At 40.9% G+C, this 72089-nt stretch overlaps 2 protein-coding genes and 2 pseudogenes across 4 annotated transcripts; 3 read left to right on the top strand and 1 right to left on the bottom strand.

The window, feature by feature from the left end:
- The first annotated feature begins 15775 nt into the window (after nucleotides 1-15775).
- Nucleotides 15776-17313, top strand: LOC143879524 (putative CCR4-associated factor 1 homolog 7 pseudogene; annotated as a pseudogene). Its single transcript, XR_013251304.1, has 2 exons — nucleotides 15776-16063; nucleotides 16221-17313. The product of XR_013251304.1 is annotated as a putative CCR4-associated factor 1 homolog 7 pseudogene (transcript).
- A 17070-nt stretch (nucleotides 17314-34383) lies between these two features.
- Nucleotides 34384-37366, top strand: NIP6;1 (NOD26-like intrinsic protein 6;1). Its single transcript, XM_077381954.1, has 5 exons — nucleotides 34384-34774; nucleotides 35103-35327; nucleotides 35410-35604; nucleotides 35865-35926; nucleotides 36655-37366. Exons 1-5 carry the CDS (start codon nucleotides 34547-34549, stop codon nucleotides 36851-36853), a joined length of 909 nt encoding a protein of 302 aa, XP_077238069.1. The 5' UTR covers nucleotides 34384-34546; the 3' UTR covers nucleotides 36854-37366.
- Nucleotides 37367-41570: 4204 nt separating this feature from the next.
- On the bottom strand, nucleotides 41571-45010 carry LOC143879523 (uncharacterized). Of its 2 annotated transcripts, none has more exons than XM_077381956.1 (3): nucleotides 44444-45010; nucleotides 41935-42135; nucleotides 41571-41857 (listed from the first exon to the last, which is right to left on the bottom strand). In XM_077381956.1, the coding sequence occupies exon 1, from the start codon at nucleotides 44837-44839 to the stop codon at nucleotides 44495-44497; it is 345 nt and encodes a 114-aa protein (XP_077238071.1). In that variant the 5' UTR covers nucleotides 44840-45010; the 3' UTR covers nucleotides 41571-41857; nucleotides 41935-42135; nucleotides 44444-44494. The 2 variants fall into 2 exon arrangements, with proteins under 2 accessions (XP_077238071.1, XP_077238070.1); XM_077381955.1 differs by having other exon boundaries at nucleotides 44435-45008.
- A 1537-nt stretch (nucleotides 45011-46547) lies between these two features.
- LOC143878166 (cytochrome b561, DM13 and DOMON domain-containing protein At5g54830-like) lies at nucleotides 46548-48837 on the top strand (annotated as a pseudogene).
- Nucleotides 48838-72089: the final 23252 nt, after the last annotated feature.

Here is a 72089-nt window from a genome sequence, read left to right as displayed (position 1 = left end):
GCTCGATACCCTAACTTTTGCCTAAGCTGAATTTTCAGTTGTCAACTTAGCGGGTAAATGACCCTAAATTTTGCCTAGACCGCCCTCCCGGGTTTTCAACCTAGCGGGTCTTCAAACTCCATCATTTTTTCTTCTTGACTTTGAACCTCTGCTTGTTCACCAGAAGGACTTTCTAGGCGGGCTTGGGTTCAAAAGGGTTAGATATCGGAAGTTCAAACGATTTGGATCGAATCTGGTCTTGCCAGACTACCTACGTACCCCAAAAATGGAGGATCAGATCCGCGTAGTTCGCTTTGGGTTTAACAAAGAATGGTTTAGCTTTTTAGCTTCAAAAGTTTGAAAAGGGGATGATTTAGCTTTTATCCCCAAGGATTTGACCGAACCTGAGTTGATCAGGTTGCCTACGTACCCCCGAAGAGTTGGGGATCAGGTCCGCGTAGTTCGGGTCGAAATGCCCCTGGTTTGCGGGTGTTTGAAAAGAATGTTTGATTTTGTTGAGGCTCGAAGGTGTTCGCAAAAGGATTTTTTTAAACTTGGGATTTGTGGCGTTTAAGGCTCTGGCGTCCAAGGATGACCTTCTGATGTTTTGGCATACAAGCTTCTTGAATGGCTAAGGTTCAATGGCTTTGAACTTTTTTTTTTTTTAGGAGTCTGGCGGCATTTCCTGGCAAGACTTCATCTGCACTGTGCAAGCTAGACTGATTGAATTCCCACTTTGTCTTTGAGATCTTGCACTGATATTTGGGATTCTACGACTCTGGGTCTTCTCTGAATGCTGAAGATTTTGAAATTTTCAATCTACTTATCGACTCCGCTTCCTGCGATTCTGATGCTCTTGAGGAGTTGACGCGGGGCATGCTCCCTTCTCCTTTCTTCTCTGGATTCTATCTTATTTTTCTTTGTTCATTCTGATTTTTATTTTTTTGCTTGGATGTGGGGAATGCCCCTACGCCTGGAATGCTTTAACTTGAAATTCCATCGCAATGTATAGCCCAAGTATTCTTTTTGGGGTTCATGCTCTATGCTCATGACTTTGTTGTCCGAAAGTCTTCTCTCAATTTTTCATTCACTGCATTTGATGTTTGGTATTCTTCATTTGAATTTTTTTGCTTTTTTGACCTGTCTGAAGCCGAGGGTGACTCACATTGAACGATGCCAAGGCACGCTTCTGGTTTATCCTCATAGGACCAAGCAACACTTCTTTGAACCCTCTAAATAGGTTTATCGATTCTTTGCGCTCTTCGGGAGATTTTTCCAATCCTTACTTCTCGAGTTTCGGATTTCGATACCACTATCCACGGTATCGATTTCATCTGCAAGTGGCTTTGCTCGACGCTCTTCCTCTCGTTTGATTATCTTTCAAATCACGAGGAGAATTTCATCGGCATCCTCGTCCGAGGAGGGTGTCTTTAGTTATTTTAAACATTAGATCCAAGAGTGAATCATAAAACATTGAAGATATTGAAATCAAACTTTACATTGAAGATATTGAAATCAAACTTTATTGAATTGAAAACTTTCAAGTACATCAATAGTTCTCAACACGCCTCAGTGGGCTCTTCATCAGACTTGACAGAAAATAAAACACCGACTCTAAATGAAAAAGACTGACAAACAGGACACCCCCTTCTTTTTTCTTTTTCTTTTTGACATTGACACTATGACTCACCAACCTTCAACACAAGAGTTGGTATACACTCGATAGAAGTTAAATCTTGAAACATGACATTTGGAACACCTCACTTGAAACACGACACTTGGACGCGGACAAGGACTAGGCACTGAAGTTCAGAAGTACACGTCTTCCTCCATGATGTTGTCGGCTAGTGGTTTCGGTCCTGGTATAGGAATCTCGGAAGAGGCGGTCCCATGCAGTTCTGTCGACCTGGCCCAAACTGCCCTTGAAAACCTGCTGGTGGCATCATGCTCTCTGCCCTGACATTCTTCGGAGGCTCACATTCTGACATTTTTTCTTTCCCTTTCGGTTCATCCCTCTGCTTTGATGCAGCATAAACAGAGGTGGTGGAACCTTTGAAGGGTTGAATAGGTCTAACCGGTGCATAATTCATGAAAGCACAGAGTTCAGGAAGAAGGGAAGAGTCTCCATCTATCTCGTCCTGAATTTTGTGTTTCAATGCCAGGCACTTTTCTGTTGTATGACCAATACCTCTATGGTACTCGCAATACTGATCTCTTCTCCAGTGCTTGGGGAGTGGGTTAGGAATAAGCTTCGGATCTAAAAGTGTCAAACGACCTTCGCTGACCCATTTCTTCATGATAACTTCCTGAGAACATGGTAGCTGAGCGCATTCTCTCCTCAGTCTCTGACCCATCCTCTCTTCCACTTCTATGATTGGCTTCTTAAAAGGTTGACGATAAGGTTCAACATTCTGAACTTCACTGGGAACAAATACAGGCTTCGTCCCACTATGCAAATCAACGTATCTGTCAAGAATTAAACTCTGAACTGATGTTTCTTCTGTCATAGTACCCATATCGGCAAACTGCTTAGGAGCTGAATCACATCCGGTAGACAGATATCGTATCTGAGTTTTCATCTCCCTCACTTCTTCAGTTAACATGGCCATCTGACCAAAGAGTTTAACCATCCAGTTTTCCATTCGGATAAGGGCCGACCTTTCAAAAGATTCCTCCATTAGTCGAAGGCTTGATGGAACAGGTGGCATTTCTGAGATAGGACGAATAAGGGATGCAGGATCCAATAATGGTTCATCTGTAGAGATAGCTCCTACCATCGGTAAAGGGCCAACTGATCTTTGCACTGGTTTTTTGGTAGCCCCGGGTTCTCCAACAACTACCTTACCATCCTTGATAAGTTTTAGGATCTTATGCTTCAAGGCTTGGCAACTGTTGGTTGAATGTCCATGAACTCGATGATACTCACAGAAGTCTTGTTCATAAAAGTTGCTAGGAAGAGGATTTGGAGGAGAAGAAGGTTCAGGAAGTTCAAGTTTACCCACTTCGACCAATCCTCTCAAAGCTTTTTCAAAATTCTTCGGCAATGGAGGAATCTCTTTACCTGGCTTCCGAATAGGCTTGTTTCTTTTCTGAGCCACCTTCTTGAAAGGTTGACGAGAGGTCTCCACATTACTGACTTCTTCAGCTGCCACCATAGTCCTCTTTCCGTCTCTAACATCAGTTGAGGTCCTTGTCTTTAGGCCTTTAGCCAGTGCATCCTCTACTTGGGTTCCCGTCTTGATGAGGTGATTGAAATCGAGAAAGTATTGGATAGCCATATGATGGTAATACGGTGGAGACAGATTTTTCACCACAATTTTAATTTGATCTTCATCGGGCAATCTGTGGGTCATCTGAGCAGCTTTTCTCCTCCATCTTCGGATGAAGGAAGTGAAAGTTTCATTATGCCCCTGTTTCAACATTTTCAGATCCCTTTTGGTTACCTCTATCCCTTCCTCCATGGAAAATTGATCCACAAACTTGTTAGCAATGTCTTCTAAGGTTCGGATCTCTTCAGACTTCAGACTCAAAAACCATTTCTTTGCAGTTCTGACTAGAGATCGAGGGAATACGAGGGCAATCTGCTCTGGAGAAAGTCCATGTTGCTGTAGAAGAGGAATGACAGATTTCAGATGACTGGTGGGGCATCCCGTCCCATCATACTTGTCAAGATCAGGTACTGTGAACTTAGGAGGAAGAACAACTCCCGGGACTATCATGAAGTCGGACATGCTCAACTTCTTAGGGCCTTGGAACTTCATGCTTTCCATTTCTCGGGTTAGCTTATCCAACCTATCTGTTATCGCTCTGCCCTCATTGGCTCTCTCCAGATGAGGGAGACAATTATCTTCTGCATACTGCTCATCCTCGACATCGTCTTCGACATTCAAAACAGCAAGCCTGGCCATTGCAGGATGTGGGGGAGGTATAAGTGGAATTTGCCGGGGTACAGGTTCTTCAGAAGTAGAACCTCTATCACTTTTCAGACGGACTATCTCCTCACTCATATTATTCATCTGTTGGAGCATAGACTTCATCAACTCATTCATCTCGGCCAGAGTATTTCCAGATTCAGCCATAGGTTCTGGTGTGGGTTGAATAGAAATAGGTACTGCAAATGAGTGAGGTCAATAAGGTCAGATTCCCGCCATGGAATGGACAAACACTATAGCTCAATATAGGGTAATCAAATGAAAATCCCATACACAAGCTGAGACAAAAGATGATACGAGTATATCCTCCCATGGATAAAATCCGGCAGCATAACATCTATGCAAGAAATGTGGTAAGATAAGCACATGGTTTGTCAACGAACCAGAAAAGATAATGATTACGCTCAAGGTTTCTAAAAAAAAATCGGCAGCATGACGGCTATACTAGGAGATATGGTACGGTAAGCACATGGTTTGTCAACAAGCCTAAAAAGATAGTGACCACACTCAAGGTATTTAGGAAAAATCCGGCAGCATGACGGCTGTAGTAGGAGAGACTCAGCAACTAAACATGAAGAGTATGCCGTCATGGTCAAGATAAAGCAGGGCTCTCAGCAAGAACACACACTCCGGTAATGATGATGGCAAGATAGACTCATAATCGACATGCGGAGTGATCTGATCAGGATCGATCAAATGATCAGGCTCACGGAAAACAGATCATGACTAAAAGAGCCAAGAATCTTATGATAATCCACAGAATGGATAGATGGGGAAAAATTGATTAGATTAGAAGGAAACCTAACTAAGAAGCAAGCCCTAATCTAATAATAAATATATACATATATATACATCCTAACCAGGGGCACCAACCCTAGTCTAATCTAGCGGAGTCGAGAGAGTCTCGACTCATGACAGACAAGTGAGTGTACTAGGACTGCGTCTGTAGCCACATAAGGTGGGCTACAATAATCTATAGATAGGACATGGCTCCTAAACCTAGGCTCCAACATGTGTAAGCCACACATGTTCGTCCTTATATGAATGCAATATACTTATATAAACACGGGTACTTCCTAGTTGGGTTTCACTAGGTCAGTAAGTATATACATAATATATAAAACAAAGTAGGGCTCCGAACTCAATCTATCGGGTACTATGCGTATGAAACATACTTAATATGTATAACTCAAGTGCACCGAGTGTTATACATAGTATGCTTCATTGCTCATCGGCTGCTGTAAACACAAGTGCACCGAGTGTTTACGGCTGCAGCGCTGGCGCATAGCTTGGAAATAGATTCAACAGCACCATCAGGGTGTAATAACATCCCAGTCGGGCACGCATTGAATCTATCCCGTGGAGCCAATAAAAAAACAATGAAAATCAAGAAATAAAAAATATGACAATGCCTACTGTGCAGTGTGTGAATCCCTTGTTTTAATTACGCACCTACTTGGTGCCCCTGGATTTCTAACGATAAAGTTCCCATTTAGCTTGATTTTAGCTCAAATTTCTCCAAAGTTAATAAAAATGGCATTTTTAAAGAGTTAGGCAATGTTTCAAGAACTCCCCAGCAGAGTCGCCAGCCTGTGGAACCCAGATCCGGGACGGGCGTGAGGGGACGGGCCCCCGCGCGAGTCTCTAGATCATCCACGTGAAGGAGAGCCCCACCAAGGAACCCTCGAAAGAGTGCCCCTCACAGCATGAGCGGCGATGTAAAGTGAGATACCTCTCGATTCGGGAACTAGCCCGGATTCGAGACGCACCTTAAGCAAAGAAAGAGTCGCCATCCAAGGAAGTGGGCCCTGGATCCCATGCTGTGCTCTGTCGCAACAGATAACCAGAGATACAAAGGGTTCGTGCCTGATGACGAATGGGGAAGGGATTAGGCGCCCCCAATTCGCCCAAGTGCTAGCACCTGGTCTCTTATGCCATTTATTATTAATTTTGAAGAGTTTTGGGAGAAAATCATGTGAAATGGGAACGAATATCTCCGAGATAACGTCTAGCTAATCATGCATGTCTCGGAGATGAATAAGAAGCACACACAAAAGAAATGAAAGATATGTCGCCTAAGAATAGTTAGATTATATGTGACATGCCTAATTGGTGTCTAAGTTCTGGTGGACAAGCACATGCATGCTACAGCTAAAGGTATAGGATCTGTACATGAAAATAAGAAAACACAGCAAAATACGCAACACACGACTCAACAAGACAAATCCTAAAATTCTAATGTAGGACTTGACTCGGACCAGGATGGCCATCCATCCTAGCTGCACTACGTATCCCGGCCTCGGGAAGAATCAGAGCCAACGTAGTTCGGTGTCCTATGCTAAACTACAATGCCTAAACCTCTAGGACCGCTATCCTAGACTCGATCAACTAGACTCGACTAGTTTTTAAAGCTTTTTCTGCGATTGCTTAAATTCAAGTGGATTGTGATTTTTAGGACTCTCTATATGTCCTAACTAATGCAGGTTGTTTAGCCTTAAGCTAATGCAGGTGGGCCCTACATCCTATGTGTATCTAGGCTGTGCAACATAAAGAAAACCATGGGCTGACTATATGCTTCCTAGTCTAGCCATCGGTTCGACTAAGTGTCTGACCGATCGACTCGAGGCCTCCTAACTCTAGGGACACTCACACGACAGGACACACCACATCAATACAAATCAAGACCGACTCCTAACTCTAAAACACCCTAAATATCTAGGACAGACTCCTAACTCTAGGGGAAGATCTTTTTGAAAAGGTTTTGAAGTTTTTTGTATTTTTTGGAGGTTTTGAAGTTATGAAAAATGGTGAAAGTTATGAGAAATATTTACAAAAAATGGTGACTGAAAATGGTGAAAGGGTGTAAAAATGGTGTCTAAAAATGGTGACTGAACTCAGGGTGCCAGCAGCACGCCTGAGCTGCCTACGTACCCCTCAGCTAGGGATCAAGCCATCCGTAGTTCGGACCAGAATTCCTAACTACTCTGCACATGACTCAAGATTTTTTTTGAAATTTTGATTTTTAAAATGTTTTTGGATTTTGAATTGTTTTTGAGATGTTTTTGAATTTTCAAGTGTTTTTTGGAATGTTTTTGTTGTTTTCAAGTATTTTTGAAATGTTTTTATTGTTTTTTGACACCAGAGAATAAAATCCTATCATCATACGGGTAGGGAGACTTCTGGAATCCCGCAAAGGTTGGATAGCATCCTATGCTTTGCGGGGGAACGAACAGGAAAATAACTCGGCAAGGGTTGGACAGCATCCTATACCTTGCAGGAGCGGGTAAAGATCACGACTTGATGAGAGGATGGACAGAATCCTAACCCCTATGATGATAGGAAAAACTCCTGGACTGACTGAAGGACTGACTCCTGTGCTGAAGACTGTTATAATTACTATTTATAATTACTATACAAGATTACTATTCAAAAATACTATTCATAATTACTATTTATAGGTACTATTCAAAACTACTATTCATAATTACTATTTATAAGTACTATTCAAACTACTATTCATAATTACTATTTATAAGTACTATTCAAAACTACTATTCATAGTAGGACTCGTTGATGTGGGACCCGCTGTTGTGGGACCCGCTGCGGGACCCGTTGTGGGACCCGTTGTGGGACCCGTTGTGGGACCCGATGTGGGACCCGCGGATGTGGGACCCGCGGATGTGGGACCCTCTGTGGGACCCGCTTTGGGACCCGTTGTGGGACCCGCTGATGTGGGACCCGCTGATGTGGGACCCGCTGTGGGACCCACGGATGTGGGACCCACGGATGTGGGACCCTCTGTGGGACCCGCTGTGGGACCCACGGATGTGGGACCCTCTGTGGGACCCGCTGTGGGACCCGCTGTGGGACCCGTTGATGTGGGACCCGTTGATGTGGGACCCGCTGTTGTGGGACCCGCTGCGGGACCCGCTGTTGTGGGACCCGCTGATGTGGGACCCGCTGATGTGGGACCCACTGTTGTGGGACCCGTTGTGGGACCCGCTGTTGTGGGACCCGCTGGGACCCGCTGTGGGACCTACTGATGTGGGACCCGCTGTAGGACCCGTTGTGGGACCCACTGTGGGACCCATGTAGTGCAAAGAATGAATAATTAAAAAATAAAAAATAAAAAAAAATGAACTTACGCCACAAGAGATCCAGGAAGGTGTTGACAGAGTCGTGCTTGTGTGGGGCCCGCTGATGTGGGACCCGCTGATGTGGGACCCGCTGGAGGTGGGGCCCGCTGGAGGTGGGGTGGAGGAGATGTGGATGCCGGTGGAGCTCCGGTGGTTGGTTGGGAGGATGTCGGAGAAGGTGGTGGTGATCGGTGGATGGCCGGTCGGAAATGGGTTTGGCCTCGCCGGATTCCGGCTGGGTTGCCGGAGGAGAAGACTCTCTCTCTCTCTCTCTCTCTCTACAGATCTCTCCTCTCTCTCTCCCCTCTGCAGATCTCCCTCTCTCTCCCTCTCCCCTCTGGTTTTTTCTTCTTTTTTTTTTTTTTTCTCTTCCCTCTGGTTTTTTTTTCTTTTCCTCCTCTCGTTTTTCTTTTTTTTTGTGTTGTTTTTCTCCTTCGTTCTCCCCTCATGCGAGAGACCAGGGGGAGACACATCATGAGTCCGAGACTCATCATGAGTCTTCATGAGGGGAGAAAAATGAGGGTTTTTTTGTCCCCCTCATGTCCCCCCATTTCCTCCCCATTTTCTCATTTTTTCGTAAAAAAAAATAAAAACAATCATCACAAATGGCATCGGATGCCATAAAAAAAAATAATAAAAAAAAAAAAAAAAAAAAAAAAAAACATACTCATTACCGGCCATTTTAAAAACAAAGGAAATGATGACTGTCCTTATTCTCTCTTTGAATACAAGCGCATCCCACATTAGCGGGTCCCACACAAGCGGGTCCCACACAAGCGGGCCCCACACAAACGGGTCCCACATCAGCGGGCCCCACATCAGCGGGCCCCACACAAGCGGGTCCCACACAAATGGGCCCCACACAAACGGGCCCCACATCAGCGGGTCCCACACAAAAGCGGGTCCCACACAAGCGGGCCCCACATTCCCTTTTGCTCGGATTAATTTCATTCATTTTCCGTCTGACCTCGGGATTTTATTCGAATATGCGGGTTTAGGGCCTTGTCAAAATGGGGTGTCTACAGCTGAGTGCATGCAATTATCAAAAAATCGTAGTGCCAACAGAATTTTAGGGTTGGATTGCAGGTTTTAATTTTCAACAAGAAAAATTTAGCTACTAGAAATTTGTTTCATGTCAGCACTAGACTGAATTGCAGTTAAAGAAATAAGTCATTTGTTGATTTTGTTCTCTTCTCCATTTTCATTTCTCATGCTCATCTGGGGGTTAACATGCTATACAGAATGAACTAATGAACATTATTTTGCGTGTGTGAGCGCCCACTTATGGACTTTTAAAGTTCATTGTGACTACTGAAATAGTTACTTTTTGCACATTGGCTGCCTGTTAATGAAGGTAATCCTGGTGCTCATTTCCTATTTATCATTCCATAATTTATGCAAAAAATTGCTGAAAGATGAGGTCCTGTTGTTATTTATGTTTGTTGTCTCATCCATGCATTTCTGATTTTGTCCATCTGTTTGTTGATCACATGAATAGAATCATAGCATTCATCACAATATTGTCTGTAATGGACGTAGAAGAAAGAAGCTCTGTTTGCTGGTTTGGTTGGGTTCCAAAGAGGGGGCGGGGCGGGGATTTTGTCCCCGAAGGATGCGGGGAGGGGAAGGGGAAGGGGAAGGGGAAGGGGATTAGATATTCCCCGCGGGGAGGGGAGGGGGATTCCCCACCATCCCCGCAGAGGGGAAGGGGAAGGGGAGGGGGGAATTCCCCGCAGAGGGGAAGGGGAAGGGGACCCCAACATCCGGCCCCGACCCGCCCCGTTGCCACCCCTACTCTACCCCCATTATGGATTGCAATGGCCCATAAATCTTTATGACCAATCCTAACCACTGGATCAATTGCTTGCAACTGAAGAGTTAAAACAAATAAGTATTCTTTTTTCCTAACCATTGGATCCATTGAGGTTTTACATGGTACAAGTCCCTACAGTTCAATATTTTGCTAAAAAGAATGCATGGCCTAGACCATAGATAATCAAAGCCGTCCATTTGATGGGCGACAATGTAAATCGGTTGTGCCCCAAAAATCACTTCCATAGGATGATCCCAACCCTCCAATCTATATAGGTTTCCATAATATACAGTTCCTCTATAGATTGGAGGGATCAGATCATCCAATGGAAATGATATCTCGAGAGTGTGCGCGCGCGTGGGGGGTGTTCTTGGTTCTGATTTATTATTATAACAACCATTGTATGCCCTCCTTGTGCAAATTCCTGGCCCCGCCCCTGTTTGGAACCAACATAATTAACTCCTGGATCTTCAACAATAGTTACAACTACTAATTTTTGCTGAAATTATATGTTAATTTTTGCTGAAATTATATGCTAATTTTTGCTGAAAAGAACCACCACAAAAAGCTTCAGCATCGAAACAAAAAAAGATGGAAAAGAGTATAAACCTATAGCAAGAAAAGAGTATAAACCCAAAGTTGTAATGTCAATAACATCAACATAATGTTGAACCAATTTTTTGTGATTCTGGGACCTCGAGGATGACATTAAGTCTACACTTTCATTAATGACAGAAGATGAATACAGAAACTGTTGGAATTGATGAAACAGTCATGATCACAGATTCACAAGCATAAAATAAATTCGGAGTCAATGCACTCAAATTTCAAACATTTATGGAATTTCTTCTACCTGCAATCAAAATATCAATAGGCCCAATGGAGTTTTTCCTACCAATTATCTTTAAACTGTAGCCATGAAAGGATATAAAAGCTCAAAATTTTTCCAAAATTTTCTAGGTGTGATACCCCCATTTCATCTATTGGTCACCCCATTTTCATATGTGGTACCCCAAATTTTATTGTGCTGGTAACCCCTTCCAGGCCCAACAAACATCAACCCAAAAATTTTCAGGTGTGATACCCCCATTTATCTTTTGGTCACCCCATTTTCATATGTGGTACCCCCATTTTTCTTGTGCTGGTAACCCCTTCCAGGCCCAACAAACATCAACCCAAAATTTTTCAGGTGTGATACCCCATTTTCATATGTGATACCCCCATTTTCCTTCTGCTGGTAACCCCTTCCAGGCCTAACAGATATCAACCCAAAATTTTCCAGGTATGATACCCCCATTTCATCTATTGGTCACCCCATTTTCATATGTGGTACCCCCATTTTCATTGTGCTCGTAACCCCTTCCAGGCCAGACAGACATCAACCAAAAATCTTCTAAGTGTGATACCCATATTTCATCTATTAGTCACCCCATTTTCATATGTGGTACCCCCATTTTTCTTGTGCTGGTAACCCCTTACAGGCCCAACAGACATCTACCCAAAATTTTCTAGGTTTTATACCCTCATTTCATCTTTTGGTCACCCCATTTTCATATGTGATACCCCAATTTTCCTTGTGCTAGTAACCCAGGCCCAACAGACATCAACCCAAAAATTTTCAGGTGTGATACCCCCATTTCATCTCTTGGTCACCCCATTTTTCAGTTGTGAAAAAGAAAGCAACACTTTTTTCTCCCTGTTTTTATGGCTTAACGTGTATATTTTGAGGGTGAAGGGTATTTCGGTAAAAATTCTTGTTAGAAAAAATAAAATGGTACCCTTTCACAAGTTTGAAATTGAAGGGGTCTATCTCACTATTTCAGATATTTTGTGGTACCTTTTGACCAAATGTCCTTAAAGAAATGACCTTACTTTCTCTCTCCCCACGGTACACACAATATTTTAATGTTAGTTCAAATTATTAAAATGAAAATTTGGTCAAACGCTACCTCAAAATATCTGAAATAGTGAGATGGAACCCTTTGACAGATGGAACCCTTGAATTTCAAACTTGTCAAAGGGATAAAAAAATATTCCCTTCTTTTTCTACCAACCCTTCTTTTTCCCCAATCCCCATTAACGCCTGGAATAAAAAAAAGGAGAAAAAATGTGAGTTTTATTTTTGTCCTATTAGGGTTTGTGCTTGTAACACATAATATCTCATTTAATGTGTTTGATAACTCTGTCTTTTTATGATGGTGTATAAGGGTGTATTAAGGGTTTATAAGGGCTCATAAGTGTTATTAATGTTTGATGGCCCTACCATTGAGTTGAACCCTTGCTATATATTTCATAACTGTCGTGATTAGGGTTGTCTAAGGGTGTAAAAATGTTATTAATGTTTGATGGCCCTACCATTGAGTTGAACCCTTGTTAGGTATTTCATAACTGCCATGATTAGGGTTGTCTAAGGGATTATCCAAAAAATAATCCCTTATTTCTTGGCTTTGATAATCCCATAGAAAACCCCCATTTAGGTACTGGAAATCACCTTTTAGTCCATGACCCTATTTTATTCCAATATGTCCAATTGAAAACACCCTAGATAAGCTCTATTAAGCCACAACTTTATAGCCCCTTTTAAAGTCTTGAAGTTTATGTTAGAGAGTTTAGAACCCCTATGTAAAATTATAGAAAAATGCCTGAATCAATGGTTTCTCTTCTTTTCCTCTATGATGGACATTTGAAGGATGAGGTTTCTTGGGACTATGTCGGGGGGGAGGAAGACATTGTTATCGGTTTTTCGTCGAATTTCAAAGTGCAATCTAAAGAAGAATTGGTATAACAGAAAGGAATGTTTTACTATCGATCAAATGTCGATACGTTGTTGATCTATAGATAATCACTTTAATCGACGTTGATGATGATGATATCCTTCAAACAATGTTGATGATGTTTGACAGAGACATGTTCAATTCTGTGATGTTATATACATAACGAAAACCATAAGTGAGAACGGTATTAATTCATTGAATTCGTCAATGCTTCCCCCAAACAATGTTTGTATTAGTAGAATCTCTATTAATCCTAACATTCCATATACTTCGATTCCGCTCCAAGAACGTGCACGTGAACGGAAGAATGTTAAACTTCGCCCGCGTTTTGAAGTGGACTTGCAAAAAGACTACGAAAGTGAATTTGTAAGTGAAGAGATCCTTGATACCAGTATAGGAGGTGGTCCAAGAGAACGTAGCATAAGGTATTTTTGTTCTTTGGTAATCTTTCAAGACTTCCATAGTTCAAATTATGAATTAATCATATGGATTGAGGCTGATTATATATTTTTGAACTATACAGGTCTCGATTTGACTTACATGAAACATTGGCAAGTGGTTTGCATGCTGACCATGTTACTGGAGGTATAGATGAGTTACAAAATATTGAAGATCAACGCTGCATAAGGTATTTTCGTTTTTTGGTAATCTTTCAAGACTTCCATAGTTCAAATTATGAATTAATCATATGGATTGAGGCTAATTATATATTTCCGAACTATACAGGTCTTGATTTGACTTAAATGAAGCATTGGTAAGTGGTTTGCATGCTAACTATGTTACCAGAGGTATAAATGAGTTACAAAATGTTGGAGATCATGAAGTGGACGTCAATAATATTTTTGAAAATGATTTATATGTAAGGGGTTTAGATTATGAAGAAGAAAGAAATGATGATGTTGATGATTATGAGGAGGAGGAAGTGGAGGACGATGATGATCATCATGAAAACATCGTTGTTAGTCCAACCACTCAGCCTATCAATGGAGGCTTTCCTATCAGAGGGGGTGCTCCTATCAGAGGTGGTACTCAATCGGTTCTGAGTGACGGTAATGGGCCAATGGAAGTTTATGGCATGTTTGTTGGAGCCCAAGAGATAGATGCTTGATACATTAAAATTTGATCAGTTAACAGTTGGGGTAATGTTTTATGACATGAGACACTTCAAGAAGGTTATTCGAGAATATGCTATTCGACAGAGATTCATCTTTAAGAAGGCAAAATCATCACACAAAAAGTACTCCGTTCGATGCAAGGAAGATGGTTGCAAATGACGTATAACGGGTGTGAATCATATGACTTTTGTGGTAGTGAAGTCGTTTGTTGCGGACCATACTTGTACAGCTAAAATAAGGGGCAATGATCACCCTCTCGTTACAGCAGCTTGGGTAGCTGAGACATGTTTACGTTTATTCGCTTGCTCAGAGGACGTCCGTCCGTAAAGTCCTTTGAAACTACAGATTCTGTCGATTTTATAACTCGAACGTGTAGTTGTCGTGCCTTCCAAACATATGAACCTCCGTGCAGACATGCAATCGCAGCCATTAACATCACAGAATTCGATCCGTACGATTACTGCGACGAATGTTTTGATACAGAGAGGTATCGTGATACATACGCTGAGGTTGTACACACAACACTAGATTTGACACAATGGCATGAAAGTCCCGAATCGTTGATGATAATATTACCACCGCTTACGAAATGACCGCCTGAAAGGCCACGTACGAGAAGAACGGATCGCGAGTTGAAAGGTGGATTTAATTACAAGTGCACCCGATGCCGACAACTTGGTAACAATAGAAGAAGTTACAAATAACCTCCCGTCGTCGGACCGAACCTCGACGAAATTGCTATTGGACCTCCTGCACCAATACTCACGAGGTCGGGCGTACCTTGTCAAGCTCCCTTCTTTGTGTAAGGGTGTGGGTTTTTTTTTTAGGAGAAGTTGTATATGATTTTTTTTTATGTACTCATATACTCTTATGATTTTTTTTTTGTTATTTTGTAAACAGTGGCTATATTCAGATACGCTTATAATTTTTTTGGAGTAGAAGTACCCTATTTTTGAAACGGTAACGGATCGATTGCTGAGTTATTACAGTGGCCAGTGAGTCCCATAGTTTGGGATAACTCGGCCTGATATGGTCAGATAATAATAGAGGTCCCCTTCATCCCTGGTAATTTCTAAATTTTCATATGTGACACTCCCATTTCATCTCTTGGTCACCCCATTTTCATATGTGATATCCCTTTTAACGTGATTTGACGTAAAAAAGCGTTAAAGTTGCCCACTGTTCACGTTACAAGGGGGCAAATGCTTACTGCAGAGGGGTGAAAATATCATCTCCCTTATTTTATCTTAGACGTGAGATATTTTCTACTTATGATTTATTTTTCGATCCAGCCGTCCATTTACAATTAACAATTAAACAACAGTCTAGATTCGAATACGATTTGATCATATAGTGAATATCTCCCAAATAAGGATGTGTCCCACAGGATGAACAGTCCAGATCGATTAAGAGCAGGCCCATACCTGTATCAGTACCGGAATGCTCCACACTGTATCATTCAAATAGTAGATACAGTCCCAGGCATTTTCGTATTGTGCAAAAGGAAGCGCATTCCGGTTATCCGTCGAGGACAACTTCTTGTCGTTCTGTAGAAAGACAGACCCATTCTGGTAATTCGACACCCCCAAGATGCCGCCATACGCCTCTATTCACCATACCATGTTTTGATGATGATACGAACCCTTTTTGTCTTTTAAATAATCTTTGACTGGTTATCAAAACATTGTAGTGCGAATATCAATAGCCCATACATTTAGGGTAATGATAAATTTGCACCCCCTGTAGGATAATTCACACCCCTGAAAAGGAGGGTATGCAGCAGACTTTAACACTTTTTTACTCCAATTAAAAGGGTTTTTGTTAACAGCTGCACCTTAACTAGTGTTGTTGACAAAACCCCAATTCACAGCGGTGCGAATTATCTTACAAGGGTGCGAATTTATCATTGCCCATACAATTACCATCAGCAAAAAATTCACTGTTTCGAAGCCCACCACGTCGTCTCTTTATCGACGAGGTGGGCCCACCATCTCTCTAATCAAAATATTTATTTTTCTTTAATGCGATAGGCGGTGCGCAGGGGAATGGCAGAAACCGTGTTCTCAGCCCTCTCTCTCAATTTTTTTTTCTGCGGTTCTTCTCGATGTTCTTCTTTCTATCCGGACCCAAAGAGGAAAAAAAAATATAATACAGGAAACCAAACCCTAGAAAAAATCCATTTTTCTTGTTCTCCAAACCCTAGAAAAAGTACCTTTTTCTTGTTCTACCTTTCTTCTCGATCTCCATTTCTTTATTACAAAATCTGAATCCACACGATCGGCGCACTCGTGCCTGAGAATTTTGAAATTCGGAGGTCAGATCTCTGATCTATTATCTCGTTGATCTTCGTTTTTTCGTTTTACTTTTTGTTTTTTCCCGTCTTTGTTCTAGATTGTAGAGTCTCGATGCCTTTGCCTTGGCTCGGATCTCTTTCTTGGTGATTTAGGGTTTTTTGTTCGGGATTTTTGCAGATCTGGTCGCAGGGACTCGGTTCGTGATAGATCGGTTAGGGTTACGAGATTCCTAATCCGTATGGTTTGTTTTGACTAGCGATTTCTGAAATTTCGTGAAATTTAGGGTTACTCTTGCTCTCGATTTGATTTTTTCACTGCGGAAATGTCGATCTTACCAAAAAGTGACTCGATTCATATCAGAGAGGTGTGGAACGATAATCTGGACGATGAATTCGCATTTATTCGAGAGATCGTTGACACTTACCCTTACGTAGCAATGGATACCGAGTTCCCTGGTATTGTTCTTCGGCCTGTTGGGAATTTCAAGACCACCTCTGATTACCATTACCAAACCCTAAAGGCCAACGTTGATATGCTGAAACTTATCCAGTTAGGGCTTACCTTCTCAGACGATGAAGGAAACCTCCCTACCTGCGGGACCGATAAGTACTGCGTCTGGCAATTCAATTTTCGCGAGTTTAATGTCAGTGATGATGTATTTGCTAATGACTCCATTGAGCTTTTGTGCCAGAGCGGTATTGATTTTAAGAAGAACAATGAGATGGGCATTGATGCTAGCCGTTTTGGGGAGCTTTTGATGTCGTCTGGGATTGTTTTGAATGATAATGTGCACTGGGTTACATTCCACAGTGGGTATGATTTTGGGTACTTACTAAAGGTTCTTACGTGCGTGAGCCTTCCAGACACGCAGGGTGGGTTCTTTGATCTGATCAAAATGTATTTCCCTACTGTTTATGATATCAAGCATCTGATGAAGTTCTGCAATAGCCTTCATGGCGGATTGAACAAGCTCGCGGAGCTATTAGATGTGGAGAGGATTGGCATCTGCCACCAAGCTGGTTCTGATAGCTTGCTTACGTCTTGTACATTCAGGAAGTTGAAAGAGTCTTTCTTTAATGGCTCGACCGAAAGATATGCTGGTGTCTTGTATGGTCTGGGTGTTGAGAATGGACAGAATAATTGAAAGAAAAAAAAAATGAAAAACTGTTTGTTTGACTACATGTGGGTGTGAACTCCCATCTCTCTATGTACATCTTTGGCACAAAAGTTGCTGCTTAAGTTATGAATTTTCCTTCTCATTTTCTTTAAACCTCTGCACAAGATTTCCAGTTTTTGTCTCAACAGAGCAACCATTGCATCATTACAAGCTAAAATTATGGCTCACATATCTTTTTAACTTGGGTTTTCTATCACTTATCTTACCGTGGTTACTTAAACAAATCTTCAACAATTTACCTTTCCTTTTAGGTTGTTGCGTGCTGTTCTGATCTCCACTATGTTGGGAATTCTACCTTTATTTACCAGAAAGTCCACATTTAATAGACATTTTAAGGCCACAATAGAATAACATTGCATCGAATAGTTTTGCGCAAGAGAAGCCATTGACTTTAATCATTCTCATTCTCTTTCTTTTCTTTGAAAGATATCCTTTTTATTCTCACTGTGGTAGAGTGTCATTAACTCCATGTATCAGGTGGTGGAAAACCACATCCATAAAGCTGAAGTTGCTCTGTTTGTTTGCAACACATGTGTAGTATCTAGTAAGGTATGCGAATGTGCTTTCTTTTTCTTCTTGTTTGCTATTTAAAGTTTGTAGACTTCATATATCACCGTATGAAATTTTTAGCGTCAACATATTTCAGCTCTCCTCTTATCCTATTGGATGTTTTGAAATGTTGGTGTTTTTTTCATGCTTAGATTCTTAATTCATCTTCCTTTGTTTATGAAATTGAACTGTGGCAGGTCATGAAATCACTAGTTGGATGTTATTTTTCGTTGAGGTATTGAACATCCCACTGTTGGTGTTTACATTATCTATAGAGGTATTGAGCTTTTCCTTATGTTCCTTCTTTCAATACAACCAAAATTCTCCAAAGAAAAGTACCTGATTAAGCTTATATGTTCACTCAATACTGTTTTGTCATTGAGGGTGGTCCAATTTTAGTAATTCTACTTCTACTTTTGATAGAGAGTGAGCCTTGGCGCAACAGTAAGGTTGCTCCATTGTGACCCGGTGGTCACGGGTTCAAGTCACGGAAACAGCCTCTCTGCAAAGCAGGCGTAAGGCTGCGTACATCTAGCCCTCCCCAGACCCGCAATGGGGGGAGCCTCGTGCACTTGGCTGCCCTTTTTTGACTTCTACTTTTGATACAACCAGAATTCTGCAAAGAAAAATACCTGATTAAGCTCCAGTTTTGTAAACATTGGTTGTTTGTATAAAACATTAAAACCATCAGTTTTGTAAAAACTGCGAGTTTGGTAAAAATTGGGATCAATGTTCTATTATCTTTGATCAATTTATGAGTTAAAAATAGAGAGAGAAGAAAGGAGGGAGAGATGTTTGCCTGGAAAGCCATCTCTTGTTTGAGGACGCAGTTGCGGAAGGTGTTAGTGTGCATCTTAACACCGTTCCAACTGGAGTGAATTTGATTTACATGAAACTTACCTGGTAAATTTGTGTTTTGATGCTTGTATTCGTCTAGTAGATTGTAAAAAAAGAAGAAGCCAGTTTTGTAAACATTGGTTTGTATAAAACATTAAAACCATCAGTTTTGTAAAAACTGCCAGTTTGGTAAAAATTGGTTTGTAAAAACTAAAAACCACCTGTCTTGTAAAGATTGGTTTGTAAAAACCATAAACTAGAGATAAAAAAAAACCCATTAAACCAGGGATAAAAAAAGAGTAAAAACAAGCTTCAAATCAGCCTGAAATCCGATAAAAACAAGACGAAACTGGAAACTAATCAAAACTAGATGAAAATGAAAACAAGGTATTACTGGAAACCAGCAGAAAGTGTGTATCGAGCGACTGTGCTGCGGTTTTTGTTGGTACTGATAAACAAATGAAAGCCATGTGAAAATGCTGCGGTTTTTGGTGGTACCGAGAAGTGATTCAGTTGCAAAAATGCCAAAAACAGATGGTTGTGTGTCGTAGATGACCGAAATCGAGCAGATGAATGGAATCAAGATCTGAAAAAAACCACCTTCTTTGCTTTAGCCCTTCTTTATTTCCTCTGCTGCGAGAAGACGATGTACGTATGCAATAAATCCTGCTTCTTTACCTGAAAATATCACCGATTTTGAGGTATTTGCAGGGATGCAGTAGGGCAGCCACCTCTGCCGACAGCCCTTCGACATCCCTAGTAGTCGTCTGTTGCTTTTCATTCCCATTCGCAACCAAACAGAGAAAGGTGCTGACGTGGCACCCCTAAAACCATAGAAAATCTTGGAAAACCGTTGATATCATGCATCCAGACACAGCCTAAGGGACTTAAAAGACACCTAAAAGAACTTAAAAATTACAGTACGTGCCCTAGGATGGTCTTCATCACTTATCCATGGGATGTTTTTTATTTGCATTCATGCCTTTTGGAATGAGCCGCTAAATCAAATTCTTGCTTAGGTGAAGGAAGTATATGACCAATTTACCCATAGTTGAGACTCTAGGGGCAAGTTTTGTAGCCTAATCTTCACCTTGAAAGGGCCTCTTAGATACCTAGGCTTCCGCTTTTGAGTCTTGATAACAATGGGTTTGAAAAGCTTGTGGAGTTATGAGTGGGGAGGATGGCATCTTTTATCATGTGGTTTCATATAGTCTACGTATGTCCTGGACATCTTTCGTGTTAAAAGGGTTCTCTTAGTAGAAATTACCAAGCACATTTGTATGGGTGCTGGCAATGGACATGACTCTCACCTCAAATATAACACTCGTTATAAGAGGAAAGAGAGACTTGTTTGTTTGACTAAATGTGGTTGTGACATTCCATGGAAAAAATTTGCACCAAACTTAATTCAAGGTGTACTACATATCAGCTGTTTGCTTACTATGACATCAGAAATCATTTCATTTTATCAGCTGCTTTGGTTCAGTTTGGTGCTTACTTCTATAGTTCTATGCAACATTGCAACTCAAGCACGTAGAGGTATCTATAGTTGGATACCTTTCACCATTTAAGGCCAAGGTATTATTGATTGCTGCATTATTTGTAGATTGTTATTTTATTTGTATATTAACATGGGAGCACATTCGGATGCTGTTATACCAATCCTTTCGGGCAAGGCCTTGTGGAATTTGCCCTCATCCCTGTATGAGGATCATCAACTCTCATCTGAACTAGTGGTAATTTTTTTTTTTTTGAAATGGCAACTAGTGGTAATTTTCAAATCATGTTTATTCTGCATATTGCTTAAAGTGGTAGGGGATTTTGATTTGTAGCATTAATAATGAATGTATTGTTTTGAGAGATGCGAGATTTATATGATTTCGTGAACCGTCATTGAATATGAGTTGCATCTCCTACCTGAACCTTTTCTGTTTTTCTTATTATATTGGCCTGTTGGAAAACATTTACAATATTTCCTTGATAGGTACTTCCTAATTATGCTTCTGAGATTTGTGGAAAGGATGTAATCAATGTCAATTATGAACATCTGAAATACAATCTTGTAAATATTTGTTCTATTGAGAGAAGGGAAGTTCTCCTTGCTACGCTTTCCATTGTTAGCAAATCTGTGTATTTTATAGAATCATATGTTGTTTTCTATACTATAGGCTGTCTTTGCATTTAAATTTACTCGTAAATCAGTCTATATATGTGCATGCAAGTTTCATCTTTTTGTTAGGTGGTGTACTTTAGTATCCATTGTTAATTAATGGCATTGTTAATTTTCAAAACAAGAAAAAGAAAAGAAAAAGGAAAAAGTATTCATTGTTGGTTAGTGAAAACACTGCTTAAAATGTCTTCATTTGTAGGACTCTTCTGTTATTGTGGCATTCTGGCTTTCTGCATGAGTGTGGATAATTCTGTAACCTGTATCCATCAAATGATTCATTTGATTCACAATTTTCCATTTGAGTCAATTCTTGTCTTGGTTCCCAGAAGTTACTGTCATGTTTCCAGCACGGGCTTATAATTTGCAATTATGCTTTGTTGGTAATATTAGCTCATGACCGAGACCTTGGATATTAACATGTATTTCACAAGTGCTGCTCTGGTTTATTTAGTAACTCTGATTTACGAAGATGCTACAATTCATGAGGTTTCTCACATGCAATTGCAAAGGTCTGTAACACAACAAACCTGCGATTGATGCTCTGATAGGCGATGGTGTGTAATGAATAACAAATCTGCGACTGACTCTCTGATATCAAATCATGTGGAGCAAATCTATGATTGATGTTATGATACCAAATATGATGCAGCTTATAACAAAAATAAAAATCCAAGTCGATGGGTAGCTCTTGGTTGAAGATTTCAATAAGATACCTCAAAGTTGGAATCTACCAAGAAGTTTTACTTACTGTAGAAAATTTCAGCAACTAACCTTAAATTGGTAACCGATAAAAAAGAATGAAATTTGCAGCAGGAAATATATCTAATCTAGATAACCGTTGATCAAGCCCACAAAAATTTTGTAAAAGTTACGTAAAAATCTGCGCAATCATGGAGTTTTCTTTGCGAAGAAAATCCCACGAACAGGAGCAGCACGACAGTAAATACTTTCTTTTTCCAAAAGATGTATAATTTGTTTCTAAAACCTGGAGCAAATACATGTGTATAGAAAAAAGAAAAGAACCTACAAAGGTCTAAAACCATAAAAGAAGATCACTCACCTTTTGAAATAATAGCCTCAATTAAAGCTTCCTTAAACCATATGAATATTGATGTGAACAGTGTCATGATTAGTGATGTGAATAGTATCATAGACAATGAGTGGAGTGAGCTCTTTTTTAATCTAATTCACTTAGGTGAAACTTAAGAAGAAAAAATGCTTATTATACCCCTACGACTTGCATCTAAAGGACCCATTTAGAACTCTGCAATTATAATTAAAAAGTCACATTGGCACATAGGATGAGCTCTATGTCACTAACAATGGCTTTTTCCTTCTTTAGCTCATGTCGCTAATCCAATTTTAAGTCATGAACAGTCTCCATCTTATCTCTCCTTGCATAGTAACAACCTTTGGATGCTCCTTTTCTCGTGAATTGGGGTTTGTGGTCTTTTGAGTATTGAAGATTCAAGATCTCATTTTCATAAGCTTCTTTAAGAGATCAAATTCATTACGCTAAGTTGGGGTACTAGTGAGAGATGAGTTTTGGGCTGTTTCTGCTTTAGGACATAATTAGAAAGTGGGAGGCTGGTGATGAAGCGCAAGTTTGGTAGGTAAAGTAGGTTGCTAGAGCGGGAATCGAAGGCTCCCAGGGAAGAATCCTGCTTCCTTGGTTGAGACTGTCATAGAGAGGTGTTTTGGCATACTCTGATCCATTTGGCATTGCGAATTTGAGTGAAAGCAGCGGCGAAGGTGCTTCTTACTGGGCTCCATTTATTTGTTAACAAGCTTGGGGGCAATCTAGAAGTGGAGGGGACTCTGCTCCTGTCTGAGGCTAGGTGGTATTTTTAATTAGACAGGTGATTTATGCAAGGGAAGGGGGTTTTTCTTTAGAAATATATTTACAGGAGCAGATGATGTTGCCGACTCTGCTCCTGTCTAGTATAAAGAAGCCTGAAATTATGTCTCTTATTTTGTTCTTTTTCTTTAACAAATTATGTCCCTTATTCAAAATAACTCTGTTCCCACACTAAAAACCCATGTTAACCTAAAAAGCTAGTATAAAGAAGCCTAAAATCCTTGCTGCCATTCCGGAAAAAAAAGAACCCTAAAATTCGGCTTTTACCTTTCAAAAAATGAGCCTTTGCCTTGTGATAAATCGTTCAGGTTATCGTTGTCAAAAAATTCGGCCCATGAATAAGAAGGTTCATGTTGTTTCTAGAAAATATGGACAGTTTAGTTGAAGGAACCGATTAATTGACCAGTTCCAGTTGAACCTTTTTGGAGTGCCTATAATCAACCTATTCCATTCAATACGTTTTTATCACTAACAAAGCAACAAATAAAGAATAAGGAAGATTGAATAGAAGTAAAGTTTAAAGAAAACGTAGGCTACTCAGCAAGATTGAGGATGAGTGAGTTGAGTGTTTTGTGGATCAGTTTCCGACATATCTTGGTCTCCTTCTACGTGAGGGGAGGCCTCATAAGAGGATGCGAGATCTGATTGTTGAGAGGGTAGAGAGAAGGCTCGACACTTGGAAGTATAATCTTGTTTCGTGGTTTTTTTTTTTTTTTTTTTTGGGGGGGGGGGGGGGGGGGGGTTAGAATTACTCTCATCAAGGCAGTGCTTGCTATTGCCATTTTCTTCAAAATATTACATCTTTCAAAAAAAAGGGCAGTGCTTGCTATTATTCCTATATACTATCTCTCCGTTTTCAAATGTCCAATTAGTGTGATAAATCACGTTGAATTGATTCAGAGGATGTTTCTCTGAGGTGATTCTGAAGATAGGAGGAACTTTCATCTAGTTAGTTGGGAGAAGGTGTGCAAGCCTACCAAAGTCTGTGGCTTAGACTTTAGGAGATTGAAAGGTGTTAACAAAGCTCTTCTTGGAAAATGGCTATGGATGTATGGGGAGGAGAGGCATCAACTCTAGACCAAGGTCATTGAAAGTGAATATGGTTCCTCCCCTGGAGATTGGATTTCTGACGGCAAGTACATATTCAGTGGTTTGACTGTACGGAGGGTCATTCCTAGGCAAAAGCACAAGTTCAATGAAGGGATTAGATTCAAAGTCTAAGGGTGACAAGATCAAGCTTTTGCATGATAAATGGTGTAAAGAGGCGCTGTTGGTGGATCTGTGTCATGATTTGTTCGTTGTGGGTTCTAATAAGGATGCTTTCGTCCAAGATTGTTTTGAATGGACTGAGGGGTGAGCCTCTTGGAAGATTAACTTCAGGCAATATTTTTTATAGAAATATTGATCGGGTGGCTCGTTCTTGGATATTCTGGACTCTTGGACTCTTGGTGCACTACGAAGGATGGCAAAGATAAAAGAGTGTGGATTTGGAGCTCTTTCAAGGTTTTTAACGTCAAATCGTTCTACCACTGTATTGTTCCTAGTCCTTCCTCGCACCTGGTTAGAATGTGGAACATTCTTGCTCCTGGGTGGGTCTGCACATTCGGTTGGATTGTCTTTCTCGATAGGATTCTCTTGGTGGACCACCTGCAAATTCGTAAGATGCTTATTATTGACCATTGCGCTCTATGTGTCCACAATGGAGTCTGTGGATCATATTTTTTTTCTTCATTGCAGGATAGCTAGAGATGTCTAGAACCGCATTATTAGAAGATTCAGGATATCCCGAGTCTTCCTATCCCGACTTGTTGATCTCCTATAGGATTGGTTATTTCCCCTTGGCAGAGGAAAGGGAGGATTTTGTGGAGAGTGGTGCTCTTGGTTACTATTTGAGTTATTTGGAAGGAAAGGAATGCTCAGGTCTTTAGAAGCTCGGTCAAAAGTTTGCCTTACATTTACTCTAAGGTGGTTTCGCTTGCCATCTCTTGCGTGGAGATTTTCCTTGCTTTAGGTTTATTTCTATTTTCGATTTCAACATTGTTGGAGAGAGATATGTGTTAGCAGGAAACAGTTAGAGGTCCCTTCCTTTAGGTGGGACCCTCCTGGTCCTAGCATGTTGAAGCTTAACTTTGATAGACCGAGCTCGGGTAATCCAGGGTCTATCGGTGTAGGTGGACTTATCATGGTTGAGGAGTTTAACTGGATAGGACTTTTTGGCCCTCATTGGGATCACGGATTCCAACGAAGCAAAAATGAGCGTGAAAAAAAAGGCAATTCGTGGCGCTCCCTTCCTAGGTTGATGGAAACCCTAGGGAGGGAGGCGGTTCCCCCCCCCCCCCCCTCTCTCTCTCTCCCCTCTCTCTACCTCTCTCCCTCTCTCTCTTGCTCGTCTCCCTCTCTTTCTTGTTTCCCCCCTCTCTCGCTCGTCTCCCTCTCTCTCTCTCTCTCTCTCTCTCTATCTCATCTCATTCTCTTTCTCTGAATTTTGAGCCTCGCCCTCTCTTTCTCGTCTCTCCCCATTGCTGGCCCCTTCTCGTCCCCCTCTCTTCCTCTGTATTTTTGGAGTCTCGCCCTCTCTTTCTCATCTCTCCTCATTGCTGGCAAAAGTTGAGCCGTGGAGGCCAGATCTGGAGTATGACTCTTACATGGTAGCTATATCTAGGGCCGTGGAGGCCAGATTTGGGGCCGTAGAGGCGGGATCTGAAGCCGTGGAGGCCGGATCTGGAGCGGTGGAGGCCGTGATGCTGGATTTGGAGCCGAGGAAAACCGCAGAGGTTGCCAGAGGCTATGAAAGGCCGTGGGTTGCTGGATCCGGAGTCGTGGAAGGCCGGCTATAGGCGGAGCGATCCTATTTTTCAAGCTGGGAATTGTGGATTGCCGGATTAGCAATGGGGTTGAAGGGTCTGGCTGTAGGAGGTTGTGGTGTCCGGGATCATCATCATGGGTGGTGGCCTGAGGACGGGCGTGGTGGCCAGTGGCAATGGTGGTTGCCGGATCTTGATGATGGTGGTGGTGCCTGGGACTCCCCCGGTGGAGATGTTTTCTGTGGAGGAAACAGAGGTGGGACTGAAGGTGGTGACCGCAGTGATTGGTAGTGGTTTGAGGTGGAGGCCGTCGGAGATCCGATGTTGTTTGGTAGTTGGCTATCGCGCACGGTGAGGGCGCACGATAGCTCTGGGCTTTTGAGCGGGATTTTTAAAAATCGAATTCGGGTTGTGGTGGAGAAGTCAGTGTGACGTGGCAGGTCACGATCTTGACTTGGGGGCCCCACAATGGCATTTTTGTTGGATTCGATACAATTAAGGCTATTGGGTATTGTAAGGGCTAATGGGTTTTCTTTTGGGCCAAGGAGAATGCTTTTGGGCAATTCATACTCTGTAAATCTGGTGGGACTACTTGTCCCCATTGTAAAATTTGCTGGTATGAATATATTTGTTAATTTTTTTTTTAAAATGAGGGTGATTTTACAGGGCATCGTGATTACTGAGAGCATAGACCTAGGCAAATTGATCATAGAGGGCTCGATATTATCAGATGGATTATGGGTCACCCTCATCCTTGGAGGTTTGTGCATATGATAGACGAGATTTAGCATGTTAGGAGAGCAACTAATAGTGATGCAGATAGAGTCAAGAGAGTTAGTTTGACGATTTTTTATTTTTACTCTCCTCGAGGAGGCTTTGTTTTTTGGTGTTTTATATGTCGTTTATTTGCTCATTTTCTCTTCGTACTGACCATCTGGATCACGGGCTTCCCCATCTTTTTCCTTGATTAAGCTTTCTTTCAAAAGAAATTCAAAGTTTAAACAAATTGGGCAGGATATCTACAAGAAAGTTATCTCTGTTTGTTGATTTGAGCATTCAAGTTTGGTTTGCTGATGCTTAATTGCTGGTTAGGTTGTTGTTGCCGTGCCCTCCCATACGTAGGTTTTAGTGTTTTACACAATTTCTGCAAACGAGTCATTTCAGTATTGTTGATTTGAGAATGCAGGTGTGGTTTGCTGTTGCTTAGGCTGTCGTTGTCTTGACTGACGATTGCCTTTATGTAGGGTCTCATCATCAATTATGTTGCTATACAGGTGACAGATTAAATGGCCATAAATTCGGAAAAAAAGAGAGGACAAGTTGTGTATAGTTGTGTATATTCTTCAAATAACAGCTAATTATTGCCAGATTATCGTTGGAAGGGATAGATTCATCGAAGATCCTCAAGAAACCATTCACTAAATCCGGCTGACATGGCTTCTTATCACATGCGTAAAATACAAATTACAGTTTTTAGTTCATTACCTTCTATGAGGATTTTTATTTTCAGGAGAAAAAAATGAAGAGAACAGAGAGATCTAATGGCAAGATAAGGTGCTGCCCATTAAGGTTTACCAACTCTGATCTCATCTCTCTCTCAAGAGATGGCTATACATGTAAAGTGAGGTGCGGCGGTGGGGAATGTTGTAATGATCTTATCTTGAGAGAGAAGAAAAGATTTACTTTCTAGATGGCAATGAGGTGGGTAATGTAGGGTACTAACACTAAAAGAAAATATTCTCTGGATTCTTCTAAGCATGTGCATGATGGAACTAGAAATTGGGAACAGGGCCTTATGTGTGAAAAGTGTGTGAACAGTCAAGGCATTGTGTCTATAAATGGAAGCCCATGCAGAAAAAGATTAAACCCCACTTATTTTGAACAGGTAAAATGAGTGGGAGGTGCTGTGATTCATTATAGCTTTAGAGCACTCCTGGAAGTGGGCTATTTGGGTCTGCATCAATAAGAAATTTGAGACAAAGGGACCAACCCATTAGCTCAACTTGCTAGAGACTAATTTGTTATGCCTATGTCTCGAATTATATCCCATGGAAACTCCTGTGCCCCATATGATTACATCATGTGCGGGCTATCTCCCCCTAGTCCCCTCAGATAGGGGATTGGGCAGTGCCTCCCAAGAAAAGTGTGTGTATTTTCTTAAAGCAATAATTACATATTTTTGTGTTTGTCTTATACTTATATAGTGGGATTAGGGCTAATGTATTTTATTAGGGTTGAGGTATTATTACATGAGGTCTCATAGTTGAAACTTTTGATTATTTTTGCCCATGAAGGTAGGCACCGTTGCTGACCCACATAAAATCCCGTATTCTTGTGGTTTTTTTATTTCTCCGTTTTAATTTGCGTTCCAGCAAACGATTGATTGATTTTTTTCACGACATTTTAATTAGAAATTTATAAGGGAGAAGTGTTCATGGGATCAAATGTGTTGATTTTAGTTTCTCATTTAGAATAATACGGGATTAGAGCAAGTTTATAAGCCCCTATTTGGATTGCGGGGAAAATATTTCTTTCGAAAGAAATTCTTAGGCTTTTTCCCCACGATTTAGAGGGAAATGATATGGTTTTGGCTTATTTAGAGGGATATCATTATAAATTGAAGGCCCATGTAAACAAAATTTGAACTGTGGTGGCTCAGGTTACTTTTTTCATGTGTAAATCAATGGGAAAGCTGGAAATTCTGGGGAATATTTTTTTTTCCCAATTTTTTCCATAAAAATCCTGCAATGAATGAAAATGCTGAAAAGAAACCTGAATGGACTCCTAAACATAGCTTCTACCAACCCCTACTAAAAAAACTCATGGAAGTTGAGAAGAGGGGAATCAACCTAGTTCACATGAGAAAGAGAGCCTATGAAACTTTAATGTTTCTTCTTCCATTAAATTTCCAACACCACAACAAATAGAGGATGGTGAAATGATAGTCAAGATAAGAATTTTAGGCCTTACTTTTTTTTTTATTCGAGATGGGTGGTTATGCTTTTGTTGGAACCTCACTATAGTAACATTAATACAACAAGAAGCATGGAATACAATACCTTCAAATTCAACTGATGGTCCAAAATTTCAGGATTTATTTCTTTTCCTTTCCTTTTTCTTAGTTGAGGTTGGAGTTTTTCTGATAAATTATAAACAGAATCCATAACCTGTGAAGTTTATTAATTATTCTAACATATTTGTTGGCAAAGATTCCAGATATAAAAAGGGTTTTGGTCAACATGCATTGTATTGTTATCTGTGGGTTATGTTATTATAAGCAAATCTGACCAATAAACTAACCAATCTCGGCATTGATCATGGGAAGTTGCAGTTGTGAAAATGGAAACTTATTTTCAGTGATTACTCATACGGCTACACATTTATTTTCAGTGATTAAATAGAAAATGGAAACTTAAATAACACATACAAAGTAACAATAATAGGAAAACACTTCCAAAATAGGATTTCATTTGTAAAATAAAGACGAAAGTGGAATTGGTCATTTCCAGTGTTTTTGTCATTTCGTGGGGATTCGAGCTCACTTCCTTGTCTTCTTGTGCATGTGTCACAACATAGGGTTTCGTCTTTTTTTTTCCCAATCGAACTCCAGTTTTGCTAGCAGCCTTCTCTCTCTCTATTGAACAAATATACCCACTATTGTAGTCTCAAACATGTAGGAAATACTAGGAAATACATAGAAAGTTGATTTTCTTATGACCATTCATGGTGGTTGTGCGAGTAATTTATTATTGTGGCCAGGGAAGCATTGGGTATGACACTTTGTGGTAGAGGCAAGAAACCCATGATGCATGTCTCAAGGTAAACCCACTAAGCACTAGCACACGAGGTAGTTTTCCTTACAGGGTATGTGGGAGTAAAATTCTTGACCATTCCTTGGATGAGAATTATTGTAGATGATGATTGTCATTGGTTGCTAGTTTGGAACCAAGAGAACAATGGCTTTTGCTTGAAGCAAGGAAAGAAATGAAGATGATTTATTTTTTTGCACGAGGTCGGGATTGAGGAAAAGGAAAAGGTGCTTCTGTTAAAATCTAGCTAACAAAGAAAGAAAACTAATTTTCTTAAAGAAGAAATCAAGCTATTGGAACCCTAGTTGCATCATTAGAGTGTATCATTTATTCATTCTAGTACTAAAATTGTTACTTTGGTTTAGGCTCATGTACCGTCCCTTAATTTGTGCTTTTAACTAGGGGTGCAACTCGGGTCGGGCGGGTTGGGTTTTGAAGAACCCTACCCTACCCGAGAAATATCTTGGGTCGGTTCGGGTTGGGTTTTTTTCCGGAAAACCCACGATTCCCAAACCTTGCCCTACCCATGATAATTCTCGGGTCGGGTTTTTCACGTTGACGCGTTGTAGAAAAAAAAAAACAAATCTTCACACTAAAAATCTCTAACTTTATGTAATCAAGTGTATAAATTTAAGAAGGAAACTATATTTCCACATCACACACATGATTGTTGGAGGGTACTGTTGGTGATAGAAAATAGAAACTTGTTGCTTCAAGGCGTGATATCACTTTCCTTAAGACAAGATTCGCCCCCACCAGTAGTGTGCAAAGGGGATCCGCGAATTGCCTCCAAGATACAATAAAGCCTAGTAGGGAAGCCCTACTAATGTTTGATGACGCCTCGCACTAGCGAAATCAAACCCGAAATGCCCTTCAGAAATTTCAAGCCTTGGAGAAATTTTCAGATACTGTTTCTGCAGAAGAACAATATGTAGAACAGTAAACAAAAGAAAAACAGTAAGAAGAAATCCTTGGGAATTTTGAAAGAATGTAGAAGAGTGTTTAAAGTTTGTCAGAATTGCACAAAATTGCCAATTCATTTTTCTGTATTGAAATGACCGAATTCTGCACATTTCATAGACCACATGGTGTCTTTTCTGTGTGAAAAACACCTCTACAGGACACCTTTCCAGAATGTTTGAAATCTGACTGTTAGATCGCACCCATTTAATATTGAACGGTCCTGATCGATCTTAGAGGTGACTGTTGGTTTGAGTAAAACCTCTCTCCAACCCTGTCATCGTTAGATCAACTATCTATGGTGCGGATCGCACCCCCTTGGCTCTTGACCGTTGGGGGAAGGGACACAACCCATTTGATCACACTCCTTGACCGTTAGAGTATTGGGCCCGCTGGGCCGACCGTTAGGCCCGAGTCGAAGCCCAACCCAACCGAACCATTCGGCACTGGGCTTGATGGGCCTATGAACCATTCGGTCCACCCATCCGACAGTCTACCTTCATCTTGATCCAATGGTCCAGATCAAATCTGAAAAAAAATCAAAGGCTCCAATCGCTCCTAAAAAAAAGCGCCAATAAAGCGCCCTATAGCCCATTCCCCACGCCGCGCGCGCGTGCACGAACGGTGCGTTGCACTGTCCCGCGGGTCCAACCATGGGTTCAACCTAATGTGCAATCAAACAAGTAATTGAGAAGTGTAGTGCTTTATAAGCCCTTCTCTTTCCTTTCTCTCATTCGGTACGGGACTATCTTTTCAACTACACTTCTACATCCTTTTGTAAAAAAGCAAATCTTTCCAAGAAAACATTTTCTTTTTCCCAGACACAATTTAGAAAACATTTTCCAAAAACACTAAATAATGACAAAATATAAGATTTTGAAAATCCAAAATCACTAACAATGATCACCTAAGTGAAAACAATTATATCAATATATTGAAAAATAATTTGCTATGTTATTCACGAGATAATTAAAAATATCATAGTAAGTCGGGTCGGGTTTCAGATTTATTTCTTTAAACCCGACCATATCCAAGATTGAGCTGGGTTTTTAAACTAAAATCTGACCCTACCCAAGACCCATGATTTCTAAACCTGACCCATGCTATTTTCAGGTTGGGTCGATGCGGGTTGGGTAAAACCCGACCCAAGTTGCACCCCTACTTTTAACCCATAGATGCAGGAGTATTTTCTTTCAAATTAGGGAATGACTATACAAATGATTTTGGTATATATTGCAATGAGCACTTACAAATCATGATTTGGTGATTGTGGGGCCGATTTAATATGCAAGAAGCTTGAATTTGTTTGGTGGGCCCAACATCAATTCATGTTTCGACGGTGATTAGTCTTCTATATGTAGGTCTAATGTATACTCTAGATGATACTTTTGTCATTGTTTCTGAGAAATTATATGGTGGCCGACCGTCAAGTTCCCTGAAGGTGGTATGATGGTTGTACCATCCTTGATATTTGATCCAACAACAACCTCTTAAAAAATGCGCTGCTGTTGGATCAAATATCAAGGGTGGTACCACTATGACGGTACTTGACGGTCGGGCACCATATAAAAACTCGTTGTTTCTTTCTTGTTTTTCCTTAACATCATTTAAAAAAAAAAAAAAACCTATACTCCAGATGTTGGATTTGTTCCACTTTTTCCTGTTCTTTTTTTGAGTGCATCTGTTGGGATAAAATTTAGGAGAACATGTAGCCAAGGGTGTGAAATCTGATCTCTAATGGGTGAAAATAAATCTAGGGACGAATTATGGAAAAAATATTCCATGGAGAAAACTTTCCAAAGCTCACTAAGGTTGAAAGTTTTGAGGAAAAAAAATATTGATTTAGTAAAAACTTTACATGGAAAAAGAGTTCATCAAATGCTGGAAATTTTTTAACCATTTATCGGATAGTGGTCTTCACCCACATAAACCATCCTAAGAAGTATAATTGCTTAAACCAAAAATTCTATCGACGATGATCGATGCTACAATTATAAGGTCCTGTTTGTTTTGGATTTTGAGGACAGATTATGAGTCCAAAACTGATTCTTGGACTATAAATTAAGGGAAATGATTTTAACACTAGTGTTTTCATAGGTAACCAAAGCTTCTTGTCTTCTAGTGTTTAAAGGGCTGTCAAAAGGTTATTTACGGTTCCCAAAAAGCCATAACAACACCAATTAAAAACAAGAAGACATGCTATTAAAAACAAGAAGACATGCTACTTTCGCTTCCTATCAAAACATATGAGTGCTAAAATCATTTCCCTAAATTAAATGTAAATTTGAGTCCAATAATCAGTTTTCGGCTCAAATATTAAATTAGTTTTTTTTTTAATAAATTTATTAATGTAGTTGCCTACAAAACAAACAAAGGGTGGCATATTAGCTAGAAAAAATAGTATACGTTATTATGAGGGGAAGAGAGCTTGTTACATATATAATGTGAGATGTGAGATCGGAAATGTAGCAAAACTCTTCTTTCTAGAGTGAAAAGAAAAGGTTTACTTTTTAAACTTCCAACCCTTCGAGAAAACATTCTCTAGATTCTTCTAAGCAAGCCTATGGTGGAGTTGGAAATTGGGAACATGGCCTTGAGTGTAGAGAGAGCCAAGGCAATATGTTTGTCAAAGCAAAGAGGCACATACAGAGAAAGATTATCTCCTACTATTTTTGAACAGGTACATGAGTGGGAGCTGCTATCATTCATCATCTCTTGAGTATACAACTCCAAGTGGGCCATTTGTGCAACATTAAGAAATTTGAGGCACAACAGCCCATTAGCTCAACTTTTTATGAGCTATTTTGCTTAAAAACTTTATAAGGGAGAAGTGTTCATATGATGGAATTTTTGTTGAAAGAAGTTTCTCATTTTTGAGAATAATATGTGATTAGAGCAAGTTATAATAAGGTATAATCACTTACCAATGTAGATAAAAAAGTTGAAAAGAATTCCTGATTTGACACCTAAACATTACCTTTCATCAACCCACTTAGAGAAAGGAAATGTAAGGAAGTTGAGAATAGGGGAATCAACCTAGTTCACATGAGCAAGTGAGCCTATGAAACTTTATTGGTTCGACCTTCACTAAATTCTAAACACCAAGGATGGTGAAATGATAGTCACAAGAGGAAATTTAGGCCACACTTATTTTATTCGAGATTGGTGGTTATGCTTTTCCTGGAACCTCACTTCAATAACATTAATACAAGAAGAAGCACGGAATAAATCACCCTTTTCAAAATCTATCTGGCAATTTCATTATAATAAACCCATTTTCCAAATGAGGTTGGAGGATTTTCTTCTTTCATTTTTCTTGATTGGGTTGGTGCTTTTCTTAGTACTCATAGGTAACAAAGATAGTAGGCTGAAAAATAATGCATTGCCATGCCACTGTGACAGTGTCCACTGTTACACTGGAAGTTTTATCTTTAGAACATATCTGTTGCCAAATATTTCCCTATATAGAAACGGTTTCGGCCCACATGCCACATTGATATCTGTGGGTTTCGAATATTATATGCTACTTGAAACAAAATTGATCAATAAACTAACTGTAACCATAGAGGAAAAGCATTAATCAAGGACAAGTTGCAGTTGTTAAACCAAAATCCTTAGCTGAGAGAGAGAGAGAGAGAGAGAGAGAGAGAGAGAGAGAGAGAGTGATGGCAATTTTCAAAATTGATGCCATCAAAATTGATGCCATCAAAATTTATTATTATAATTTTTTGGAAGTGTTATTGAAGTTTCCATTTTCTATCTCTCCGAAAATAAATATATCTCATTGGATATTATTTATTTTCTTGACAGTTTAGCACTGCATGCTACTTATTACAGAAAGCTCATTTTCTTTTATTGTGGTTGTGAGAGTGGTTTAGTCCATTATTGTGGCAAGGAAAGCATTGAGTATAACACTTTGTGGCAGAGACAGTAAAACCATGATGCATGTCTAAGGTACATCCCCTTTCAAACTCCTAAATGCAACAGCTTCCCCACGAGAACCCCATAAAGCACTACCAATCCTTCTCCATTACTCTTTCCACTTTTTTGAATTTCAATCCAAACCACTACACTCTCCTTCTGTCCTACCTCTCTTTTTCCTTCTGAGACTTAAAGTCAAAATGCCTACTCTCCCACTTTGTACAAGTATATAAGCCACACAACTCTGCAACAGAAAGGCAAGTTCTTGTTTGTTGTTTTCCCTTCCATCTCTTTTAGTGTATTAGTGTGATCAAAACCCTAATTTTCACTCGTCCTTTTCAGCATTAACGTCCCTTCTGTCCTGCATTATTTTAGTATCAAAGCGAAGTATTAGTCGTTCCTTCATTGGTCCTACATCATGGTGGACTCTGAAGATGTTGCATCGGCTCCTTCCACTCCTGCAACCCCAGGCACACCTGGGGCTCCCCTCTTTGGTGGGTTCAAGGCAGAGAGACATGCTAATGGTAGAAGGTCCATTCTCAAGAATTGCAGATGTTTCAGTGTGGAGGCATGGGCAATGGAAGAAGGAAACATAGGCAACATGGCATGCGCTTTGCCACACCCTCCGGTCTCACTTGCAAGAAAGGTGAGAAACCCCTCTGATATTTCATCCACATTTCGTATAGTTGTTTAGAATTCAGTTCATTATCACTATATCCATCCATTTGTTACTGTTCAAATTAGAGTGTATAGCATTCCAAGCATTGCAGCTATCCTCGAAGTAGCAATTCTCGTGTAGATGAGGTCTTGTAAGGCCCAATTATTCATTATAGCACCCCTCCATTGCTTGCTTGTTAGTTGTTGTAAGTGATTCTGATTAAGTTGGATCAGTCATTTAATCTCAGAAATTCAAATGGCAACTGACCCAACTCTTTTTTTCTTCTTTTTTTTTGGTGGGTTGGTGGTAAGATCAGGTGGGAGCAGAGTTCATTGGCACATTCATACTCATCTTTGCAGGGACTGCAACAGCAATTGTCAATCAGAAAACACAAGGCTCTGTTACCCTACTTGGCCTTGCTGCCTCAACTGGCCTTGCTGTCATGATAATTATACTTTCAACTGGCCATATCTCTGGTGCCCATCTCAACCCCTCTGTCACCATAGCTTTTGCAGCTCTCAGACATTTTCCATGGAAACAGGTAAGCCAAGGACCCCCTTTTTCTCTCTATGTATACTTGTAGAAGTTTCTAGAATGACATGTGATGTGAGTCCAATTGGCAGGCACCCATGTACATTGGAGCACAAATTGTGGCCTCTATATGTGCTGCCTTTGCACTTAAAGGGATATTTCATCCATTCATGGGAGGGGGAGTGACTGTTCCCACAGGAAACTATGGTCAGGCCTTTGCTTTGGAGTTCATCATCACATTCAACCTCATGTTTGTTGTTACAGCAGTCGCCACTGACACAAGAGCTGTAAGTATGGTTTGCTGGGAAAGAGGGTCGAACTATCATTTCCCCAAGCTTTTTATTTTTCAATCACTGAAACAACAAACCCCATTCGGAATGATCTGAAAGAGCAGTCTGACCGTTGATCTGAATCTGGTAGGCCCCACCAATTGGATGGTCAGGATCATCTAACCATCGTGACCTTTTCACATCATCCACACGTGGATGGTCAAGATCATTGACCAGGATCCTTTTACTGATTAATGAATTTGTTAATCTTAGTGCAGGTGGGAGAGCTTGCAGGTATAGCAGTCGGAGCCACTGTCATGCTCAACATACTTATTGCTGGGTATGGTGGAACTGGAAATACCACTTTTCTCATGCTCTCAACAACTAACTGTGCCTTTTTCCCATTATCAAAAGTTTTTTTTTGGGAAATGATATATCCGCCCCTTTTGATGATCACCAGGAACCCCTTGTCAGTGCATCATTGACTAAAGAGGGGCTGTTGTACTTTTGTCAGAAGAATTCAATGCCCTTGATTGCCACAAACACTACGGGGTGTTCCTGGTGATCAAAAGGGGCGGATATATCACTTCCCTTTTTTTTGGGGTTGATGTGAGTTAAGATCCCCTCTTGTAAAATGGTGAGAACCTGTTAAACTGGGCTATTGATGCAGGGAAATTTTTTGTTAGAAAAATTGTTCCCCCGAAAATGAGTTTTCCAGCATTTAACCAACCCTTTTCATGGATTTTTTCCTCAAAAATTTGAAAATTTTGCCTTTTCTAGGAAAATTTCAACCCTGAGAGGAAGTTTATCTTAAAAAATGGTTTAATAGAAAATGAGTTTGTCCATGGATAACTCGTTTTCATATAAGTTTCTTTTTCCAAAAACAAAAAATTTCCCTGTTTTCAAGGAAAATTGCAAACCTTATTAGACCCTGCAAAAATTTCCCCTGCATTCAATCAACTTAAATTTCTTTGCAAATAATCTGGTCATTTCAAATTTACATTCTCCTAATGGTCTCTCTTACATTCTTTTCTCTCATTGCCTCTCTCTTCATTATGTGATATATAGGGAAAGCAGTGGCGCTTCCATGAATCCAGTTAGAACTCTGGGGCCAGCCATAGCAGCAAACAACTACAAGGCCATCTGGGTCTACCTCACAGCGCCTATTGTGGGCGCACTTTTCGGAGCCGGTGTATACTCTCTTGTTAAATTGCCAGAAGATGAGCACCAAGGTGGGGCGACGCCGGTACGCAGCTTCAGAAGGTGATGCACTGCCGAAAGATACTTTCCTCTCCAGCTCAATAAATCTACTACAGTTGCCACAAAAGATAGCGCATGTGTCCTAAGATGTCTTAAGATGAGCTTAACAAGAAATATGGATAACTAAAGAAGAAGCAAGGGCAACAGCTATGGTGATTACATTTCCACCTAGATATATGATTAAATTTAAGGAAATGATTTTCCACTCCCTTTTCCAGCACTGTTTTTTGCTTGTTGTATTATAAAAATGACTGCATTTTGACCCTTTTGTTAAAGCCATTTTGAGAAAAAGACAAATGAAATGGGTGGTAATGCTGGGTAATAAGGGGGTAGAAATATCATCTCCCCTAAAATATAATATCCAAAAGAGAGATGGGGGATATGACTAAAGGAGGTTGAAGAGTTGAACCTTGTATTTTGTTTCTCCAGTGGCTTCCTCGTACATGAGGAAGTACTGTCCTCTAGGAGGAGGAGTTATAATATATTATCAAGGAAGCTCGAGATTGGGATTTACATTGCATTAAGAAGTGGGTTGAGAGTTCTTGGGTTATTTTATGTGAACAGGTTAAAAGTTTACTAAAAGTTAGCAGCATCATAGAAGTTCTCTTATTTTTTTCTACTTCTCTTTTACTATTTTGGTCAGGTGTCAGGTGACATGTAGAACCCTTCCCATGTGGCTTACATTGGCTTCTGATCCGATCTTGTCTTTGTGTTTCTTTGTTGGAACTTGGAAGCAATCTATTTCTTTGATCCAGTGTTTAAAAGCTCCTATTCTGCCAAAACTCATATACAATAAGACCGAGATAATTTCGACCAATCAATAATTGAGATGGCTTAAGTGAGACAAAAGAGTTTTCGATAGAACCGAAAGGGCCGAAATCTAGTCAACTTGGACATATTCACTTGGGATGAAAAGTAATTTCTGGGAACCTTCCTCATTCCATATTGAAGAATCCTTGGAACCTAAAAAGTGGGTAGGTGCACGGACCAAGGAAAAGAAATCCATGGGAGTCGTCTCAGCAACTCTTTTCCAATGCCTTTTACTTTGGGGAAATGATACTGTGAATAAGCTATATGACAATATACTCAAACTCAATGTATAAACCATCTATACTACTAAATCAGTTAACATGCTCATCCATGTACTTAAATTTAATAAGAAGTCTTCTTTGGTTCTCAGAAATTACTGATAGAATGGACACCGAATCACCTAGTATAGTCAGAAAGTTGAATATCTTCTATCTATCGTGGGTTAGTTTTGTGTTAATATTAGAGAATAAAATGTTTTAACCCTGAGGTCGGAGGTTCAATTCCAGCTTACCTACCAAAAAAAATTTAAATGTTTCTAATAGTCGTGTAAATGGAAAATAGAAAGTATTATAGTTCCATTGTCACTTATATTGTAGCACAAAAGAAAGGAAAATGATAACAAAGCAGCTTGGCCGGGATAAATTGTTTGGAAGCAACCTCGGATATAGCAGAAGGTATGGGCGACAAGGAGGAATCAATAGATGAAGAGAATATAAAGGCTTCGGCAAACAAGTTGCTTCCTTCCATATGCCTTGTGATCCAAAGCTCAATAAAGATCCACTTGAAAATGAAACATCTGATATAAAAGGTTCATAAGTACTAATGCCAGATCTAGGAGGAAATGGAGCATCACAAACTATCACAATTCACCTGAAAGAGCATTACAGGTTTTTTTTTTTCTTAGAAAACAAATCCAAGAATAGTAAGAGATCATCTTTCTTAGTTTGAATGTCCATTCCCTTGGTCTCAAATATATAATATTTTTCCTTTGAATTTTAATTCCATGCTCCCTATGGCTATGTATACAATACTATGTGTTCATGTTCAATAAAAGGTGGCCTAGAAACATTCTAATGAATTATAACCTCGATGTACTGTCTGAATTTCCTATAAGTTTATTAATAGACTTAGATATTTAAATTATCTACAATGAACAATGGTCTTGTTGTATCTGGTACTTCTCACAAACTATTAGAGATTATAAAATACAGCTTACATTTATCAGAGCTTTATTATATTACTTTTGAAAGTAAACTAAGTATGATTTTTTTTTTGAATGGTTAAACTAACTATGAAAATGCTCAAGCTATGTTACAGTCACTATATCTTTGTCTTTGCCTCTGCAAAACTAATGAAGAACACAACCACATTGGAGCGCGAGGCCTTCGTCTTCATCTTCACGAATAGCACTTTCCTCTCTTCCGCCACTGGTTTCCGTTCAAAATAATTCTCCAAACTCGCATCCAAATCAAGAAATTCCTCCATAGTTAGTCTTCCATTGAAATTCAGCCCTATACCTTTCTTCAAGGGCTCCATGTACAGGTTGCTCACGGTATGCATTCTAGTGAAAAGGGTTTTCCATATCGTCGGCAAGGTTTTAAATTTCGATTTTGGTTTCAGTTTTGGAATCCACAAAAACGGAAACATTTCAGTTTTGGTTGGAAATTTCAGTGGAAATCTTGTAAAATCATGGAAACATATGCAAATGTTAGAGTTTTAAGATCAAACTTAGGAAAATGATAGAATAAGTACAAATACACACTTAGAAACAATCACATAAGCAACACAACCATTCATAATGGTTTAACAACATCAAATACCTAGTGACATGCGCCGTCGCACATGTCTAATTATTAAGTAGATACCACATTTCGTGTGTAATTTATATAAATATTTATACATAATACATACACTACTTTTCACATGAAATTCATATAAATATAATTATGTAACTCATAGTGAGATGGTATACCACAAATACACTTATGCTTAGACTTCGGCATGCATGTTGGTTTCGGTATCCGTTTCAGTGAGGATGGAAACAGAAGCATTTCAGTCATTTTGTGTCAGTTTTGGTAGAAATTTAAAACCATGACCGTCGGTGCTATCTTCCCCAGTGCTTTCGAATGATCAGCGGAATTATCATCATTGCAACTGCCTCCTGATAACTCCATTCGAGCAGGATCGTCGGCATTTCAGTAGCCTTTTGTCTTTCTTCTGAGACCTCCATTCGGGCCTCTACTCGCTCCCGACGCCGCATGTTTCTCAACTCACGAGTCAAACATTCTACCGTTCTCCGAGTTCTAACTCCATTCGAGCAGGATCGTCGGCATTTCAGTAGCCTTTTGTCTTTCTTCTGAGACCTCCATTCGGGCCTCTACTCGCTCCCGACGCCGCATGTTTCTCAACTCACGAGTCAAACATTCTACCGTTCTCCGAGTTCTAGCATCTCTTCTTGTTGTGCTTGATTCACATGAGCGACACTGCTGCACGACTTATACAATGCATTGATTAATTTGGCTCTAATACCAGTTTGACAGGGCCAAGAAAGTGCAGATATGAAAAAATCTGATCTCAAGAAAAAAAACAAGGGAAAATATAGCAAAAGTGTGGCAAAAATAACCAATAATGGTGTTGCTGCAGTTCGAGCAGTTTCATGGAGAGAAAAGTCCTCCATACAAATTCCAAAGTCAGCCTATTCTTTTTTGTTTACAGCAAAAACACCACGTAAATTACAGCAAAAACCCCTTCATACTTCTAAATATAATATTGGTCTTCAACCCAATTCAAATCTCAGCCCTATAGATCTGACTAACTTGAATAAAACTCACTTAAATGATGGCCCCACCAACTAATAACTCAAGTTCACTTAAGTTACACTTAAGTCATTAAACCCAGGGGCTGATATTAGTTCTACAAATAAGAAGAATAAGTAGCCTCTGTTAAAAGGAATTTTTTTTTCATTAGAGGGTGTTTGGGTTTTCGTTTTATTCATGGCTTTTACTTTCTGTTCTTGGGTTTATTTTTAAGCCCATTCAAAGAGCTGAGAAGAATTTCAATAACTGCATGCTCAGTGCAATTCTATGCTGCAAGTGAGGAATAATTGGCTCCTATGTCCTAACAACATACTCTCACCCAAATTACTTACTGAAAGCTTGTGAATATCCCAACATAGCTAAGATAACCAGAATACATCCTTTTACCTTGTGTTGCTCACAGCTTCACGAGATACACAAACTAGTGAAATAAATTAAAAAAGATTAGAAACATTTCAAACTACTCTTGTTTTAGCAAAAACAATCACCACGTCATTTTGAGAGAATAAATGCAAAATGGATGGAGGAACCTTACAAGTTAAGGATCATTATCCAGTGGCTGGAGATTCTCCTCCCTCCATCTCAATATATGGATCACCTCCTTAAAGGCAGTAAAATTGACCAGATCTCCCATATCCACAGCAATGATAAACTACTTGGCGGATAGATCTGCAAATTCTAAAGTGATTTGTCAAAAAGTAGCTTTGTGGAATAACCAAGGATTTAAATTTCGGTTTCCGTACCGGTTTCAGACCCCTTGAAAATCAAAATTTCGACCGAAATTTCGGCAGAAATCAGGCGAAACAGAGAAAAGACTATTTTATTCAATATTAAATTTTGGCTGAAATTTCGACCGAAATTTCAGTAAAATATTAAATTAATTAAAAAAAAAACAGGTCTTTTGGGTGAAATTTCGGAAAAAATCGAAATTTTGACCGAAATTCCGAAATTTCGGCCAAAATAAAATACCATTTCGGGTTTTTGTGATTTCGGTGTCGGTCTCCACCAAAATCCGAAATTTTGGATTTCGGTCGAAATTTAAAACCATGGGAATAACATGCCTGACGTATAATATGCGCCCCTTTTAATAGAATAATCTTTTAATAGAATAATCTGCATCTCGGCTTTCGTTTAATAAAAAAAAGTAATTACATTTATTTGAAAATAAATACAACTTTCAAGTTCGGATAAAAGTAATCTTACGGGACAGATCTTCAAGATAAGATAGGAGGACTAAATGACACACTCAGGATAATTCAAAGATGCCACTTTTGACACAACTGGCATAATATATCCAAATACGGAACTAGTAATGTCATCAGAGCCTTCATGTATATAATGAATAATGGTTTTTTTTATATTGAGTAGTTCTTCCATTAAGAAGCCTGTGAAGAAAAAAAAGGAAGGCAAATATAAGTATTGTGACATAGTTTCAATAATACAGAACAAATGATTTGCTTACCATAAGAGGAACAGGAAAATTTTCATGTTGCTCTCTTGTTTAAGATGAATGGATGCAGTTGAACTCTTAATTACGGCCATGCAGTTAACAAGCATAACATGTCATTCTCATCTTTTCATTTGTTGACAGAAGTTAAAGAAGACCCCTGTATATAAACGTGGATGATGCATTTGCCCTGTGAATGGATTTGCTTCAATAATTCTGCATGTATTTAAAGAGCATAATCAAATTGCAGATAAAAAATAAACAAATTTTTTTATTTTGAAATGGCAGAATGATAAAAAAAACAATATTAATACTAAATATCATGCTGAAAACTTCAACAAATCCAAAAAACATAGTAACAGTGTTTTGTTTCTTTCTCTGTCAGTACTCCATATAATGGTCACTAATCCTCATGAAGTATGTAACAAGGATACTCAATGTTTCTGAAAATTTTCTGTTGCCATATATAAATGTTCAGGTGTTCGTATGATCGTATCCAACACGGCCATCACAGAAAACCTGCTGTAGTGTCTGTGTCAATATTCGAACAGTAGCACAAATACTCCAGAAATTTTTCTATATATTTATATATTTCATCTCTTTATACTACTTTGTTTACTTATATTTGCATTCTTCTGTGACAATTAAATACTATTCTAATTTCTATAGAATTTCTCCTTGAATGTGTCAGCACATTGGTATTTGTATATGTTAACTCTTTACACTATTTTGTTTACTTGTACTTGCATTCTGAAACAGTTATGTACTATAGCTCTTCTCCTTAAATGTATCAGCACATTGGGTTTTTAGTGTTTACTGTCAAACAACTTTGCACACGCAAGTTACATAGCTGCCTGCTAGAAGCTATAAACTTGTGCATTGTCAAACTTATGGTGAGCTTAAGCGCCCAATCACATGGGGGCCCACTTTTTTAGGTTGATCCAAACCATTCATTTTAAAGTCCCTTACATAGATAGGGGGTGTACCAAAAATCAGCTCCATAGGATCATCCTAACCCCTCCATTTGGGGAGGACAAAAATGAACAGACACAAATCTGCCCATTTTTTGTCCTCCACAAATGGAGGGTTAGGATGATCCTATGGAGCTGATTTTTGGTACACCCCCTATCTATCATAAGACCTTGCAAATGAATGGTTTGGATCACCACATGTGATTGGGGAGCCATGTGATTGGGGAGCTTAAGCTCACCAACAGTTTCCTCATATATATATATATATATATAAGGGAACAAGAAAGATTAATCTCAAACTAAATTCCCTGGCAGTAATAGACATCACGAGTTTCAAACAAATCTAAGATTTTCTCATGAAAGTCGGAAAGAATCAGTTTTTTTGTTTTATTTGCAGTGTTAGCCTAAAAAAGTAAATTACAAAGACTAATCATAAAAAGAACCACCAGTATACCAATTTCTTGGGGAACCAGTGCTGAACCAAGGCACTTCATGGGCCAGCTCCATTGATATAGTGGATAACTTGGTCCAACCCATTGCCTTTGGTCTACTCATGATCAGATGTTCCTAAGCTGACCTAGAATTATAAAAGTATATCTTTAGAAAAACAAACATCCCTTTTTTGTGACTTTTTAATCAAGATACTGATCATTGCTAAGGCAATGCGACTGGGCACGCATGAATAGATAGTTACAATGAGCCAGAGTAACGGTGGTCCACTAGATCAATAGCCCTATCACCGTGATGTGCCACATGTACAATTGGGTAATGGGGAGCGTATCTCCAATTTTGTCTCTCCAATTTCGAGGGTATGGAGATGGTAAAAGATGAGTTTAAGGAGGGGATTCGGTTTAGGGTCTGTAATGGGGAGTGTTTCTCCAATTTTGGGGTTATGTTTTGTTGGGTAAAGTCACATTATGGCATAAGTACTCGACTCTCTATAGATTAGCAAAAAAAAAAATGAATATTGGGGTTTCAGAATGTTATTAAAGATTAGGGAAGAGGGAGGTATGAGGTTGGGAGTTTTATAGTAATTTGGAGGAAATCAATAGTATAACAAACCAGTGTTTTGTTTTGAAACAGTCTTATATTTCACAGGTGAAGAAAGATTAACTCATTTGGGCCGCGGATCCTAGAGGCACATATTCAGTCAGATATAGAATGAAACTGAATTTAGATGGCTATTCGATTGACAACCCAGGCCCATTAGCAGTTGGAGGCACTGTTCAAGATTTTAATGGGAGTATAATAAGATCTTTCTTGGGGCCTACAGGAAAAAGTAAAACTAACTCCATGGAGGCTGAAGTGAGAGCTCCCATAAAAATTCCTTCATCTAGAGGTAGGTAAGGGCTTCACAGCATTTCATTTCAAATAAACAAAATCCATCTACATCCTAATCATTCTTTCCTAATACGAGTCCTCATTGTCCGTAAACAGTATATTCGAAATTAACTACTCTTCAACAACAACAACTAATACAAAATCCCCAAAACCACATTTTGAGCATGGAATGTAAAAATAACACATAAGCAGAAAAAAAAAACCTGTCATACACGTGTGATTCCTTGGCAATGTCCGATAGAAATGGTTAGATTGAAGGATTACTAAACCATCAAAACCCCTCGAATTGGAGCAGTTTCGTGGGGAATTTTCTTGGAAGAAAAGGATTTGCAGGCAAAAAGGGAAAGAGAAGCAATTAAGATGCCGAAAAGATCGGCCAAGGCGTCTTTAAAAGAAGCCCCAGAGGATTTCCACAACCCTATTTCGTCTCCTGCTTCTTTGGTCGCACCAGCTGCTAGAGAGACGAGAGATCCGAACCAGATGCTGTATCTGCGAAGGAAAGATGAACGGCTTCGATTTGAAAGGATTGAGATGGAGACTGAGATGAAGAAACAGAAAAGGACATGGTAGAGCTTGTCTAGGGCAAACCAATCGTCTCCCTTCTCCATTTGAGAGAGAGAGAGAGAGAGATTGTGTTGGATGAACAATCCAATGTTTCTAAACTTTGCCCCAAAATCATCCACACCCTATAATTTGTAGATAAACTATACTTTATAGAAATCTCTATAGATCAGAGAGTTGGGATGAAGAATACAAATAATTAAAGAGGGAGGGGGGTGGGGGGTTGGAATGAATGGCCCCTCGTGCCTTGACCCTTTGCCTTGTACTACAGTCTACAGTGAGGTCGACCTCTACTTCGAGCATTCCTCTATGCTTCATACAAGGCCTCATTATGCAGAGGGCCCGTCATTGGTTGATCAAAACCGTTCAACTGGTGGACCTTTCCTTGGATATCTGGCGCTAAAAATTAGAGTTCTGATTCAAGCACGCGAATTTGAAAGTGGGGCGAGACTACTAACTGATCGGGAGAATGATTATTAGGGGCACCCCCCTACAGTGGTTTTATTACTAGGTCAAAAAATATTATCCCCTTGATCAGGACCATCCGTTTGTGGGCCCTAGCACTGATGGGCCATACGCAAAATATCTTCCTATTCCCTGCCATCACCCACATTCCTCCTATTTTCTCGGTTGCGGCCAACAAAAGAAATGATTTGACTCACCAATACCACCGTCATGTTTTCTCAGTATCGTGCATATCCCTTTAGCAACCGACCTAATTAATATGATAGGAAAATGGTAAGAAGGCACTGTTTGTTTGGCTCGTTCATAACAGACACTCTCTAGGCCCACTTGCCCTACATCTATGTGATCGGATCCATTGGTCCCACCGGTGAAAGCCAGTCCAAATAATTGTAGTTCAGAACATCTAGATCGAATGATCCTAGGTTTTCGTTCCATCAAGCCTCTTTTAATCAACTGTCTTGATTAAACGTAAATTTCCCATATGGGGCCATGATGAAGGACCCTAAATGCAAAGATCTCAATAAGTGGAATATCCTTCCACATTGGCCAATCTTTGTTGGCCCCACCAACCCCAGATCATGGGACCACTCTGCCACACTCATGACTGTTACGAACCCGAATCTCAGTTCGTAACGTGATTCGATCTTCTTGGAGGCATGCAAAGATCTCAATAAGTGGAATATCCTTCCACATTGGCCAATCATTGTTGGCCCCACCAAGCCCAGATCATGGGACCACTCTGCCACACTCATGACTGTTACGAACCCGAATCTCAGTTCGTAAAGTGATTCGATCTTCTTGGAGGCATGACCAGCCTCTTGATCCACTTCAAGGAAGGATCAATTCTCTTTTGTGCACAAGACACAATTTAACAAATTTTTTTATTCCTTTCATTAACATAACATGTGCTTATATAAAGCACTTAAAGCTAAACATAGAAATAGACAGAGATAAACATAGAAATTGCTAAATCAAGATTATCCTAATCTAAATAGCATTCTAATCTATGTGGTTATGTTTCTCTATCCTCGTCGTTTTTGATATTTTTGTGGTGCATTGTGATATGGGTTCGTCTGGAAACTGCTCCAAGAACTGTTCTGTAGGGGATTTCGAATCTGACTTTGTCATGCTTCAGCACCAATTGAGAGGTGTGATTCGATTAATCGACGACTGTTCCTTGTCTCATCGAGTTGAGATGGTCTAGATAGAGAGAAAAAGCGGGTATACAAACAACAACCCACAATGCTCGAAAACTGTAAAATCCTCACGCCTGAATTTCATCTCTGATGGATGTTAAACCATGAGAAGGATTCAATTGACATTGGGCTTGAGGCATTTGTTGCTTCTCAATATTACATGGCCTTTGGATGGGCTGAACCTGGCTCTTTGTCCGCATTTATGCTCCATGCTGATGTTGCTGTCACTGGGTTCACAGAGAATGGCATGCCTTTTGCCGAAGACTACTTCATTACCAAGTACAGTGAGTGCTTGCTAAATTAGGACGGAACGGTCCAAGGTGTTTGTTCTGACACGATCTACGAGAGTTCTGATCCTGTCGCAGTGAATAACACTAGGTTGGTGTATGGTCATAGGCGGGATGGTGTGTCCTTTATCTGTTATCAGCGGCCTCTCGAATCCATCGACAAGAAGTACGACTTCCCTGTGAATAAAACTGATAACATGACTGTGATATGGGCTTTAGGGTTAATAAGGCCACCTGACATACTTCGTCCTTATTACCTTCCGCCAAACCATGGAGGTCCGCGTCTTGTGACTTACGGGCATCTGAGTCTTAATGTCTCAGAGGGTGTAAATGAATGCTTAGGGCCATTAGAGGCGAAAGACAAGGAAGACAAAGATCTTATTTTTGCTGATGGAAAGACGCCTCTGGTTGTTGCCGCGGAACCAGCATTGCACTATCCAAATCCTCCGAACCCTTCAAAAGTTCTTTACATTAACAAGAAAGAGGCTCCAGTGCTGAGAGTTGAAAGAGGCGTGCCGGTGAAGTTCTCAATTCAAGCTGGACATGATGTTGCACTTTACTTCTGACCCAATTGGTGGAAATGCAACTACTTGAAATATGTCAGAGATTATCTATGCAAGTGGACCACAAGCTGAAGGAGTTCCTGCCAGTCTGATGGAATTGGTTTGGTTGCCTGATCGGAATACCGAATACTCCAGATCAAGTTTACTACCAATCATTCTACATGCAGAAAATGGGTTGGAAAGTTCAAGTGGTTGATGGAGGTCTTTTAGATAAGTACAACAACAGTGTTGTTCTGGATGATCAACAAGTTACATTCTTTTGGACATTGTTGGACGATTCAATATTAATTGCGGCTCGTGGTGAGAAAAAAAGTGGTTACCTTGCAATCAGCTTTGGTAGCGGCATGGTGAATAGCTTTGCTTATGTTGGTTAGGTGGACGATAGTGGCAAAGGTCATGTGAGTACATACTGGATAGACGGGAAGGATGCACTGAGCGTGCATCCGACGGCTGAGAATCTGACACATGTAAGATGCAGATCAGAAAATGGTATCATCACGTTTGAGTTTTCCCGTCCCTTGGCACCTTCGTGCAGTGGAAGGTTGGAATGTAAAAATATTATTGACCCGACAACTCCCCTTAGAGTTATTTGGGCCATGGGGGGCTCGGTGGTCAGAGGACCATCTAAGCGATAGAAATATGCATTCTGTTACGAGAAGTAGGCCTATTCGAGTGCTTCTTATGTGTGGTTCTGCAGAGGCAAAGCAAGATCTACGGCCAGTTCTATCTGTTCATGGGTTTATGATGTTTGTGGCATGGGGTATCCTTCTTCCTGGTGGAATATTAGCGGCGAGGTACTTAAAACATGTGAATGGTGATGGCTGGTACAAGTGTCATGTGTACTTACAGTATTCGGGAATAGCTATTGTCCTTCTTGGTGTTCTCTTCGCTGCTGCTGAGCTTAGGGGTTGTTATATCATCTCAGCACACGTCAAGTTTGGAGTAACTGCTATACTTTTGGCATGTATGCAGCCAGTTAATGCATCTTTATGGCCTAAAAAACCAGCTAATGGGGAGGATATTTCTTTGAGGAGGGTCCTTTGGGCGTATTTACATGTTATCATTGAGAGATGTGCCATAGTAGCTGGGATTGTAGCACTTATTAGTGGGATGAAACATTTAGGAGGTAGATATGGTGGTGAAAATGTGTAATGACCCTTTTCTGCTATCTAAATGACGGGCCTTTAACCCTCACCAAGCATGTTAACTACAAAAATGGAAGGCCACTCACATAGACATTTCATCAAACATTTCCGTTGCACCAATTTATAGGGACTGTTTTGCAATTCCAAGTCACTCAAGCCACCAAAAAAATGGCTTTATATAAAAGAATAGAGCTATGGCTCTCATAAGAGGGATGATTGGGAAATTCCTAATCACCAATTACAAAGAAGAGAATAGAAACATAACATGTGGTCTTGGGGAAGCTTGGCTCGAAGGAGAGGATGCTCTCTTCAATGGTTGTGGAATATGGGTGATCTCCAAGGGCACACTGTTGCAAGGAGGATGGAGGATGGAGGATAGATGGGGTACTCACTGCACCGTCCAATTAGAAAACCCACTGCCTTCTTAGCTGGTTGCTTCACTAGCATAGGAGATAAGTTCTTTGAATGTCTTGATTACATGCCCTTTGCTCCTTCACCATTTGTTACTTATAGCCTAATTACTCCTACCCCAAACCATATGGGTGTCTTTATCAATTCAGCACCTTTCTTTTGAGCACAACCAAGAGAGTGTTGCCCATGAATGGAAACACAGGGGGGGTGCCACTATCATTTCAGCACCATGAAGAGATTGCCCAAAGGGGCCCTTGCATAATCGTGTATTTCTTGGCCCAAACCCACCAAAAGTTCCACTCACCCGTACATGGGTGCCAATATCATTTAATCCCCCAGGCGGAAATAGTGCAAAATAGTACAAAATATGGCCACCTCTCATACCCTTTGGACTCTAGATGGCTCTCCGACCAATGCTCCAAAGACTCCCACTCCAATGGCCCCACAAGTGGACCATCTCCACCCGATCTAGCCCCACAAAGGATGCCAAAACACACAGAAAGCGGTCACACACGGCCCAATCCCTGCACTTCCATCCGATCCGTAATACTCGTTCAATGTTCCTAAAAAGGAACATTACAAAATGTCCAAGGGCTTAACTAGGCTTTAATAATTTGGTTTTTGGCTGGTGCATTAATAGTACTTACTTGGAGTACTGGGAAACAAAGCGAAGGAGAAGGGATAAGCTTGGGAAAAGGTAGTTGGGTATTGGGGAACAGTGAGGAAGATGACTCCATTGATCTTCTTCACCCTAACAGAACATTTAATGGACAGGAGTCGCATCCGTCTGAAAGAATGGAAGTTCAGGTTGAACCCCTGAGCAGATGGGCAAGTTTGTTTCAGTTATGGAAATCTTTGACTTGTAGAGGAGTTTTGAGCTATATTGGTCTGCTTGAAGGGATCCTTGCAATGCGATGATTGATTTTTACCATGGCATTTGTAGTGCAGGGTTGGAATTCATTTACCTCCAAACTGGTTCATTGTGATAACTGATAAGTAATTACCCTGTCACATTATTTGTATACAGATACATTTTTTGATATATTAAGGCTAAATTGTTTCGATGTGCATCTGAGATTGTGGGACTGCAGCCAGTCTTGAAATTTGGCTCAGCTCTTATCCAACAGTAGACAATTTCCTCTTAGAAGCAAGAGTCTTAAGTTCAGCAATATTGTTGTGGTTTATGTATGTCAGCTACCAGCCTATATTATAGTGTCATATTCAGGAAGACATTACCTACAGGTAAGCTTCATCCACACCTCTTAGAATATCTGACCATCTCAGTCATTGGATGTGTACCCGTCATTAATAAAATGTCATAATTCAAAACTAAATAATGCGGTTTAGACTCTAGCTCGAGAAGGGGTGGAGTGGCTTTTGCTTCCCGTAGGGGAGGAGGTGCTTCTTATCTATTTCTGTTATTGCCTGTTGTTTTCCTTTTTCCTGTTTGTATCTTTGTAAGCTTTTATTTCACCTCGTCCCCTTATTTGTTGTCTTCTCTTAACAAACTTTCCATTATCACTGAAAAAAGAAAAAAAGATGAATGACTTGGTGTAAAGCAGGATAATTTACCCCCGTTTTGACAATACATTTATTTTCGTTTTTTTAGCTTGGCTAATTCTCATACACAGACAGAATCAACTGATGAATGACAGTGATATACACTGCATTTTTGGGGTCCAGCAACTGACTTTTGATACAGTTGAAGAGTTAAATGCGAATCCATCAGTCCAGGCTGAATCACAATCCAGTGTTACAGGACCTGGTGGTCCAAACGACCATGTATATGACAAAGATTCATCCGTATTTCAGGAGTTATCCACCCATTCACAAAGGATGACTGTGGATGTGGAAATGGTGGAAGGAATAGTTGATTGTGAAGTGGCCTGTGATAAAAGCTTAGAGCAATCGGCAGCCGGGGGATCATTGTCTTGGATGATTGAGTGCTAATGAGATTATCTATTGATTCTTGTCGAGTTACATTACTTATCCTCTTTTTTCCTCCTTACCATACCCGGTATTTTATTGAGGGTACTGTTGATGATAGAAAACAGAAACTTGTTGCTTCAAGGCGTGATATCACTTTCCTTAAGACAAGATTCGCCCCCACTAGTAGTGTGCAAAGGGGATCCGCGAATTGCCTCCAAGATACAATGAAGCCTAGTAGGGAAGCCCTACTAATGTTTGATGACGCGTAGCACTAGCGGAATCAAACCCGAAATGCCCTTCCGAAATTTCAAGCCTTAGAAATCTCTAGATTCTGTTTCTGCAGAAAAACAGTATCTAGAACAGTAAACAAAAGAAAAACAGTATGTAGAAATACTTGGGGATTTTTGTAGGAGTGTAGAAGAGAGTGTGAAATCAGTCAGAATTGCCAATTCGATTTCTATCTGAAATGACTGAAGTTTGCACATTTTTATAGACCATCTGGTGTCTTTTCAGTGTGAAAAACACCTCTACAGGGCACCTTTCCAGAATGTTTGAAATCTGACCGTTAGATCGCACCCATTGATATTGAACGGTCCTGATCGATCCTAGATGTGACTGTTGGCTTGAGTAAAACCTCTCTCCAACCCAGTCATCGTTAGATCAACCATCTATGGTGTGGATCGCACCCCCTTGGCACATGACCGTTGGGGAAAGGGACACAACCCATTTGATCACACCCTTTGACCGTTGGAGTCATGGGTCCGTTGGGCCGACCGTTAGGCCCGAACCGAAGCCCAACCCAACTGAACCAGTGCAAAGTGCGCCTAAAAAAGCGCCAATAAAGCGCCACTATGCGCCCTATAGCCCATTGCCCACGCCGCGCGCGCGCGTGTGCGAACGGTGCGTTGCACCGTCCCGCGGGTCCAACCATGGGTTCAACCCAATGTGCAATCAACAAGAGTTAGAAAAGGTAGTGCTTTATAAGCCCTTCTCTTTCTTTTCTCTCATCCGATGTGGAACTATCTTTTTCAACTACACTTCTACATCCTTTTGTAAAAGCAAATATTTCCAAGAAAACATTTTCTTTTTCCCAAACGCTTTTGATAAAACATTTTCCAAAACACTAAAACATGTAATATACCTGATTTTGAAAATGCAAAATCACTAACAATCCCCCACCATTTTCAAAATCAAAGAAAATTTTCTCATCAGGCTTGGAAATCTTATGCATAGATGAAGGTATCTCTCGATTTGAACCTTCACTTAGTGAGGACATATCAAAGTTAACCAGAATTGCATAGTAGACGTATCTTTGAACTAGCTATTTTATTTGGTTAACCGGATACGTCTCACACACAAGATTTCACCTCTTTGGGCAATTTCTAAAACCGACACATGTACTGGCCTTGTGTCTATATCTTGGTTTCATGAGCGCTCTAGAGACTAGCCAGGTCTCATAGGAAGCGGCACCACTTCCACACTCACATAGGTAGGCTTATCAAGAGTGCCCCTGTAACTAAAACACTCCAACACTATGTTATAAGCCTATTAAGAGTTTAAATACTCAGCCTTCTCCTTTTAAACATTACAGGTACCAAGCACTTTACCTTGGGATGGCAAATAATAAGATTATAGTGCTTGCAATCACTCCATATGATGTACTTGGACTCATTGAACTCAAGACTTGATGTTTATTCAAGTGTTGAGTTGATGTTCCATCATTGGTGACTATTGGTTAATGGCTTTAACCCCATCCCTAATGATGTTTTACACACCAGATCTCTTGCAAGAGCTTTAGTGAATGGATCGGCCAAGTTTTGGCTCGATCTCACAAAATCAATAGTTACTACTCCATTAGTAAGTAACTCTCTTATAGCACTATGCCTAAGTCCTATATGTCTGGACTTACCATTATAAACATGATTATATGCCCTTGATAGTGTGGCCTGACTATCACAATGGACATAAATCGATGGCATTGGTTTAGACCATAACGGAATTTCCAATAACAAATTCCGAAGCCATTCCGCCTCTTTACAGCATGCTGCCAGAGCTATAAACTCTGCTTCCATAGTTGAAGTTGTTATGCATGTCTGTTTCTTAGAGGCCCAGGAGACTGCTCCCCCACCAAGGGTGAAAATCCACCCACTGGTTGATAAATGGTCTATACGCTCAGTTATCCAACTAGCATCAGAGTATCCTTCTATTACAGTTGGATACCCACTATAACATAAACCATAGTCTATAGTTTTCTTTAAATATTTTAAAACTCTATAGACTGCATTCCAATGAGAAAAACTAGGATTACTGGTAAACCTACTAAGTTTACCTACAGCATATGCTATGTCTGGCCTAGTACAAGTCATAGCATACATAAGACTACCAATTACACTAGCATACCCTAGTTGAGAGATAGTCCTACCAGTATTAAGATACAATTTTATATTTGGGTCAAAAGGTGTTGAAATGGGTGAACATTCAAAATGGTTAAACTTTTTGAGAACTTTCTCAATATAATGTGATTGTGTTAGAATAAGACCATTATCCTGTCTTATGATTCTAATACCCAAAATCACATCAGCTTCACCCATATCTTTCATATCAAAGTTTTGAGAAAGATATGATTTAGTACATTGAATGCTTTCAATATCGGTACTAAAAATTAACATGTCATCAACATATAAACAAATAACAACACATTTGCCACCCTTGAATTTACTGTATATACATTTATCTGATTCATGTATCTTATAACCATTTGACACTAAGACTTTATCAAATCTTTCATGCCATTGTTTAGGGGCTTGCTTAAGCCCATACAAAGATTTGATAAGCTTACATACTTTATGCTCTTGGCCTGGCAGAATAAATCCCTCAGGTTGTTCCATATACACTTCTTCATCAAGTTCACCATTTAAGAATGCGGTTTTAACATCCATCTGGTGAATGTGAAGTTTGTATATGGAAGCAAGGGCAATCAACACTCTAATGGTAGAAATCCTAGCAACAGGTGCATATGTGTCAAAGTAATCAATACCGGGTTTTTGAGTAAACCCTTTGGCAACTAACCTTGCCTTAAACTTTTCTATGGTCCCATCTACTTTGATCTTCTTCTTGAAGATCCATTTACATCCTATAGGTTTAGACCCAGGTGGTAGATCAACCAAAATCCAAGTTTTATTACCCATGATAGAATCCATTTCGTCATTAATTGCTTCTTTCCAAAAAGCAGCATCTTGTGACTTTATGGCTTCTCCATAGGTTTGAGGGTCACTTTCTATGCTAAAGTTTAACAAGATAGAACCTTGGAGTTTTTCCCTTGTCCCTTCTACCAGGTAGGTTACAAAGTCAGGGCCAAAACTCCTATCCCTTCTATCTCTTGAACTTCTTCTTATTTTACTAGGTTGTACACTAGGTTCACCAACTTCTGTTTGTGATTCTAGATGATGATCTACAGAAGTTGTAGGTTCAATTTCTTTAGGAATTGAAGTGAACCTATTTTCATAGAAAAATGCATCTCTAGATTCAATTATGGTATTGACATCTATAAAATCATTGGGTTCTATAACTAAGAACCTATAGGCCTTACTGTGACTAGCATATCCCAAAAAGATACACTCAATACCCCTTTCACCTAATTTTCTTAACTTAGGTTTAGGGACTTTAACTATAGATCTACAACCCCAAACTTTAAGGTAACTTAAGTTTGGTTTCCTTTTCTTTCACAATTCATAAGGGGTTATATCAGATTTCTTACTTGGTACCCTATTCAAAATGTGACAAGCTGTAAGTAAGGCTTCACCCCAAAAACTTTTATTTAAACCAGAATTAACAAGCATAGCATTAATCATTTCAGTAAGTGTCCTATTCTTCCTTTCTGCTACACCATTTTGTTGTGGTGTATAAGGGGCAGAAGATTCATGGACTATGCCTACTGATTCACAGAAATGAGGAAAGTGATATTCACCACCTCTATCTGATCTGAGACATTTAATGCTTGTTATACATTGGTTTTCTACTTCAGTTTTATAAATCTTAAATTTTTCTAAAACCTCATCTTTATGACTAAGTAGATAAACATAACAGTACCTAGAATAATCATCAATAAATGTAACAAAGTACTTTTTACCTCCCTTTGTGGGAACACTATGTATGTCACATACATCACTATGAATTAAATCTAACAAGTTAGAAGTTCTATCTACTTTAGGAAATGACTTAGTGATTATCTTGGTTTGCATGTATGTTTTACATCTATCTACTAAGTCATTTTCATATTTAGGAATTAAGGTTAACTTAACCATATCATTCATTTTCCTAGTATTTACATGTCCTAAACGATTATGCCATAAAGATAAAGAAGAATCCAAAACATAAGCAAAGACATTCACTTTATTGATATTAAGTTTGAACATCCCTTCATACATATATCCCTTCCCAACAAAAGTACCCCCTTAGAAAGAATGAACTTGTCAGATTCAAATACAAGTTTGAAGCCATTCTTGTTGAGAATGCTTCCAGACACTAAGTTCTTTCTAACTTCTGGTACATGGTAGACACCGGTTAGAGTGAGTCGCTTGCCGGATGTGAACTCAAGTTCCACCTTGCCCTTCCCTTTGACTTCTGCTGTCGACGAATTTCCCATGTATAACACGCTTCCATCTTCAACTGTTTCATAAGTTGAAAACAGGTTCCTGTCTTTATGTGGACCCCGATCGTGAGGACGGGCGTGAGGGGACGGGCCCCCGCGCGAGTCTCTCTAGATCGTCCACGTGAAGGAGAGCCCCACCAAGGAACTCTCGAAAGAGTGCCCCTCACAGCATGAGCGGCGATGTAAAGTGAGATACCTCTCGATTCGGGGACTAGCCCAGATTCGAGGCGTATCTTAAACAAAGAAGAGTCGCCATCCAAGGAAGTGGGCCCTGGATCCCATGCTGTGCTCTGTTGCAACGGATAACCAGAGATATAAAATAGGGTTCGTGCCTGATGACGAATGGGGAAGGGATTAGGCGCCCCCAATTCGCCCAAGTGCTAGCACCTGGTCTCTTATGCCATTTATTATTAATTTTGAAGAGTTTTGGGCGAAAATCATGCGAAATGAGAACGAATATCTTCGAGATAACGTCTAGCTAATCATGCATGTCTCGGAGATGAATAAGAAGCACACACAAAAGAAATGAAAGATATGTCGCCTAAGAATAGCTAGGTTATGAGTGCCATGCCTAATTGGTGTCTAAGTTCTGGTGGACAAGCACATGCATGCTACAGCTAAAGGTATAGGATCTGTACATAAAAATAAGAAAACACAGCAAAACACGCAACACAACACGACTCGACACACGACCCGACACGACAAACCCTAGACTCTAATGCAATACTTGACTCGGACCAGGATGGCCATCCATCCTAGCTGCACTACGTATCCCGGCCTCGGGAAGAATCAGAGCCAACGTAGTTCGGTGCCCTATTCTAAACTACGATGCCTAAAACTCTAGGACCGCTATCCTAGACTCGATCCACTAGACTCGACTGATGTTTAAAGCTTTTTGTGCGATTGCTTAAATTCAAGTGGATTGTAATTTTTAGGACTCTATATGCCCTAACTAATGCAAGTTGATTAGCCTTAAGCTAATGCAGGTGGGCCCTATATCCTATGTGTATCTAGGCTGTGCAACATAAAGAAAACCATGGGCTGACTATATGCTTCCTAGTCTAGCCATCGGTTCGACTAAGTGTCTGACCGATCGACTCGCGGCCTCCTAACTCTAGGGACACTCACACGACAGGACACACCATATCAATACAAATCAGGACCGACTCCTAACTCTAAAACACCCTAAATATCTAGGACAGACTCCTAACTCTAGGGGAAGATCTTTTTGAAAAGGTTTTGAAGTTTTTTGTATTTTGAGAATATTTGAAATGTTTATTTTTAAAGGTTTGGCTGGACCTGGGATGTGGATCCCAAGCTGCACTACGTACCCTGTTGAAAGGGATCAAGCCAACGTAGTTCGGACAGAATTCCTAACTACTCTGCACATGACTCAAGATTTTTTGAGATTTTTGATTTTTCAGATGTTTTTGAATTTTTAAGTGTTTTTGAAATGTTTTTGTTGTTTTCAAGTATTTTTGAAATGTTTTTGTTGTTTTCAAGTATTTTTGAAATGTTTTTGTTGTTTTCAAGTATTTTTGAAATGTTTTTGTTGTTTTCAAGTATTTTTGAAATGTTTTTGTTGTTTTTTTGACACCAGAGAATAAAATCCTATCATCATAAGGGTAGGGAGACTTCTGGAATCCCGCAAAGGTTGGACATCATCCTATACTTTGCGGGGGAACGAACAGGAAAATAACTCGGCAAGGGTTGGACAGCATCCTATACCTTGCCGGAGCGGGTAAAGATCACGACTTGATGAGAGGATGGACAGAATCCTAACCCCTATGATGATAGGAAAAATTCCTGGACTGACTGAAGGACTGACTCTCAAACTGGAAATTCTAAAAAATATATGCTAATGAGACAAGGCATGTCTCTTAAAGAGATGGAGGACAAATAAGGGTGTTAACACCATTTGCAAGAGGGTTGCACATACCAAAATGAAATGGGTTGCCATTATTAAAGTGAAGAGGGCTGTACAAACCAAAATGAAATGGGTTGCCATTATTAAAGTGAAGAGGACTGACAATATCAAGATGAGGGGGCTGACATATATAGAGTCGGTATGCTTGTGTGGGACCCGCTGTGGGACCCGCTGAGACCCGCCGCTGTGGGACCCGCTGATGTGGGACCCGCTGTGGGACCCACTGGGACCCGCTGTTGTGGGACCCGTTGTGGGACCCACTGTGGGACCCGTTATGGGACCCGCTGGGACCCGCTGTTGTGGGACCCGCTGTGGGACCCGCCGATGTGGGACCCGATGTGGGACCCGCTGTGGGACCTACTGATGTGGGACCCGCTGTGGGACCCGCTGCTGTGGGACCCGCTGGGACTGCTGTTGTGGGACCGGTTGTGGGACCCGCTGATGTGGGACCCACTGCTGTGGGACCCGTTGATGTGGGACCACTGCTGTGGGACCCGCTGTGGGACCCGCTGTGGGACCCACTGTTGTGGGACCCGTTGTGGGACCCGCTGATGTGGGACCCGCTGATGTGGGACCCGCTGGGCCCTGCTGTTATGGGACCCGCTGCGGACCCGCTGTTGTGGGACCCGCTGCGGGACCCACTGATGTGGGACCCGCTGTGGGACCCGTGTAGTGCAAAGAATGAATAATTCTAAAATAAAAACTGAACTTACGCCAGCTATAGGAGGAACAAGAGATCCAGGAAGGTGTTGACAGAGTCGTGCTTGTGTGGGGCCCGCTGATGTGGGACCCGCTGATGTGGGACCCGCTGGAGGTGGGGCCCGCTGGAGGTGGGGTGGAGGAGATGTGGATGCCGGTGGAGCTCCAGTGGTTGGTTGGGAGGATGCCGGAGAAGGTGGTGGTGATCGGTGGATGGCCGGTCGGAGATGGGTTTGGCCTCGCCGGATTCCGGCTGGATTGCCGGAGGAGAAGACTCTCTCTCTCTCTCTCTCTCCCTCTCTCTCTCTACAGATCTCTCCTCTCTCTCTCTCTCTCTCTCTCCCCTTTGCAGATCTCCCTCTCTCTCCCTCTCCCCTCTGGTTTTTCCTTTTTTTCTTTTTCTCTGGTTCCTCCTTTTTTTTTTTTTTTTGTTTCTCCTTCTTTTCTTTTTTTTGGTTTTTTTCTTTCTGGTTTTTTTCTTCTCCAGTTCCCTCCCCTGGATTTTTCTCTCCTCTGGTCTTTTCTCTCTGCGAGAGAGAAGAAGACTGGGGAGGCTCTCATGACTCATCATGAGAGAGGATGATGGGTTTTTTTTTTGTCCCCCTCTTGTCCCCCCCCCATTTCCCATTTTTTTGCAAAATAATAAATAAAAAAAAATAAAAAATAATTTTCAAATGGCATTGGATGCCATGCGAAAACCAAAACCACTCATTACGCCCACTTTAAAAACGAAGAAAATGATGACCGTCCTTATTCTCTCTTTGACCACATAAGCGGGTCCCACAACAGCGGGCCCCACACAAGCGGGTCCCACATCAGCGGGCCCCACATCAGCAGGTCACACACAAACGGGCCCCACAAAAGCGGGCCCCACAAAAGCGGGTCCCACACAGGCGGGTCCCACACAAACGGGTCCCACACAAGCGGGCCCCACATTCTCTTTTGCTCGGATTAATTTCATTCATTTTCCGTCTGACCTCGGGATTTTATTCGAATATGCGGGTTTAGGGCCTTGTCAAAATGGGGTGTCTACAGATGCCCCTCTTTGGCAGAGTGTGCTTGTCGCGCGAATGTCAAAGCTGAACAGACAACACATTTTGACTGGCCCAAAATTTATTTTACAAAGATTGAACTCGTGGAGGGAACAGATGTCTCAGGGGTCTCACTCGAATTGGAGGGAAGGGATGCCTCAGGGGTTTTGAATGAAAAGGATTTTGATTATTGGCTTGATGCTCTCAAAGATGCTCTCAGAGAGACTTTCGTTTTAAAATTTCACATTCAACATGACTTAATATTAATTTGGTGAAATGCTGGACACATAACTCAGCATTCAAAACATATTGGTGAGATAGCCTCCCACCAGAGAAATAACTCGAGTAACACATCGGTCACACTCGAGTAACACATCGGTCACACAGGTATTCCTGACTCCGCACTTGGGTGACGGCACACTGTGGAACGACGGACCATGACTTGACAACAAAATAACTAGAGAGAGTTGTTGTCCAGCTTTTCACCAAATTAGACAAGGAAGAACAACAGTTGAATGAAAATTTTGATCAGGGGTCCATGGTAATAAGCCATGAAGAGCCTTGCAGAAAACGAGGGTCCACGGTGGTGAACCGTGAAGAGCCAAGCAAACGGGAATCGAGGGTCCATGGTAGTAAGCCACGAAGAGCCTCGCGGAACGAAATTTATTTATATTTTTTTATTTTTAGGAAACTAGAAATCGAGGGTCCACGGCAACAAACCGCGAAGAGCCAAGCCATAATCCGGGGTCCGTGGTAATAAGCCACGAAGAACCTTGCAAGAAAGATATTGAGTGATTAATGGATTAGAAAAACTGAGAATCAAGGGTTCATAGCCATAAGCTATGAAGAGCCAAGAAGTAATCGAGGGTCCACGGTGACCAGCCGTGAAGAGCCACGCAATGAATCTAGGGTCCATGGCAAGAAACCATGAAGAGCCCAGCAGAAAGGAATTTAGGGTCCACGGCAATACTCCGTGAAGAGCCAAACATTGAATTTGGGGTCCATGACAATAAGCCATGAAGAGCCCAACATGCAGAAACAAATGATATGTAAAAGATATGAATGGAATGACTATGAATAGTGGGTCCATGATATTTCTGGAAGGACATATCACGAAGAGCCAATCGGGGAGCATGGGTCCATAGTATACCTGAATGGTAGACCATGAAGAGCCAAGAAGTAATCGAGGGTCCACGGCAACAAACCGTGAAGAGCCACGCAATGAATCTAAGGTCCATGGCAAGAAACCATGAAGAGCCCAGCAGAAAGGAATCAAGGGTCCACGGCAATACTCCGTGAAGAGCCAAACATTGAATTTGGGGTCCATGACAATAAGCCATGAAGAGCCCAACATGCAGAAACAAATGACATGTAAAAGATATGAATGGAATGACTATGAATAGTGGGTCCATGATATTTCTGGAAGGACATATCACGAAGAGCCAATCGGGGAGCATGGGTCCGTAGTATACCTGAATGGTAGACCATGAAGAGCCAAGAAGTAATCGAGGGTCCACGGCAACAAACCGTGAAGAGCCACGCAATGAATCTAAGGTCCATGGCAAGAAACCATGAAGAGCCCAGCAGAAAGGAATCAAGGGTCCACGGCAATACTCCGTGAAGAGCCAAACATTGAATTTGGGGTCCATGACAATAAGCCATGAAGAGCCCAACATGCAGAAACAAATGACATGTAAAAGATATGAATGGAATGACTATGAATAGTGGGTCCATGATATTTCTGGAAGGACATATCACGAAGAGCCAATCGGGGAGCATGGGTCCGTAGTATACCTGAATGGTAGACCATGAAGAGCCAAGAAGTAATCGAGGGTCCACGGCAACAAACCGTGAAGAGCCACGCAATGAATCTAAGGTCCATGGCAAGAAACCATGAAGAGCCCAGCAGAAAGGAATCAAGGGTCCACGGCAATACTCCGTGAAGAGCCAAACATTGAATTTGGGGTCCATGACAATAAGCCATGAAGAGCCCAACATGCAGAAACAAATGACATGTAAAAGATATGAATGGAATGACTATGAATAGTGGGTCCATGATATTTCTGGAAGGACATATCACGAAGAGCCAATCGGGGAGCATGGGTCCGTAGTATACCTGAATGGTAGACCATGAAGAGCCAAGAAGTAATCGAGGGTCCACGGCAACAAACCGTGAAGAGCCACGCAATGAATCTAAGGTCCATGGCAAGAAACCATGAAGAGCCCAGCAGAAAGGAATCAAGGGTCCACGGCAATACTCCGTGAAGAGCCAAACATTGAATTTGGGGTCCATGACAATAAGCCATGAAGAGCCCAACATGCAGAAACAAATGACATGTAAAAGATATGAATGGAATGACTATGAATAGTGGGTCCATGATATTTCTGGAAGGACATATCACGAAGAGCCAATCGGGGAGCATGGGTCCGTAGTATACCTGAATGGTAGACCATGAAGAGCCAAGAAGTAATCGAGGGTCCACGGCAACAAACCGTGAAGAGCCACACAATGAATCTAAGGTCCATGGCAATAAGCCACGAAGAGCCTATAATGAAATTTGGGGTCCATGACAATAAGCCACGAAGAGCCCAACAAGAATAACAAGTAATGGAGATGAATGAAATGAGCATGGAGAGCGGGTCCATGATATATCCTAAAGGACAGATCACGAAGAGCCATTCAGGGAGCAAGGGTCCATGATGTGCCTGCCTGACAAACCACGAAGAGCCTTGGAAGGACAGTGATATTGCTGAGAATTGATTGATTTCGAATGATGATTTTTTTTTTTTTAGACTGATTGCCTCTTGCCGAGGAAATTGGGAGTATGAGTTCCTTGCTGAGAATTGGACTCAGATAACTTGCAGGGATTTGGATATTGACCATTTTTTCTGATTTTGCCGGGGATTGAAGGCTGCGCGAGCAAATTCTAGACTCCGCTTGGGAAACTGATTTTCTTAGAGAATTGACTCTTCTGAAGAGAGGACTCAACTGAGGAGTTTAGAGGTTAGGCTTGAGATGTGCTTGTACCCCTCTTATCCTTACTTGCTTGAGACATTGTTACTGATTGCCTTTGTGCGCTTGACATCTTTTATGACGCAAGTCATAAAAGATGCCCCTAGTATATTGTGTTTCCATGACAGGAGTTTTAAGAAGGCAAGACAATGATGGTTGAAGAAAAGATGTTTCGTTTCATGAAGGCTTGAGGATGCAAAGTTTTTTTTTTTTTTTTTGTATGGAGAGAATAGGACAATAACCATGATGGCTGAGTCTGAAAATCCCTTCTTTCGCATTGCTCACTTTTGGAGGCTTAAGGTCTCTGGTAGGTTTGAACAAGATGTCTCCCGCCCCTTCTGATACCTAAACCAGGATTTACTCTGAATTTTCTTCGCATTTTGGATGACACGCTCCCATTCTTCCAGCATCTGACAGTTTGGACTTCGCAAGGAGAGGGAACACAAATATGAAGGAGGAACAGATTTCCAAGGACTCAATCAAAGAAGATTCTCATTGTTCCAAGGACTCGACTCGCTTTTGACTCACTCTTGGATCTGATGTGTCATTTTTTAAGGGTATGGCTTAGCCACTCTTAGAGTATTTCGAAGACCGTGTCAAGATGCACAACTCTCCTTTTTCGGTGTTTATGTCATGGTTATTATCCCTTTTGGATTGCTCGGTTTCGATGCCCTCAGTTTAGAGGAATGTTAAAGTAAGCTTGCTGGCACTACTTGGACTCCGAGATTTTACCCTGGTTGAAGACTGTTTCTCCACCTCAATGATTCACTTTTTGCTGGAAGTCATTGCCATTGACCAGATTGCCTTTTCAGGTTTTCAATCTGACGGACCGCTTGCCCTAACTTTTGCCTGGTTCGCCCTTTCGGGTTTTCAATCCAGCGGGCTCGATACCCTAACTTTTGCCTAAGCTGACTTTTCAGTTGTCAACTTAGCGGGTGAATGACCCTAAATTTTGCCTAGACCGCCCTCCCGGGTTTTCAGCCTAGCGGGTCTTCAGATTCCATCGTTTTTTGTTCTTGACTTTGAACCTCTGCTTGTTCACCAGAAGGACTTTCTAAGTGGGCTGGGGTTCAAAACGGTTGGATATTTCTTTTGGATTTCAAAGTTTCGACTAGACTTGGATTGGCCAGGTTGCCTAAGTACCCCAACAATGGAGGATCAGGTTCGAGTGGTTCGCTGAGGTTTGGAACAGAATGATTTGGCTTTTAAGCTCAAAGGTTGAAAGGGAATAATTTGACTTTTATCCCAAAGGTTGAAAGGGAATAATTTGACTTTTATCCCAAAGGTTGAAAGGGAATAATTTGACTTTTATCCCAAAGGTTGAAAGGGAATAATTTGATTTTTATCCCAAAGGTTGAAAGGGAATAATTTAACTTTTATCCCAAAGGTTGAAAGGGAATAATTTGATTTTTTATCCCAAAGGTTGAAAGGGAATAATTTGATTTTTTATCCCAAAGGTTGACCGAACCTGAATTGATCAGGTTGCCTACGTACCCCCGAAGAGTTGGGGATCAGGTCAGACGTAGTTCGGGCCGAAATGCCCCTAATTTGCGGGTGTTTGAAAAGAATGTTTGATTTTGTTGAGGCTCGAATGTGTTCGCAAAAGGATTTTTTTTTGAACTTGGGATTTTTGGCGTTTAAGGCTCAGGCGTCCAAGGATGGCCTTCTGATGTTTTGGCATACAAGCTTCTTGAATGGCTAAGGTTCAATGGCTTTGAACTTTTTTCCTTTCTCTTTTTTTTTTGAGGAGTCTGGCGGCATTTCCTGGCAAGACTTCATCTGCACTGTGCAAGCTAGACTGATTGAATTCCCACTTTTTCTTTGGGATCTCGCACTGATATTCGGGATTCTACGGCTCTGGGTCTTCTATGAATGCTGAAGATGATTTTGAAATTTTCAATCCATTTATCGACTCTGCTTCCTGCGATTCTGACGTTCTTGAGGAGTTGACGTGGGGCATGCTCCCTTCTCCTTTCTTCTCTGGATTCTATCTTATTTTTCTTTGTTCATTCTGATTTTTATTTTTTTGCTTGGATGTGGGGAATGCCCCTACGCCTGGAATGCTTTAACTTGAAATTCCATCGCAATGTATAGCCCAAGTATTCTTTTTGGGGTTCATGCTCTATGCTCATGACTTTGTTGTCTGAAAGTCTTCTCTCAATTTTTCATTCACTGCATTTGATGTTTGGTATTCTTTATTTGAATTTTTTTTGCTTTTTTGACCTGTCTGAAGCCGAGGGTGACTCACATTGAACGATGCCAAGGCACGCTTCTGGTTTATCCTCATAGGACCAAGCAACACTTCTTTGAACCCTCTAAATAGGTTTATCGATTCTTTGCGCTCTTCGGGAGATTTTGCCAATCCTTACTTCCCGAGTTTCGGATTTCGATACCACTATCCACGGTATCGATTTCATCTGCAAGTGGCTTTGCTCGACGCTCTTCCTCTCGTTTGATTATCTTTCAAATCACGAGGAGAATTTCATCGGCATCCTCGTCCGAGGAGGGTGTCTTTAGTTATTTTAAACATTAGATCCAAGAGTGAATCATAAAACATTGAAGATATTGAAATCAAACTTTATTGAATTGAAAACTTTCAAGTACATCAATAGTTCTCAACACGCCTCAGTGGGCTCTTCATCAGACTTGACAGAAAATAAAACACCGACTCTAAATGAAAAAGACTGACAAACAGGACACCCCCTTCTTTTTTTTTCTTTTTTTTTTGACATTGACACTATGACTCACCAACCTTCAACACAAGAGTTGGTATACACTCGATAGAAGTTAAATCTTGAAACATGACATTTGGAACACCTCACTTGAAACACGACACTTGGACGCGGACAAGGACTAGGCACTGAAGTTCAGAAGTACACGTCTTTCTCCATGATGTTGTCGGCTAGTGGTTTCGGTCCTGGTATAGGAATCTCGGAAGAGGTGGTCCCATGTAGTTCTGTCGACCTGGCCCAAACTGCCCCTGAAAACCTGCTGGTGGCATCATGCTCTCTGCCCTGACATTCTTCGGAGGCTCACATTCTGACATTTTTTCTTTCCCTTTTGATGCATCCCTCTGCTTTGATGCAGCATAAACAGAGGTGGTGGAACCGTTGAAGGGTTGAATAGGTCTAACCGGTGCATAATTCATGAAAGCACAGAGTTCAGGAAGAAGGGAAGAGTCTTCATCTATCTCGTCCTGAATTTTGTGTTTCAATGCCAGGCACTTTTCTGTTGTATGACCAATACCTCTATGGTACTCGCAATACTGATCTCTTCTCCAGTGCTTGGGGAGTGGGTTAGGAATAAGCTTCGGATCTAAAAGTGTCAAACGACCTTCGCTGACCCATTTCTTCATGATAACTTCCTGAGAACATGGTAGCTGAGCACATTCCCTCCTCAGTCTCTGACCCATCCTCTCTTCCACTGCTATGATTGGCTTCTTAAAAGGTTGACGATAGGGTTCAACATTCTGAACTTCACTGGGAACAAATACAGGCTTCGTCCCACTATGCAAATCAACATATCTGTCAAGAATTAAACTCTGAACTGATGTTTCTTCTGTCATAGTACCCATATCGGCAAACTGCTTAGGAGCTGAATCACATCCGGTAGACAGATATCGTATCTGAGTTTTCATCTCCTTCACTTCTTCAGTTAACATGGACATCTGACCAAAGAGTTTAACCATCCAGTTTTCCATTCGGATGAGGGCCGACCTTTCAAAAGATTCCTCCATTGGTCGAAAGTTTGATGGAACAGGTGGCATTTCTGAGATAGGACGAATAAGGGATGCAGGATCCAATAATGGTTCATCTGTAGAGATAGCTCCTACCATCGGTAAAGGGCTAACTGATCTTTGCACTGGTTTTTTGGTAGCCCCGGGTTCTCCAACAACTACCTTACCATCCTTGATAAGTTTTAGGATCTTATGCTTCAAGGCTTGGCAACTGTTGGTTGAATGTCCATGAACTCGATGATACTCACAGAAGTCTCGTTCATAAAAGTTGCTAGGAAGAGGATTTGGAGGAGGAGAAGGTTCAGGAAGTTCAAGTTTACCCACTTCGACCAATCCTCTCAAAGCTTTTTCAAAATTCTTCGGCAATGGAGGAATCTCTTTACCTGGTTTCTGAATAGGCTTATTTCTTTTCTGAGCCACCTTCTTGAAAGGTTGACGGGAGGTCTCCACATTACTGACTTCTTCAGCTGCTACCATAGTCCTCTTTCCGTCTCTAACATCAGTTGAGGTCCTTGTCTTTAGGCCTTTAGCCAGTGCATCCTCTACTTGGATTCCCGTCTTGATGAGATAGTTGAAATCGAGAAAGTATTGGATAGCCATATGATGGTAATACGGTGGAGACAGATTTTTCACCACAATTTTAATCTGATCTTCATCGGACAATCTGTGGGTCATCTGAGCAGCTTTTCTCCTCCATCTTCGGATGAAGGAAGTGAAAGTTTCATTATGCCCCTGTTTCAACATTTTCAGATCCCTTTTGGTTACCTCTATCCCTTCCTCCATGGAAAATTGATCCACAAACTTGTTAGCAATGTCTTCTAAGGTTCGGATCTCTTCAGACTTCAGACTCAAAAACCATTTCTTTGCAGTTCTGACTAGAGATCGAGGGAATACGAGGGCAATCTGCTCTGGAGAAAGTCCATGTTGCTGTAGAAGAGGAATGACAGATTTCAGATGACTGTGGAACCCGATCCTGAGGACGGTGCCGAGGGACGCGAGATCCCTCCTGCAATCCTCTAAGATCTCCACAAAGTGAAGGAGAGCTCTGCCAAGGAACTCTCGAAACTGATGCCACCCTCATAGCATAGCTCGAGTGGCGATATAAAAAGAAAGAGATATGTCTTGATCCGGAGCCAGGGCTCGAAACCGAGACATACCTAAAATAAACTCAGAGTCGCCATCCATGGACATGCCATGGAACCAAAACAAATGCTCTGTTTGCAATGGATAACCAGAGATACAAAAGGTCCGTGCCTGATGACGAATGGGGAAGGGGTTAGGCGCCCCCAATTCGCCCAAGTGCAAGCACCTGGTCTCTTATGCCATTTATTATTAACTCCAAAGAAGTTTGGGTAAAAATCATGTGAAATGGGAACAATCCTCAGGATTCGTCTACCTAAGCATGCATTTCCTGAGGATAAAATAATAAGCACACATAAAATAAAATGAAAGATGTGGCACCTAAGCATAGCTAGGTTATGAGTGACATGCCTAATGGGTGTCTAAGTTCTGATGTGCAAACACATGCAAGCTATAGCTAAAAGGTATAGGATCAGTACTAGAAAATAAGAAAAACACATCAAAACACACAATAACAATACAACAAATCCTAAGACTCTAAATTATTAGCCCGAGTCCTCGGATGGTCTGGTATTCATCCAAAGAAGCCTACGTATCCCCGCCTCCACGAGAATCAAGGCAACGTAGTTCTTCGCGTCTATTCTAAGCTAGGATGCCTAAGACACCTAGACCTCTATCTTAGACTCGATCTAAAAGACCGGACTAGTTATTAAAGCTTCTTGAACGATTATTTAAATTCCAGTGAATTGTAGATTTTAGGACACCCTATATGCCCTAACTAAATGCAGGTTAGCCCTAAGCTAATGCAGGTGGTTCCTACAACCTATGTGTAACTAGGCTGTATTTCCTAAGGAAAACAATGGGATCACTAGCGCATTCTAGACCTAGTCATCAGTCGGCGATGTGAATCGCCAACTGACCGGACGGAGGCGCTCCTAGCTAGGACAAACTCCTAACTCTAACACAAACACACAATAACCACAACAAATCAAAGACAAACCCCCTAACTCTAAAAGAAACTCTTTATCTAGGAGAAACTCCTAACTCTAAAGGAAGAGCTTTTTGAAAACACGGTTTTAAAGAAGAAAGGTTAAAATATATTTATTTACAAAGTTTGGCTGGACCTGAGATAAGAATCTCAAGCTGCACTACGTACCTCGTGGAAGAGGATCAAGCCAACGTAGTTCGAAACGAACTCTCAAACTACGCTTCTAAAAGAAACACTCACACTTCAGATTTTTTAAGGTTTTTTATATTTTTCAAATATTTTTGATATTTTTAAAGTTTTTAAATGTTTTTGAGTTTCAAATTTCTGATGTTTTTGGATTTTAAAGCTTTTCCAATGCTCTAAACCTTTAAATGTTTTCAATCTTAAAGGGAACACGCAAGTAATACCACAAACTAGGGCAAAGCCCTAAAGCAAAAGGGGAAACCCCGGATAAGCAACTAGCGTCTCAAAGAGACAAACCACAACACGTAAAGAAGTGTCCCAAGAACAGAGAAAACAATCTAAGATCCCAAGCAGGGAAGGCTCTATATGACTGAGTTAGTCTCAAACAAGGATGAATGACAACAAATCTAAAGGCGAACTACTAACTAACACACTAAAAAAAGAAGAGCACAAATGAGTCAGAGACTCACTAAAAACACTACCAAGAAAGGGGTAAAAATGAGTCAAAGACTCGCCAGGAGGAAGGGTTATTCTAACATGAGGCTAGGTAAGCCTCCTAAAGGAGAAACTCTCTACAGGAGACAAGGCTTGTCTCCGAGACACAAATGACGTAAAAAGGAATAAGAGACCCTGTGCATATTTGGCAAAGGTAAAACACCCAACCGGGCCGGACAGCTACCTAGCCCTAGGGTGCAACAAATGTGCGACCCAATACCCATAAGGGTAGGGGTATGAAGCCAAGCCGAGTAGGATGTTCTCCCAAAACCAAACGGCGCACAAAGAGGAGGTTTAGCAAGAGAATGAGACCGGGCGGGTCTAAAAGGAATAAGAGACCTTGTGCATATTTGGCAAAGGTGAAACACCCAGCCGGGCCGGACAGCTACCTAGCCGAAGGGTGCAACAAATGTGCAACCCAATACCCATAAGGGTAGGGGTATGCTGCCAAGCCGAGTAGGGTGTTCTCCCAAAACCAAACGACACACAAAGAGGAGGTTAAGCAAGAGAATGAGACTGGACAAGTCTCCTATATACAAAGGAGGGGTATGCTACTTGGACTGAGCAAGTCCCCTAAGGATGGGCTTGGGCTAGCGCCTTCATCGCCCTCGCAATGAGAGGGGATTCTAGTATCTAAAGAAATTTAACAGAAGTCTATAAGACTGTGTTAGTCTATCAAAAAGAGAAGAAAAGGCTACCAGATAATCGCAAATTCCAATTTATTCCTATAAAAATAAATCAAGTGCTAAGCAAAGAAGAATTTTCAATAGAAGAAATACACAATCTATAGCAATCATAAAATGATAAACAACATTAATTAGTCCAGACCAGCCGCTGGATAGCCTAATAAAGCAAGAAACAACATTAAACACTTCTATGCCCAACCACAAGTACCACTGCCCCGATATGGGGGTGAAATCAGATGATGCTAAAGTAATCATCTGATATCACAAATGCACAGGATAATATTTCTAAGCCCGCCTTGAGATCAGACAGTACTCATGTCGATAATATCGAATAGAGTAGTCATCGGATCTCCTTCTTTCCTAAAACAATTTATTTAAATAAAAGACAAGTTTATGATCCTCAAGAGAGTCTCACCTGAGCAGTCCATTTATTATCGTCCTCAAAACCTAACTCAAAGATTAGTACAAGAGAAGAATATATATAAAAAAGAAATCAAAAGATTATGATAATTCTAATTTATACAAATTGTAGTGCGTAACAGGGGGCATATCTGAAAGGTTGAGTAGGCCTACTAAACAAGAGAGGAGAGCGCTACTTAGATTGAGCGAGTCCCCTAAAGATGGGCTTGGGCTAGCGCCTTCATCGCCCTCGTGCACATGAAAATCTGATCTGAACTCTTTTTCTAACAGGTCAACAATGATCGGAATTAATGCCTGAAAATTGCAGGAAATCTCTGAAGAAAGAATGGCTTGCTGGAAAAAACAGAGGGGTCACGATTGAAATGGGTTTGCAAGAAGGAGAAATGGAGGGTGTGGCTGCTGTTGGTGAAGACAATGGTGTATGGTCGGATTCCGGTGAGAATCCGACCGGAGAAGGTAACCGGAGTTGGGTTTGGGTCTTGCTAGATGTGGATGAGATGGGTGATGGGGGCAGCAGAAATGATGGAGAGGTCTTGGAGGTGGAGATTGCAATGGAGGAGGGTTTGGAAAAAGGGGAAAATGGTGAAAATGATGGGAGTGGTGTTTAGAGATTGAAGATGGTGGTCGGAATTTGGGTGGGCTTCTCGGAGAAGATGAGATATGGGTTGGGGATAATGGGATTTGGAGATGGGTTTGGATGGAATAGGGTTTGCCGGATTCCGGCGGGAGCTACCGGAGAAAATGGAAGATGGGTTTTAATGGGGGAGGTGATAGTGAAAATGGATGATGAAAATAGAGGGGTAGTGGAGGTGGCTGTGGAAGTGGTTGAGGTGGGTTATGGAGAGATGGAGGAGGAGGGTGGAGGTTGGCACGACCGGAGAAGATGAGGGAGATGACCGGAGGTGGAAAAGAAGAAGAAAATGGGTGGTGGTGGGTTTCGAATAGGGATTTTGGGTAGAAAATGAGATGGGTTCGAAGAGGGGTTTGGGTCTTGCAGAGGAGAAATTGAAATGGGTATTGGGGGTTTTCGATGGTGGTGGTGGTGCCGATGATGGCGGTGGAGGAGATAAAAGAGGTTTACAGAGGTGAGGGTCGGTGGTGGAAGAAGGATGGTCGGACTTTGAGAATGGGGTAGATGGAGAAGAAGATGGGTTTGGGGGTGAAAATGGAGACGGGCAGTGGGTGGTGGCTAGCCGTCGGAGGAGGTGGCCGGCCGATCGGAGCTCCGGCACCATTGCCGGAGGAGAAGCACCCTCCCTTTTTCTGCAAATCCTTCTCCTCCTCTTCTTAATCCCTGAAAATCTCAGATTCAGATCTGAGATTTTCTCAAAATCTCAGATCCAAATCTGAGATTTCTCCTTCTCAAATTTTTTTTATTATTTTTTAATCAAAAACGAAATGATAAATTTGACCCCTCTAATCTACCCGTGGACAACCCCCTTTAAGATGATTCACCCTCCCTTTCTACATCTGTACTACGCACATTCTCTCGGCTCGTTGGCTAGGTGAATGGGTTCAAATCTCGACGAAATTTTGTGAGGATCTGGACGGGACCCTAATCTAAGTTGGGGTTAAATTTGGGGCACGTACTCACTCATTTGGACAGGGTTTTGCACAATCAATACGAATTTGGGTCTGGTCAAAATGGGGTGTCTACAGATGCCCCTCTTTGGCAGAGCGTGTGTAACACGCGAATGGCAAAGCTGAACAGACGACACATTTTGACTGACCCAAAAGCAAAACAAATTTTTGGTTTTTTTTTTTTCAGCTTTAAAATGATATTCACAAAGATAAAACTCTACCAACAATAGAGAGATAGCCTCTCACTAACTCTTAACTCGGCAACTAAGACATCTCAAAGAGATAGTCTCTCCCTAGTACTCATGACTCAACTATCTAAACTAGTTAATAAGAAAACGAACGAACGATTACAACAACACAAACACTTTTTTTTTATATCAGGCTAAGCCAGAGTAAACATAACAATTGCTCAAAGAGCACCAACCAAACAAACAAAATAATCATTCCAATCACTCAAAGAGTTTTCATTTTTTTTAGAAACCACAATGTAACTTGTCTAAGACAAGCATAAATCCAAACACTCAAAGAGTTTACCTTCTTTTTTCTTTTTTTTACCACCGAGTTTTTATCCTGGAATCGACAGCCAGAAAACACCTGACAAAACAAAGTTAGAGGTCGAAGGAAGAAACAAAGTCTATAACAATACAAAGCTAGGAACAAGGAGATACATCGAGTTTTTATCCTGGAGTCGATAGCCAGAAAACACCTGACATAACAAAGTTAGAGGTCGAAGGAAGAAACAATGGCTATAACATAGCAAAGCTAGGAGCCAAGGAGATACATCGAGTTTTTATCCTGGAATCGAGAGCCA

The sequence above is a fragment of the Tasmannia lanceolata genome, unplaced genomic scaffold (genome assembly GCF_043159265.1).
Source record: "Tasmannia lanceolata isolate RefF3 unplaced genomic scaffold, GAP_Taslan_0.1 ptg000006l, whole genome shotgun sequence".
Lineage (NCBI taxonomy): Eukaryota > Viridiplantae > Streptophyta > Magnoliopsida > Canellales > Winteraceae > Tasmannia > Tasmannia lanceolata.
This window is presented reverse-complemented; position numbering and strand designations above follow the sequence as displayed.

Excerpts from the sequence above, each read along its gene's own strand:
- LOC143879523 (XM_077381956.1), bottom strand. The coding sequence starts at position 44,839 with ATGGAGAAGGGAGACGATTGGTTTGCCCTAGACAAGCTCTACCATGTC.